The following is a 72,089-nucleotide window of genomic DNA, read 5'->3' as shown; positions in this document are numbered from 1 at the left end:
AGGGTTTTTCTGGGTAATTTCCAACCAGACTAGAGATTCTAATGTGCCTGAATCCGCTTGCCTCAATTTATGGCAGATGTTTAAATATGTACCCATGTTGGAGATTTCATAATTCAATATCCCCAGCTCTAATCTTACCTGAGCTGGGGATGCGGAGTTTGGCAGGTGGAGTACCTTTTTGTAAATTTTGGTTGTATGTTGGTTTAAGGCAGTATTCAGCTTGCCTCTAAATATCTCTATGCTGTATGATAAAGTAGGGCCAATTTTTGCTCTCATGACTTCTAAGAGTGGTAAGAGAGTTCGGCCAGAGATATTTTTCGAGAGCTTTGCTAATGACACCGCAAGGGTCATAGCTTTAACTGCAATCTCGTTCCGATGTTTAATAAGATTACCCCTAGAGTCCAAATGGACACCTAGGTACTTGTACGAGTGTCCTACAGCAAGGCTTATGTTGTTATATGACCATCTACCAACAGGGTGCCGTTTCCGACCAAATGGGACAACTTGTGTTTTCTTTAGGTTAACCTCTAGTAGGTTCATTGTCGTATAAGTGTACAGTTTATCCAGGAGTCTTTGCAGACCAACCCTAGTAAGGCTAAAAAGGACCAGGTCGTCGGCGTATAAAAGATTACTTAATGTCGTGCCTCCTACCTTTGGGGGGTGACTGTTAGTGTCGTCCATTAAAGTTGACAAATCTGCTATAAACAGATTAAAGAGCATGGGGGCCAGCACGCATCCCTGCTTCACGCCTCTTGATGTCGGGATTTTCCGCGAGAGATGCATGCCGGACCCCAACTTCACCCTGACCCAAGTGCTGGAGTGGAGTTGTATAATTGCCTCCAAGAGTTTATCCGGGATCCCCCGTTTCTTCAACTTTTCCCATAAAGCTGCCCTCGGAACCCTGTCAAACGCTGCTTTAAAGTCGACAAAGCAGCAGAACACTGATCTAGATGTGGAAAGAGCTTTGTCGACAATGGTTGACAGTGCTAATAGATTGGTCATCGTCCCAGAGTTGGCAATAAAGCCTGTTTGATGAATTGGTATCAAATTGTGGCCCTTTACCCATAGCCTCAACTCCTCCAACAGGAGACCCGCATAATACTTTGCCTCAATGTCCAGCAGTGCGATAAGTCTATAATTATTGGGAGAGGCCCGAGAACCTGATTTTTAAATAGGTTGGATTATTGCACCCCGCCATGAGTCTGGGATTGTTGCAGTTCTCAGAGCAAAGTTAAAGAGATTTGTCAGTGGACCTGACCAGAGACCCACATCAGTTTTAAACAGGTTCTGTGGCAGGCCATTTGGGCCTGGAGCTCCATCTGATCTAGCTCTTGACACAGCAGTGGCGACCCTTTCTTGAGACATCTGAAGGTCCTCATTATTGGTATGTGAGCACTCTATAAGAATGCTCTGCGTGTTATTAAAATCTGTTACAATCTCTCTTGCGGGGCTGGTTCCTGTATCGCCTAGGCATTCTGGAGATCTAAAATGGTCGGTGAGGAAGGTAGCCCAGTCTGATTCTTGGATGTTGGCAGATCCCAGGCTCAATGTGCTCGAGTTGGACTGATTGATTAGGGCCCAAAATGTTCGTGAATTTCGGCTCTTACTCTCATACACTAACTTACACCAGAATTGGTTTTCATGTATTCTTTTGTCTATAGTGATCCCCTGCCTAAGTGACTTTTGGGCTGCTTGATACTGTTTTAAGCATTCACTATTTCCTGGAGCTTTTACCAGTAGTCGTAAGGCTTTGTTTCTGGCATTCTTAAGTAGCTTCGATTGTTGTGAAAGTGCAAACTGGCGCGGAAGGGATCTCCTTGGGGAATGCTGTTTGTTTGGGAAAAGATTAATCAGATGTGAGCAGAGCATCGTCCATGTCGCTATCGGGGAGGTTTCATGATCAGTTCCACCTCTTATGAGCTCTGTGCTTACTAATAGGATCTTTGGACTGATATCTTCACTCCATCTGAGGCGCTTTAGGTTTTCGAAGTATATTCCCCTGCTGGTTAAGGGGACGGATTTATGCTTCACTGAATTTGTTTTGAAGGCTATGATCTGAGGTCGATGATCACTTTCGGTTCGAGGGTGAATGCAAAAGCTAACCAGGCATTGGAGCAAGGCTGAGTTACAAATGGAATAGTCCAGATAGGATCGTTTCTTTCCATTTGTCCAAGTCCAATTGGGGGGGATATCGCCCTCCGACCTTCCGTTTATAACCAGGTAACCTGCGCTGTAAAAGCGCATCACACAAAGGTGACCCAGGCCACAGTAGGCTTGATTTGCCGGTTTGGATTGTAACGCTACCTCATTCAAGGAGAATAAAAAGGGCCCTTCAGTTTCTGTTAGCCCCTGAAATAAATTGGTATTAAAATCCCCAGTAACAATGCAGTCTGAGTCAGAGTACTCCACGGCTAAGTCACTCCTAATTTCTGTTAATCGTACCAGGTGTGCTTTTTTTGTACGTGTATTTGGATTGATATATACGTTTAAGAAAATGAGTGAACGGTGGTTCCGCCATGAGTTGATTTTGACCCCCAGCAGCCAGTCTTCCTCCAGTTTTAGTTGTGTTATTGGACCTTTTAAGTTGGTTGATATATATATTGACATGCCACCTTTTGAGTGACCATACCGGCTGTCCCTCAGTGCTGGTTTCCATAGATCGATGTAACCAATGACAGGGCAGCCTTCGGAGGCCCAAGTTTCCTGCAGGGCTATTACAGCGTGTTTACACATAAAAGAGTGCAAATCTGGGTTTGTAATTTTCTGTTGAAGTCCGCTGATGTTCCAGGAGCAAATTAAGAATGTGGAATCTGCTTGCGGATTGTGCCCCATTGGTAATACGGATGCTCAAGGTCTTATATATTCCAGAGTTTTGATTGTTTCACCAGTAGACTCTGTGCCTTGTGGTCATTCTGATCTTTTTGTTGATAAGATAGCTGGGAGCCAACTCCAGCCTTGATGTAAATCATCATTAGTGACCACATTTGAAGTCTGGTTGTTACATACTTCAGGGCCAGACGCATTTTTTAAAATCGAGTATGGTCTGGAGTGAGACACAGGTCGAAGGGATCCGGCTTTTTTAGGTGGCGTTTGCTGGTTTAATAGTGCTGGGGGGTACCCTGGGCTGGAGTATGGATAAACTCGAATGCCCCAGTCCCTCAGGGTGGCCTTGTGATCCAAAAATACCGCTGCCCAATAGGCTGACTTGAATGTTACCAGTGTTACCTCAGATGGTTGTGTGCCTCTTGGTGGGAGGAATACGATGGATTCAATGTCATCCGTTACAAGGCCTGCAAACCCCGGAGTGCCATCTACTAGTTTGATTATATTAGATCTATTGAGGATGTCATGCCGGCCTTTTGATTTATAGTCAGGAGCTAGTATGATGTGTAAAAGTTTTAAGTCCCTTTTGACCTTTTTACTATATGGGCTTTGAATTGGCTTATTAGTTTTATTGAGTGACGGGCCTGCATCGGGATCTTGCTCTTGTTCAGACTCGTGATTGGGGGCCTTCCTCAAAGACTGACTATTAATAGGCAAAAGTGTTTAATGATTGTAGATTGTTTTTGTTAAATATGGTTTAGTCGTTAGCTTGTCTGACCGGGGTGAGATTGAAGCTGGCACTGAATTGGAATTGATTACAATCGCTGTAGATTCTGACAAGCTTGGTTCATTTCTTTTCACCCTTGGTTTTGCTTTAGCTGTACTAGAGTCTTCTATTGTTATTCCCATGGATGAGGACTCTGATAGGCTTGAGTCATTAATTTTCACCTTTAGCTTTTCTTTAATAGCACTAGAATCATCAATCACTATTCCTGTGGCTGACTTATTTGAATCTTGGTTACTACCCAGAGTCCATTGGGTAACGGTTTCAGGTAGGTCCCCTTTCTTATCATTTGCACTTGCACTCTTATCATTTGCACTTGGGTTTGCTGACGGTGATGGGGCATCAGCTTCACTAAAGACTTTTTTATTAGAGGCTATTGCAAAGAGAGGAAAAAAAATTGTCTGGGCAGCAGTTGTTTTAATCCTTGCTTTATTTCTATTTTTGCGCTGGCGTTTACGCTCTCTCTTGCTACAAAGTGGTAAAGGGGCTGGCTGCCCTTCCGACGTCAAGGATATTTGGCCTCCTGAACTGGTTGCTATCTCTTGCTCAATTTTGGCTGCGCAAATTGAACGCCCGCTTGGAGACCGAGCATTTTTGATCTTTGCTTCGGTCAGGTCGGGGCCCATTGTTCCACTTTGGGGTCGGTCAAAGGGTGGGTGCTTGTTTAACTGTTTTGGGGAGGAAACTATTTCCTCCCTCATTTTAGTATCTTGGTTTGTTGTAATCCAAGGGTTAACTTGTTTTTGGGGCATGTTTAGCAATGTTTGCGATTGCAGGCTAGGGGTTGTTAATGAGTTGCCTCCCTTCAGCAGCTTAACTTCATCTATAACTTTAGATAGAAATACTGGGAGCGACGAAAGTGAGTCTATGATTGGGGAACAGCAACAAACCGCCTGAACGAGCTTTGCAGAGGATTGCGCTCCTATTATTAGATTATTCAATTTGTCCAATTTATTGTCAATACATGCTGTAAACAGTGCTAAGGTGTTCAAAAGGTCTATCTGCACTTCCAGTTTATCAGAGTGGTAGTTTAAGGCATTAACTGTTTGTTGAAAAGTTTGAAGAAGTTGAGGCCAGACACCAATTGCTGTGGGGTCCTCTAAGTTGGACGTTACGTTTGGCATATGTTTAGGAGAATTTTGAGTATTTTTCAGAAAAAATGACAAGTCCGCTAAAAACTGGTGATCTTGAACTGGTTTTTTAGGTGATTGTGGTAGTGGTATTGTTATTGCTGTTGTTGGTGTGAATACTGTGAGTTTTGGGCTTGTGGCATCCAAGTAATCCTTTGGTGTACTGATAGTTTGAGGCAATTCAACTAGCGGTAATTTTTTGTTACAAACATGGGTATTTTGCGCATGGATTTGAGGGAAAATTAGGTGACTATGAGGAGCCATTATGGGTTCCTTTAATACGACAAAATCTTGACTTGGCGATGGTGCTGATGGTTTTGTAGAGGGCTCAGCAGAAAAGAGTGCAGCAGACCTGCTTCTTGCTTGCATGTGACCGTTGGTAAGGGAGTTTGGCCTGATTGTGATTGTAAAGAGTGATCAAGTTGAGGATTTTGTATTAAAGTTACCCCCTCTGGCTGAGCTGGGGTTACAGCATTTTGTGCGGATCCAAAAATAAAAACTTCCGGGAGTTGAGCCAGGTTTTTGCTGGTCGTATTCTTCAGTGGCTGTTGTGGGGGAGGAGGTTGTAGGGGGAGCATGATTGTTTCGGCCTTTTGGTCCGATACTCCGAGATTGATTACCTCCAGTGACTGTGAGTGTAAGGGAGTCTTCGCCATAGATGGAATCTTTTTAAAATAGTCCAGCAGCTTCAAAGTTTTCGGAGTATTTGACGAGACCTTACTCTTGCCGTTATGGCCAAGACTATTAATATCGTTGCTATTAGGCATTAGTTTTACTACGTTCACTGTGTCCTTGCAAGCCCTTAGGGATCCATGACTTGCTTGGTCAGGCTCCTCGTCAGATGACAACTGTTTAGGTTTCCTCCTCTTAGGAGCCGCTGCAGTTTTCCTGACTTTCCCAGATCTCATGGCTTATGTTAATTGAAATACTTGTTAGAGATCAGCTAATACAGATGCCCTTGCCAGAGGTCCTCCGGAGATCCACCAGAGTTGCTCTGCCAAGCTGTTGGAGAACTGAAGATCTGGTGTTCTGAAGATTCCAGCAATGCTGTCTGGCAAGTGGATATTGTGGTTATTGTCCTGTGCTTGTATTTTGTGCTGTCTTGCAAGTTTGATTTGTATAACAAAAGCTACCATGTCGGTTGAAGGTGGCGTTTTTTTTTTTTTTTTTTCTTGGGCGCTTTTGGCACTTCAATAAGATTGCGCTGGCTTGTCTTGGAACCTTACTCGTGGCACCCCCCCGCACATTTATATAACTCCACCCCTATCGACCGACCCGCAGCCGCCCGCTCACCACACCGCTCAGGCGGGAGACAGGGAGACTAGGCCAGACCTCACCTCTGTGTTATTCCCCTCAAGGGGGGCCACACTGATAATGAGGCTGACAATAGCCTCACCAGCCAATGGCCACAATAGGCTGCGAGAGTGTTGCGAGAGCGATGGCCGCGACGGCGGCCTCACAGGGGGGGGAAAGAGAGCGGGAGGAGCAGCCCCAGAGCTGAACAGAGCTGCTTCGCCCCCGCACGCCCGCAGCTAGGCAATTGGTGGGTACAGCATGGGCGGACCACAGGTAAAAGGCAACAAGGCGTAGCAAGGCAAACTTGTAAGAGCAGAGCAGAGCAGAGGAGCTAGCTTAAGGAAGCTTATGGAAGCGGGCACTGGGGAATACTGGAGAGCTGGGCAAGATCTAAATGAACAGCAACAAGCGACACGCCGCGACGCCGTGCGACTCCGGGGGGGGGGTGAGATTATGGCTTGTGGCTTATGGCTTGTGGCTTAAGGTTTTCCCACCACACCAGCCAGCCTGCCAGCCGAAGCTCTCAAATAGCCCCACCTTCGATAGCCTCCTCGACCAAACCCCCGGTTCTGCCGACTTACCGGAACTTTCTCGGCGTACCGCTGCCGCCACTACTGCCACCGAGGCGCCTCCAAGATCTCGCTCGCTCGCTCCCTCGCTCACTCTCCACTGCCGCAGCCTTGCTCACCGAGCCCAACCGTGCGGTCTACGTCCGACTCCGCCTACCTCTCCGGCCACACCTTGTCTCTGCCTCAGCTGATGGGAAGTCCGTACGCTCAGCAACTCCTGCGTTAGTGGGGCGCGGCCAACAGTATATATATATATATTATCGACTGGCGGTCGCCAGTAGATAGTTATAGTTAGGACCGTGTTTCCATAGGAAATCTGAAAATTCTATTTTGAATAACTTTGGCGCCGGTTGATGAATCCTCGCGAAATTTTCAAAACTAATGGGGCGCTCTGCTCAGCTCCTACCCTGAAAGTCTCGGGGTGATTCGTCAAGGGGGGGCGAGAAAAAAGGGGGGTCCCAAAACACGTTTTCCACATGCATTTTTCCATAGGACCTTTAGTCGAAGGTACAGCCCGAACGGCTGAACAGAATTACTTGACATTTGGCAGAGAGGTAGTCCTCAGGTCAGGGAAGTGCCTTTTGCAGGTCTGGTGTCAATCTGTTCAGTATTTCCTGAGAAAATAGCATTTAAAAGCATATAAATATCTATGCACGCGCACCGTGCGCGCACTGTGGGCGCACGGTGCCGTGCGCGAGCGAAATTCTGATTGGTTGATAGATGTCAGTAAACATTCGAATCGGTCGAAATCAGGAAGTGTCGGCCGCCATTTTGTCTGTCGCACTGAAAAGGAAAGGTGGAAAAAAGGTGGAAAACGTGAAAAGGGGGCAGGGAAGAGAGTTCCTGACCCCCTAGCGTTTGTCAGGGGGTCACAGAAGGACCCCCAAGGGAGAAAAAAACATTTTATTATTTTTGGAAAAAATCGCGGGGTGCGCGCATGGTGCGCGCACGGTGAAAAACCTTGAAAAAAAAAAATGTAATAATAAATACATAACTTAGCATTTAAAAAACCGTACAAATTCACTTAAAAAACCATAGGTTTCACACACGTTATAGTTAGGAATTAGCATTTAAAAAACCTTGCAAATTCACTTAAAAAACCATAGGTTTCACACAGGTTATAGTTAGGTGGACATTTCACTCGTAAAAAAACAAGGAAATTCCCCCGTTATAGTTAGTTCAAATAACTATAACTCGCGCGACCGCCACTCTATCACAAGGATGATGTCATCAGTGATGTCATGAGTGATGCCATTGACCATGTCATGAGTGATGTAATGTGTGACGTCATGAGCAGTGGATTGCGGGCGTGCAAGTTATAGTTATCTGAACTAACTATAGTGGGGGAATATATATATATATATATATATATATATATATATATATATATATATATATATATATATATATATATATATATATATATATATATATATATATATATATATATAAAATTAATAATAGTCCTGTCCCACAGAATAACTGCCATTTCTTTCACAATTATTCCATTAAACTGGCTGCGCTAACAGCATTTACCAGTTCAAAAAATTCAACTATACTCAATTAGCCCTTTAAAAATGCAAAATATTACACGTTTTCTAATATGCAATCGGCAGGCTAGCCTCCTTGAAGTGTACAAATATCCACACTGGGATCCTTTATCTGAATTGCAAGGGGGGTTGTTGAGGATAATTTTGAGCGCTCCTGTCCCACACCCTCTTGGCACCTACTCCCAGCCAGGATGGTGCTTATACCCCGCACCCCCCCCAGGTTAATTTCAACCACCATCCGTGGGGGCCTACTCCCTAGTTTGCAAATCTCTGCTCGAGCCCCTAAGCAGCAGAAAAGGCAGTTTATGGTGGGCTGAATGTGTGACTAGACTTCGAAATGGTGATGTCATCAGAGTTACATGGTGAATGATGTCAGCTCTGCCTCCCGTGGAATTTAAATGAGCCAATGTCCATGAGTAGGTGAATTTGAATTCAGGACTTGGTGCTCTGATTTGTTTTTTTAAGAATAATCCCCATTGTCTTCCTCTGCTTTCCCAATAACTAATTCTTATCATATGCGGTAGAATTTTCACGCAGAGACAATTATTTGCTGCTGTTGTTATAGTAATGAATTACCACAGGGCGCACGTCTAAGTGGGTTGTTAATAACCTCCTATTGGCTTCATTAGCAAAACATTATTTTCAGGTTTATTGATTCGGCAAAAGTGGCAACTTTCACAAATTCTGCTCCAGCACGGCATTGCTGCTCCCCTGGCAGAATTAAAAGTGCTGAAAGTTTCTTTTATGTTCGACGCTCCCATGCCTTTCCGTATCCTAGAACCAGACCAGAAATCCGAGGAACTGCACGTTTAATCAGAGGTGGTTTCCTCGTGCCAGCTTGATTGAACATGGTCTTTGTATAGCAGTATTAAATGCCCATGCATGAGATAGAAGAACTAATTACATAATGAGCATAAAATGTTTTAATTATTTTCTCTTCGCCAAATCAGCCTTCACGAAGGCCAGGAATAGGATACAATCTGCTGCTGGTTTAATCATTTAATTTAATTTAATTTAATTGTGTCTTTATTTCGATTACAATAATCATAAAAGACAGAACATACAATGTCAAGTTAAAAAGACTTAGAAGATAAACACAGTACTGTATATAACAATCAAATCAGTGAAACTTGTAACAATAATTAGTGCAAAATATTGATCATATAAAATGGCTCAGTCGCCAGAGACCACATTAAAAGCCACAAAATTACAATGATGCTATATAAAACCAAATAATCATCACTACTATAGGTTAAGCAACAGTGTGTCAACTGAAGTGACACAGCAGCTATATAGTGGCTGTTTTAATCACTAAGTGTGTCCTCTAACAAGCAGATTCCTTGTGCTGGTGAAGGCTGTAATGAACAATCTGAGGTACCACCTGGATGCAGTTCAATAACTGGCACAAGCTATCTTATAGCTACAATCATAGTTGGATAACAATTATTTGCACGTTCTATGTGATGTGCCTCTGTTTTGATCTATGTATTGCTCTATTGTTTTAAGAATGTATATGGTTTTAATTAATCATCAACAAATGTCACTAAGTGTATAAAAGCATCTTTAGCTCTGTTCATCAATGCATCTACAAAGTAATCCAGATCTGATACCATGGAACAATCAGTTTTAGTCGCAGTGGCAATTGTTTCATGTGTTCTTAGTGTTGTCTCTTGTACATGTTTTTCTCATAGTGCCATGAAGCTTACACTTCTGAAAGTAGGAACCTCCAGGGCCAGCAAGGGTATATTGTAGTTTACTCTGAATGTCGTAGGGCTCCCAATCTGGTTCCGCAATCCATTGCTCTTTAGCTAGGTGTGCACTCTACAAATACCTATGCATAAATACCCTGGTTCTGGTTATGGAATAATCAGCATTGGATGAGGTCAAATGCTTGTCAGTGAATGTTTAGTAAAAGACTGTCTAATTTCAAAGGAAGAATTAATCAAGCAGATAGGGCTAGTTCCTTCCTTCCAATCCAGTATGACAAACCAGAAGCCACTTTAGTTCCTTCCTGAGACATGTGCAAAGCTTTGCTACTCCTGATAGAGACCTGGTTCATGCCAGCATCATACCCTAATGGGGTTATCCTCATCCCTACAGGACATTCTTTCTTTTAAGTTCAGAAAAGTTTTATTGAAATAAGAAATGCTCAAACATTACATAATAAGGTATAAAACAAGAAAACAAAATAAGCAAAAATGGATAAATAGCATTTTAAGTAATCACAATAACATATGCTATGTTATGAAACATTCGAGATTAAGAATAAATAGAAGCAAAAACTGGCAATTGGCATGAAATAAAATATTGAAAAGGAATATGAAATACACAATATAATCAGTAGCAAAGTTGAAGAAAAAAAGAAAGAACGAGAAAGAAGTACCTTGTTTAGAAGGAACAGGAAATCATGGAGGTTTAGAAACTTCTTGCTGTATCGGGGTTAAAGACAGAGACGTACAAGCACTTGAGTCAAAAAAGTCTGTAACTGGGCTCCATAGTTCTCTTCGCTTAACAGCTAAGGTTAAGGGATGGACAAAAGTAGTATCTAGTCTATGGTTATAGCAAACAGCGTACCACCAAGCCTTATAAGATAAATTGCTGAAATCCTTCCAGTTTTTGGTGATTTGCTGAAATGCCACAGCCAATAGCAAATCAATTATCCTAATGTTGTAAGTGCAATGCTCCCAGATGGGAGATAGGCTTCCTAAAAAAATATGAGATAGAGAAAAGGGGTGAATGGAGGAAAAAATCGTATTAATTTGAGACCAAACCCGCTTCCAAAAAGTAAGAACATAGTGACAATCAAAAAGCATGTGGAAAAGATCTGCACCTGGTAGAGAGCAGGACCAACACTTGTCAGAGGTATCTGGGAAGTGAGTGCTGAGAGTGAGTGGTGAGAACAATAAACGGTTATAAATAAAAAATAATGTTTGAGTAGTATTTGCTGCCCTGGAGGATCTGCGAATTTTCAACCACAGTTTGTCCCATAATACAGTGGGCCATGAGGTTTCAAAATCTTTTTCCCAATGTTCCTCTGTACTAGTTTTAATACGGGGGTAGGACAAAGTGTGAAGAAAAGCATAAATCTTTGAAGCTTTAGATTGAGTATGGAGTAAAGAATTCAGCGAGGGCGCAGCGGACGACGTGGAGATTGATGAGGAAGGTGTAGCAAGATGGACTTCGTAGGCGTGCTGTAATGCTTGTGACAACAATGAATATTTGGTTCGAAAAGCGAGAGGAAGATTGAAAGAAGTGGCAACTAAATCAAAAGGAATTATCTGAGCATGGTGAAATAGTTGCCTCACCCAAATAAGACCACGTGTTCTCCAAGGCTTCCAAAAAATTGGCTTGTTGTTGATTAAAATGGACGTATTATGCCAAATAGGTTGGTCAAAAAAGGTTGAATCAGATAAACAAGGAAAGATTTTGGAGGTATATTTAAGAATAGGAGTTGAAATAGATTGAGGTCTACGAGAGAACATAAGGTATTCCATGAATGAAAAAGGAGAAATAAAAGACTGTTCTAAGGTCAACCAGAGAGGAGATGATAACGAGACATCATTGATCCAATGGGAAACTTGGTGTAACAAGAAAGATTTATGGTACAAGGTGAAGTTTGGAAAATTCACCCCGCCCTCCTTCTTAGAGCGCATTAACTTAAACAAAGACATACGGGATTTTTTATGACCCCATAAGAAGGAAGAGAGAATAGAGTTGATCTTCTTGAAATATTTTAAGGGAATAGCAAGAGGTATGTTGGATATAGTGAATAAAACAATGGGAGAGAGCATCATTTTTATTGTGTCTAATCGTCCCCACCATGACAAGTAGAGAGGATGCCATTTGCTAGTAAGAGTGGTTAATTTTTGTATACACTCTTCCATAGATTTGGTGATCGTACCCGAAAGAGAGGAATGAAAATGAAGGCCTAGATACTTAATAGAGTTAGGGCTCCAAGTGAAACCTGAAGCCGAGAAGTCATCCTTGAAAGTCACTTTAGTGAGTGGTAGGATTTCGCATTTGTCTTTATTTAGTTTGTAGCCCGATACGTGAGCGAAAGAATGAACTTCGTCTAAGAATGCTGGAAGAGAGGTAACTGGGTGAGATATAAATAATAAGACATCGTCCGCATAAGCTGCCATTTTGATGTTGGAATCATGAAAACTGAAACCATGTATATTGTCATTTTGACGTATTCGCAGAAGAAAGGGTTCTAAGGCCAAATTAAACAAAAAGGGTGAGAGTGGGCAACCCTGTCTAACCCCTCTCCCTAATGAAAAATAAGAAGATAAACCTCCATTAGCCGATATAGCAGCTCTAGGACAAGAATAAAGAAAAGAAATCAAGGAAGAAATTTTTGGTCCAAAACCAAACCACTTCAGAGTTTGAAACAAATAGGGCCATTCAACTCGGTCAAAAGCTTTTTCCGCATCCAAAGCTATGGCTGCAAGGGAATGAGGGTGATGTGAAGTCTTAGAGAGAATGTCAAAAAACAGTCTGGTGTTGTCCGATAACAGTCTGCCTTTAACGAAGCCAGATTGTTCTTTTCCTAAAAGCTCGGGTAATAGAGACTCTAGGCGCAATGCCAATGCCTTAGAGAAAATTTTGTAGTCGATGTTTACTAGAGAAATAGGGCGGTAATTTTTACAATACTGTGGATCTTTACCCGGTTTTGGGATAATACAAATAAGAGCATCGGAGAAGGAGGAAGAGGCAGAGCCAGTTAGAAGAAAGTTAGAGAGAAGCAAGTGCAATTTGGGGATTAGCAAATTTGAAAAACGGGAAAAGAACTCGACAGTAAAACCATCTGGGCCAGGAGCTTTATCATGTTTGAGAGCGTGAAGAGCCTGAAGAAGATCTCTGTGAGTAAGATCAGATTCTAAGGAAGATAGGTCTGGAGGGGTATCAAAAGGACTAGAAATGGTGGAGAGAAATTGGGAAATGGATTGTCCAGACGAAGTTGCTTCAGAGGAATACAATGTTTCATAAAAATGTAAGAATTCTTGTAAGATGTCTTCATTATTATGTTTTAGCAAGCCATCCCGACCATAGACAGACTCAATATTAACTTTATTATGTCTGATCTTTAGATAATTAGCCAGCAGCTTACCAGCCTTGTTCTGTCCACCATAAAACTTGGCGCTGGATTTTAAGAGAAAATTAGAGGCGTTGAATGTGGAATCTTTGTTAAATTGAAGTTTGGCAGAAATTAGGTCGTTTAGGTGATCTTTTGATTTAGAGGTATAATATAAGTGCTCTAAATGTTTGATCCTAGAAAGAATAACATCAGTGTCGTGTTGGGTTTTCTTCCGCTTATGAGAGACATAATTGATAATGAAGTCCCTGGCTGACGCTTTGAAAGCGTCCCAGACTACAGGGAATGGAACTTCGTCTGTGTGATTGAGCAAAAAATATTCATGAAAAAAGGATGTGAAGGAAGAAACAAATTGTGCATCAAGGAGGAGAGCATTATTGAACCGCCATTTTTTGAAGGGAGTAGACTTCTGCAATACATCTAATGTAATAGAGACTGGAGCATGATCCGAAATTAAAATGGAGCCAATATCAGAAAAAACAAGGGACTGAGTAAGACGATGTGAGAGAAAAAAGTAATCTAGTCGAGACTGAGTGTGATGAGGGGGCGAGAAAAAAGAGTATTCTCGTGAGGTGGGGTTGCAGAGTCTCCAGGCGTCAGCAAATTTGAATTGTGCAATGAGTTGAGTGAAACTTTTTTGTGATTTATGAGGGATGTAAGCGGTAGCTGAGTGCCTGTCCAAAAAGGGGTCAAAAACGTCGTTGCAATCACCTACTAGAATGAAGTTATCAACATAGTGTTGAGTGATTAGCGGGGCTAAGGAGGACCAGAAGGAGGCGTCTCCACAAGTGGGTGCGTACACATTTAAAATGGAAATAGGAACATTATCAAGATTAAAATTAACTAACACCCATCTACCTGAAGCATCAGCGGTATGCGTTACTGACTGGATTGGAAGAGATTTTTTAAATAAAATCAAAACACCATTACGTTTGCCATCACCTGGAGAAAAATATACCTCACCCACCCAACCCCTTCTTAATTTAACAGATTCAACTTCCGATAGATGTGATTCCTGCAGACACGCTATATCTGCATTAAGTTTGGCCAAATGGGATAACACTCTCTGTCTTTTAATTGGCGAATGTAAACCTCTGACATTCCAAGACAATATTTTCAAAGGCATTGATCAATGATAAAAGAACATAACAATATAGTAAATAAGGAGAAGCGTAAAAATAAACAAAAAATAAAAAGGATATTAAAAGCATATGTGTATGTTAATAGGAGACAGCAAAGATAAAGAAAAATATTTACGCAATGAGTCATACAGTGAAAACCAGTTTCATGATGAGGAAAAAGAGAGGAAATAAAAGCAAGGGGCAGTAGCATAAGCAAGAGCAAGAGCGAAGAAAAATGAAAGGACTGGAACAAGAAGAAAAAAAGACCTAAAGAGCATAAAGAAGAAAGACAGACAAAGGAGAGAACAATAAAACAAAAGAGGAAGATTAATGAACTTACATAATATCGAGAACAAACAGGACGAGAGGAGGGTGGAGGCCACATAGAACAACGACGAGTCTTGGGCTCCCAAGGGAAGGCGGGGAGGGAGGACAGACGCAACGAACTCCAGGGGCATGAAGGCGAATGGTGATATGAAGGAAGAAATCTATACGAAGGGGAAAAAAGAATAAATGTTAAATACAGAGAAGATATACAATTGACAAAGAGATAAGCAATTGGAAAAACTGTGTAAACGCAACAATCATGAAAGGTCAATCAGGAACAAAGTGCAGAGGCAATAACACGAAACAGGTAAATGCAATCAAAAATTAAGAACTAGATGAAGCAGCAGTATCCATACTGGTAGCGTTGTGAGAGTAGAGAAAGCTCTTCAGTTTCAGCGGGTCATCATAAGTAGTAGTCTTGTTATTGAAAGTCACCTTGAAGAGGCATGGGTGAAAAAGACCATATCTCGCTCCCATAGACCGGAGCTGTGGTCTAAGTGAGAGAAAGTCCTTACGGCGATCTGCAGTGGATTTTGCATAATCCTGTGAGAAAAAAAGCCGATTACCAGACCAAGTGAGACGAGGAAGTGCCCTGGCAGCAGACAGGACGGTGAGTAAATCGGTGTATTCCAAAAAATAGAGTATAACACCTCTCGGCTTTTTTGCTTGAGTGGTAGAAAAACCAGTGGGAGGAGGACCCAGACGATGAGCTCTTTGTATGTTAAGACAGGTGGTATCCGGTAGCTGGAGAATCTTCGGTAGGAAGGATTTAAAAAATGCTAAGGCATCAGATCCCTCTGAATTTTCCGCCAGGCCATAAATGCGGAGATTATTTCTCCTACTTCTGTTTTCCAAGTTCTCAATTTGCTTGTGGAGTGTAGACACTTGAACACATAATGGATCAACCTTGGCAACAGAGGAAGCAAGAGTATCTACTTGGTGTTCTAAAAGGGTTACACGACCATCAACATTTGACCACTTGTCGGAGAGCATCTGTAGAGTGGATTTAGTTTCCTCAAGAGTGGTTTTTGTGTCTTCAATAAAAGGGCGCAAGGACTTAATTTCTTCCAAAAGGATATCCATAGTTACTGATGAAGTTTGTTTGGGAGGAGAAGGAGGGTCCTTTTTTAGTCTTTTGGTGGAAGCCTTAATGACGCCACTAGAATGCGGAGCTGAGGCAGAAGGAGAACCTTTAGCCGAGGGGTCGGAGGAGTCATCCATCTCCAGACACCTATATCTAGACCCCGTTTGAAGAAGAAATTTACGTGGAGTTGGGGAAGGCTTGCGTAACTCCTTAGATAATCTGCCCATAGATGGAATAGTAAAAATAAAAATAAGAATGACAAAATGAGGAAAAAAGGACTGCAGCAAAAAGAGACAGCGACATCCAAAAGCGTGAAGAAATCAGTACTGTGGCAATCAAGTTGAAAGAGCCAGGGCTAAATGGAGCAATAATCCACAAAGAGCTTCGTTAAAAACTCTATACCACTGCAAGGCTGCGAAGAGTGGGGCGCAATCAGAAGCATCAGCGAAATGGCGGTCACAGGTACATTGAACTCCACATATATAAACATGTTGCATAGGACCTGGCCATATCCGGTATAGTAGAGAACAAAAAAGTCATCAAAATAATGCTCACACAAAATGTAGCGAATTTATGAAGAAAAGGGGCGAGCCATAAGGAACAAAGCTCCAAGTTGCATGGAAAGGGCTCCAAATAGAGCCAAAACCTCTCCCAGAAGTGAAGAGGGCTCAGCAAGGTGTACAACAGGCTATCAAGATGGAAAAAGAAAAAAAAAAGTCACTACTTCCATTTGAGCGAGAAGTTCAGTACCTGAGGCATCTTCGCGCTGAAAAACGAAGCTCCGTCAGCGCTGTGATAAAATGGCGGACGCTGCGAGCGAAATCACTTCATGACCTTCGACGAAGATAAGAACCAACTGCAGGCAATTATGAGGTCGCAAAGACAGCTCAGCCGTGCCTCAGCCTTTCCGAAGGCATAATTCGTAGTTTCTTCATGCTGAATAGACGCCGGGAGGTTCGTCGCGGTCACTCCTCACCGCGTTGCCCGGGAGAGCTACGAGGAAGCCGCCATTGCTCGCGGGCGCTAGCCACGCCCCCCGACATTCTTTCTTTAAGGTGGACTGCAAGAGCTGAAAAAGTGAAAAGGTGATTATGATCCACAAAGGCTTCTCGTCCTTGACCTTCTTCATCCACCCAATGTTCCTCATTTCCGAATCTCATGGTGAAGTTGTTAATATCCACTTCTTTAAATCTATCAGGGTGGTAAAACCAACCTCCAGAAGACAGGATCATTTAAAATGGCCTTATACAGGGCCTAATGGAATGGGTCTCAACCCCGCTGACCTCGCATGCTTAGAATGTCTTTGTAGCTAACACAAACCTACATTGTGGTGACCATACTGAGAGATCAGCTTCCTACCTCACACCCTTCTTAAAGGTGTGCAAACTTGTGAAGTCTGCTGTCTTACAACTTTTTATGCTTTTTAAAAAAAACCTTTGCAAACTTTGTGAAAGGTAGGCTTGCAAAGTTTCAGCTTTAGAAGACATTTGAGGTACTGAAAAACTGTTACAGGTGCTGGTAATAGCTTCTGTGGGAAGAAAGTGAGCAAGCAAGACTTGGCAGGACATTGTGAAGCAGGAATGGTTGAGAATGAAAGCTGCACACTTCCATGAACATCAGTTAGTGGTGGGAAGTGCAGCAAAGAGAGTGAGAAGAGTGGGTTATTGAGGGTGCGGGTGAGTGATGTAGGTTTTAAAAATGTACTCAAGCTGTAAACACAGCAGGTGAGGAGGTGGAAACATTACTGAACCAGGAAATAGTTAGGGCAATTAAGTACGTTGGGTGCTTTTTGGATGGGGCAGTTGGTAATCTCCGTTTTGAGCCTACGGAGCTCACATCAGGGGACAATGTAGAATGCTGGTTGACTGTCCCAGTACCACCCCCTCATTGCCCTGAATACCTCCTAAGTTTTATAAAGTATATAAAATGGAGTCATCAGACATTGTTACTTTACACACTCCTACCAATACTTTCCCTTAAAATGTTGGTAGGAGGTTCGCTTTTTCCTACCGGCCTTGGGAGATCTATGCACTGGTTGGACTGAGAACTTTTTTTTCTGTTTGGGTTTTCTTCCATTTGTTCCTCCCCTACCCCTTACATTTGGAGGGCTTGCCGTCTTTAACTGTTTGACTCCCTATGTATGGGCTGCATATTGGAACTACCTGCTACCCTGAATACATCATGGTCGACCTGGACAAGCAATGAGTATGGTGCTTCCGTGCATGCAGCATAAGGGTGTGTGCTATTTACTCGACTACTATTTGTTTATATGTCACACATTTACGGGGTCATTGCATGGCTTATTTTTTTTATTGTTATTGCACAAACGCACTGTCCACCCTTGGGTGATGTCTTATGCAAATGACAATAAAGATATGTTTAAAAAAATAAGTATTGGTAGGAGGTTTGTGAAGTCACTATTTTGCTCTTCCTCTCTACAGTGATCTGATCATCTCTGGAGTTTATAAATAAATGCATCTCCATACTTTTTTTTTTACTGTTATTAGGTCTTCTCCAAAGGATTTGACCATCTAAAGATATTAATGCCAATCGACTAAGGTTAAACATTGCAAAACAAGATTGACAATACAAGTAACTCCTTGTGTAATTGATTACACCAAAAATTACATCTGCACATTAAATAGAATCTTCTTCACTTCAGCTATGTACTAGCTGATGAGTAATGTCTTTGTGTATCTAACTGGATGTACAGCCCACCAACTATGCTAGATGGGAAACGGCCACTACAACGTGGCCGTTTCCACGCAAACCTTAACCACTCATGCATTACAACGTATGTGTGGTTACCACGAAAGCCTTTACCACGCATACCTTTACTACGAGATACGTAGTAAAGGCATGTGTGGTAAAGGCTAAAATTAGAAAAAGGGGACTTGGGGGGTCTCCCCCCAAAAATAAAAATAAAAGAGAGGGAAAACAAGGGGACTTGGGGGGTCTCCCCCCCCAAAAAAAACTCACCTGATGTCACGTTGAGAAGTGCAGGCAATCAGCGTCGTTTGAGAGGAAACGGAAATGAACTTCCACTTCCGCTTTACAACGTAGGACATCACCACGGAAGATGGAGAGGAGATGACGTGGAGAGGTAAGGGGAATTTTAGTTTAAAAAAAAATATATATATATATAAAAGGATTGAGGGTTAAGGGCAGGGGTAAATATAAGAAGGATTGGGGGCTGGGGGGTCACGTAAGGGTACAGGGGAGGGGTATAACCTTTACCAAGAGTATGCCCTTACCATGCATAAATTTACAACGAAAATCGTTATAAAGATATGCGTGGTAAAGGAATATTCGTGGTAAAGGTTATGCATTGAAAAAGTATTCCGTTGTAACGCATGCGTGGTAAAGGCACGCGTTGCAACGGAATGCGTTGTAACGACATACAACCATGTTGGACAAAACACTGCGGCACTCAGAGTGGTGGTGCCCTAATGTACTTTGTGTACGTAGGAATGGTGTAAATGTGGTGCTAATATAAGTTATATAATGATCCGCAGGTAAAGGTATTGGTGAAGTAGTTGTGACACAACAGCTGGAAGCTATTTATGGAGGTGTATGATTGGCAGGTGTGGAAGGAAATATTAAATAGATTTTCGTGTAATTCTTCAATCTCTACTTGAGGTCAAAGTAGCCTAATTTTAATCCTGCAGCTAAGGATGAGACAGAAGAAAATGGACTTACAGGGGCGCAAAGACTATTGAAGAATGGAGAAGAAAATAACTCAACTGCTGAACAGCAGCAGAGTCAACATCGCTGACGTTTTTCGACCTCTGCGGCTGGCAATTTATAAATTGCGGTGTATATATATATATATAGGCACATTTGGGGAATTTTACACATCAGGACAAAGTACCAAGTTGCCTAAACATGCCAGAGGCAGGCATGGCTAACTTTAGCCACCCCTGAAAGGGAATGTCCTACCCAACATGTGAGGGACATCAGGCTGTAAAGATTTATGTTTCCCAGTAGTGTCAACAGGAAAGAAAACAATGGCTTTCCCCTGTCCTTGTTATCTCCTTTTCTCAGGCTGGGACTTTCAGAAGCAAGAAAAGGAGATGAAGATGCCACAAGAATAGGTAAGTGGCTGTAGTAAGGTGGTGGTAGGGTTATGCCCTAGGCCGTAGCATGGCATGTGAGGTCGATGGCAAAGGCAAATGTGAACACTCTGGAGTATGGTAAGGCACTAACCGTAAGCGATTGCAATGCCCTCCCATCAGGTTGCATAGGGACAGGGTGTGATAATGAGCAGCCGGGTAGTTCACTACATCCCATCCAATGATAGACCATGAAAAGTCCCTCCAGACAGCTTGGTAGCATACACAAAATCTTGGAGTTATTGGCTAGGAGTGGGATTGGGGCGTGGGTTGTACATCCACCTCAAGTTGTCTCAGTCTACTGGGTATTGGTAGCAGCCTGCATTCCATGGGGAGGCAGGCCAATGACAGTAGGAGGTGCAGGATCAGCCCGAATATCCTGCGAGGCATGCATACATTGTTATCATCTTCAGTGTAGCTCTGTCCACTGCAGTTAATCCTTCCATCCACTTTCTTTAATGAGGATACATGTTGAGCCACAGTTTCAGAGCCCCAACCGGTGCACACCAGGGTGACCTTTACTGCTTTTACTGTCCACCACCTTCCCTCTTACAGGGTGTGAAATATCTACTCCTGATGCCAGTCATGAATTAGCAGTTGGTCTCCAGGCACTAGATCAGGAATCTTAGCCCTCCAGTGAAAGCTTGCTTTGTCGTTGAGCCTCCTTCACCTTTCTTGTGTGTTGTCGGGGTCAAAGACTGGGGTCTACCACAAAGGGCTTGTGGAGATCATGTTGTGGACAGACACCCTCAGAATTAAAGCCTATGGTGAACACTGTGTGGTACATTGCAGTGTGGCCCTATAGGTGCCCAGGAATCAGTTTAACTTGCTTCACTGATTGAGGCTTCATAAATGGCAAGGCTTTGTTTAGGGTGCTCGTAAAGTTTACAACATCCCTGTTAGCCTGTGGGCATTGCAGCCTGCTCCTCAGGTGATGCACTTGCAGGTGCTCCAGCAAGTCCCTAAACTCTGCACCCTGTAAGGGCAGCCCACTGTCAGTGCCCATCTTCACAAGGAGAACAAAGTTTAAAAAAACGTTCTGTATGAGGGGGCCTGCCTTGCAAAACACCGTAGATTCTGTTAGCTCCACCACTGGGTATTTAGAGTACTCATCTACATATACCATGGTTAAACGCCCATTCGGAAAGCTTGCAAAGTCCAAACCACCTTTGTTGCACGGTGCTTCACATTGCTCTTCCCTGGCTAGCGGAGCAGGTACACCAAATCTGTTGGTCAGTTGACACGCCATTTAATGTTTTATCAGTTCATCAACAGAAGCATACATCTGTGGAACCACAATTTCCACAGCATTAGCACCTTAGTTACTGCAGCCCCTTGATGTACTTCATTGGCCAACTAAACTACTCTCCGTTATTGAATCACTGGTGTGACAGTGTGGTGTACCCGCATGAGCAATCCTTCCAGAGTTACACTTAACTCCTACCATAACCTTAACAGCTGTTACAATCATTCTTTGTCCATGGATACTCACTGGCTGGCATCCCATAGGAATGTTTTCCATGTCCATCCTTGGAGAGCGGCGATAGTCTGGAGACCATTGTCATTCTGCGTTGCTTGATTCATCTCTTTCATAGTCAGAGTTTTGGAACATATGTTCAGGCTCAACAACTGCACAACTAACCAGTAGCATGTTGTGATAGAAAATCGGCTGTATTGTTTTTCCCCAGAGCTGTAGGCGACTGTTGCAACTGGGTTCCACCCATTTAGTACGCCCATACTTTTTGCTTTTTGATCATCTGCGTTCGTTGGCGAGTCTCACTAATGGTGCCTCGCCCACGGTAATCACACAGTAGATGGACTCATGGTTTCCGCAAGTGTCTGCCTTTTAAGAAAAGGTCACTGTGATGCAGCTAGGTTAAGGGGCACTTTGCTGGTTACAAGTCCACATGTACGTACATGTACTGCACTTGTGAGACTACCCTTGTATGCAGCCCAGTAACTGTGCACAGGTAGCCTTGTGCAGAGGGGACTCTGAAAAATTAGATGCTGACCTGGGGTAGGCCTTATGACATTAGTGGGAGCTCATAGGTAAAGTCAGTATGGTTTACTGTTTTGTGTGCAGTGACACTGTATTATATACTTGGGGGAATATACCTTAGAGTGCAGTTTCCCTTCCCTTTGGCCTACAAAGTCCTGTAAGGTATGAAACTGGGGTGAAACATGTGCACCCAGTTGGAATATGCAGGTTCCAATATCTTACAAGTACACCTTATGGGTCATCCAGAATTTTCATATTTCCCTGGCTCCACTCAGGATCAGGTTGCAGGCCTTTTGTCATACTGCTGGGCCAAGTTAATTACTCTGCTCCCCAGCAGAGGGAACAGGGGTATCCCACACAAAGAGAGTAATTAACAGTGCTTCACTCAGCTTCTGCGGATGAATAGTTGGGGAAGAAAATCTGAATCTGTTAATTGAAGCTCACTCTGTAACAGGGTTGGGACAGCGCAAGGCCACTGAATAAAGGAGGAAGTTCAAACCTCTGGAGCAAACCAGGAGGAGCCTTCTCTTTGAAGTTTTGGTGGGAAAGTTCCTGGAAGTGATGTTACCTAGGGATGGAGCTGAGGCTCCCAGAGGAGATGTGAACAGTGACTTCTTTATGAAGCCATACTGAGTCTGTCCAGCATACTGTGCAGGAGTTTTGGGAAGGGGTAGGTGTGTGGTGTGGCACCCTAGGATTTGCCAGGGGGACCTGGATTCCAGAACCTTTCTCCCCCATTTAAAACCTCTTGCATAGTGAGAGGGTTGATCTGGAGGCAGGATGTGGACTGTGTCACCGGCAACAACATGGAAAGGTGGAAGGATAAGCCACCTAATGCCCTAATGGACTAAAGACTCTGCCCAGAGGCAACCTCAGGGCAAGTGGGAATCCCCAGGAACAGGGAAGCTGGTTAATTTATCCCCTAAGGACTAATTGGGGAAAGAGCTGGACTTATGTGCCCCCTAAAGAGGATAGGAGCACCAGAAACAAAGATCAAGAGAAAAGCTGGTGAAGGGAGATGGTGGAACCAGCTCCCTGCAACGTATGCTGATTTTGAGGCCAGGAGGCCTGCTAAGGCTGTTCCTGGTGGCCAGTGCTCACCACCAGGATTAAAACGAGCCCAGAATTATCCATATCAGCCCAACGGGGCCCATGTTATGGCCTTTTAAAGATTTGGCCTTTGACCCCCCTGGGAGAAAATGGAGTGTGTGGTGTTCCATCACCCTTTCCTAAAATTACCCCTGGGAGAGCTAGTGCCCAAGGGTTGGCACAGCAGAAATTAATTGAATTATTGGGGAGAGGGGCGTGAGTTTGGCCCGTCCCCAGACTCTTTTTGAAGGTGGGGCCCAATCCCTTGTCCAGCATATGTGTTTTGGGGGCCCCCGGGACACAATTTCTCCGGCCAAGGACAATGAAGAAGAGCCAGCCTAGGACCATGACACTGTCTACTTTCCATGCCAGTTACTGACAAAGGGAGGGATGTCCAGCTACACAACACTGCTCCGACTGTAGACAGGAACAGCATAACAAAGATGTCGGCTACTATGCCGCACCAGATGTGCACGCACAGGTGCAAGGAGCCAGCTGGGGCCGAGGGGGCCTGGGGCACCCCTTGTCTGCCCACACCAACTATTATTGCTTGTGGTAGTCCCAGGTGGGGCCAGGACACTCAAAAGATAGTTACAGAAAGAGAAAAAGCAGACAAAGACATGTTATGTTCACTACAGACGCTTTGTTGACAGTATAATGCTAACAGTGATCTTTTATCAATGTTGAAATGCTTTATTGACATTAATGATTGTGTATACACATGGATATTGAATACAATGAAATGATGGTGGTTGTAACCAGTGGATTATTTGACTTTTTATGTGGTGAAACTTTGACAAAGCCAATAGGATTGCATTACATATTGTTGTGATGGCCCTTGTCAAACCCAATAGGCCTGTTTTTTTTGTTTTTTACATTAACCTCTTCGACGCCGATGACGGAACGGTTCCGTCATGCACGTCGGTTGGGCTGTGCTTATGACGGAACCGTTCCGTCATGGCCCCGCCCGCGCTCAGAACTTTCAGCACCGCGCGGGAATCCACGCAGCGCTGAAGAGGTTAATCGGCCTGATGTATTTATTTGTAAATTAATGCATAGCATTTAGTAGTCTGTGTGTAATGAAGGTACTTTTAATTTTCTTTAAGAAAAAGCACAGACTGGACAACCATTTTTTGAGTGTTATTATTGTGTGCCAGCAAATGGTAATTACTAACCCACACCACCTTACATGAGTAGTCCTTGGTCTGCTCTGCTTTGCAATGCTAAGTTAAGTGCTACAATGCAGTGCTTGGTTCCGAGTAATGGGAAATTGTGGACTTATCACATGAGCAGACCTCACATCATGTACCCAGTTTCATACAGTGATGGTGAACCAGTACTACTGTAATGCACAACCTACTTTTCGATGCAAGTGGTTGGGTGTGGTGCAGTACCACCAAATAGAGTGACCAATGGTTTGTGATCAATGATCACTTTGAACTCTCGGCCACCAAGGTATAAGTGAAAATGTTTACACTTCATTTTTATGGCCAGGGCTTCTTTTTCAATTTGAGCATAATGAGCATCTGTACTTGTGAGGAATCTGCGCTCAAAAGCGAGAGGTACCCATGACCCTGGCTCTCTTTCCTGAATCATTACAGCTCCAAGGCCAACAGGGCTTGCATCAACTATCAACATCAGTGTCTTTTCAGGGTCAAAGTAGGCTACTTTGGTATTAGATAGCAGGGCCATGCCCAAGAAACTGCATTCTTCTGTTGTGTTGTGAGGAGCAGGAGCCTGCTGGACGGTGTCTAACTTCCATGGGTCAACCTTAAGCTCATCTTTGGTGAAGACATAGCCCAAAAACTCAATCTGCAATCTGCAACTCAAAGAACAAGCATTTTTCAATGTGCAGGGTGAGGCTGTGGTCACTGAGTCATTGCAAGGTGGCCCACAGGTAATGGTGTTGTTCCTTAAGGTTGATGGAGTAGATGAGTATGTCTTCACTAGTATTCATCATCCCTTGCAGGCCTTAGAGAGTCTCAAGGATGGTGTTTTGAAAGACTTACGCAGTCCACGAGATCCCAAAGTTGAACCAATGATATCACTGTAATCCTAGGTGTGTAGAAAAGGTTGTGATGTAGCGGCTCTCTGGATCTAGTAGCAGCTGGTAATAAGCAGTATTGAGGTCCAGTTTAGGTAACAATTGAGATCCATTAAGATCTGCACAAATGTCATCTATGGTGGGGGTTGATGTGCCTCTCCCTCTTTAGCGCACTGTTGGGGAGGAACATATAAATGCATATTCTGAATGTCCCTGGCTGTTTTGGTTTCTTGTTGATCACTGTTAGACCTGTCATACTTAGGGTGGTCTTCCACCAAACTTTCTGCCTACTTACCTTATCTTTTTGCTGTACCTTTTTGTTGGCCTTAGTACTCTGACCACTTTACTACTGACGACCAGTGCTAAAGTGCATGTGCTTCTCCCCTAAGCATGGTGACATTGGTGTATACCCAATTAACATATTTACCTTAGTTGTCAGTCCCTTGTGAAGTGGTATACTATAAACCCAGGGCCTGTAACCTAAATGCTACTAGTGAACCTGAAGCACTGAGTGTGCCACCCACACAAGTAGCCTTTCAACCTGCCTCATGCTTGCCATTGCAATACCTGTGTGTGCAGTTTACTGCGACTTTAACTTGGCATTTAAAACTACTCGCCAAGCCTTAAAGTCTCCTTTTATTACACATAAGTATCCCTAAGGTAGGCCTTTGTTAGCCCTAAGGGCAGGGTGCTGTATAAGTAAAAGGTAGGACATGTAGTATAGTGGTAGCGACAAACACCCACATTTTGGGCCTCATGTAGGTAAATAAATTTTACCGTTTCTTAAATACCGAGCCGTACCGAATCGGTAAATTAGAATCGGTAAGTTATATGTAGGTAAAAATTCGGTAACAGTTACCGATTCGGTAACATTCGGTAATCACGAATCGGAATTCACCGAATCGGAAAATACCGAGGTGGTATTTACCGAATCGGAAAATACCGAGGTGGTATTTACCGAATCGGAAAATACCGAATCGGTATGTACGGAATCGGTAAATAAAATCACATGACTTGACGAAACAGCTAATCCCGTGCAACCACAGCCCACCCAACCAGGAAGTGGCCACACCCAGGCAGGTGTACATAATTAGCCGACCCTGGAGAGGCTTGGAGTGCAGAGGAGAGGCAGGGAGCCGGTGCCTGTGCGAGCGGGAAAACGAACATCATGTCCAGCCAGAGAACACAGAGAGACGGAGGGGAAAGGAGGAGGAAGCTGAAATTTAGCCCCAAGGAACTCCAGGTGCTGGTGGAGGAGGTGGTGAAGCAGCACCAGAAGCTGTTTGGAAGGCAATCCCTGCAAGTGCCTGAGGCTGAAAAGCGCAACATATGGCTGGCCATCCAGGCCCATGTGAATGCCGTGGGAGTGACCCACAGGGACATAGAGGTCCTAAAGAAGCGCTGGTATGACCTGAGGATTGTAACCAAGAGGAAGATGGGCGACATCCAGAAGGAGGCCAGCCAGACTGGAGGTGGAACCAACAGGGCACCTGCCCTCACCGAACTGGAGGAGCTGGTGGGGGCCACAATCGAGCAAGAGAGCGTCGTGGGTCTTGGGGACGCCGACAGCTCTGCCAGAGCCGCCACACAACAAGGTAAGACGAAAGCACAGCAATGTAGCACCCCCTATCCCTATCCCACATCCCCCAATGTGAAACGAGAATCACACTGCAGTCCACACGTGTCAGTGCAGACAGGCAATGCATTCCGGGAGATGTAGTCAGGGAAACACCAACCATGACGTAAATGTTACAGGGCAACAAGGCATGTCACGCACTCGAGGCACAAGGAGACAGAGGACATTTTGGAATGTGAAATTATGTATTGTGACGCTTTCAATGCAGCCCTTCGGGGACACTGAGCCAATGTTGTATTTCTGTCCACAGATGTGACATCATGCAGGACAGGGCATGCTGCAGGAGAGACGGCACACCGGCCACAAATATCACCTCTAGCCAGCACAAGTTCAGACCAGGGAGCAGGCCCACTGGCAGCCGCACCACCAACACAGGCAGCCTCGCCGCAGCCAGAGCCAGCATCACCTCACCCAGAGCCAGCATCACCTCACCCAGAGCCAGCATCACCTCACCCAGAGCCAGCATCGCCACTCATGTTTGAATCACCGGCCACATCTCCGCTTGCAGGTGTGGGAATGAGGAGGCGTCCAGCAGCCAGGCTACGAGCCTTAGACACCTCGTCAGATGACAGCATGGGCCCTGAAGAACTCTCCAGGCCCCAGGAAGGGAGCCATGCCACTGTGCCCCACACCTCACAGGCAGCACAGACGGGAGCAAGAGGGCGCCGCAGGTCGCGTGTCCAGAGTCCACCAGCACCCATTGACGGCCATGGTGTCTTCTTGGGTCTCGAGGGCCAAATGTTGAAACAACAGCGCCTGCAAACAAAGGCAGTCATGACAGTCCAGAGGCACATGCGGGTGATGAAAACTACATTACTCAACATGGACAATAACATCAGCGGCATGGCTGCGGGCATTCGGGACATGTCCCAGTCAGTCCAGCAGTTGTGCAGCAAATTGGATGCTGACATCGAGGCACGGCGCCGGGAACGGCAGAGAAGGGACACTACCAACAGGGCACTCAACCGTCTGGCAACTGCGACTTCTCTACTGTGCCGGCGCTCTGTGACGATGCAGGAGGGCCTAACACACTGCTGCAGCGACCTGTCTCGGGGGATGGTGCAGGTGACAAGTGCACTAGGGGTGCTATTGACTAGTCAGGCGTCGACAACTGCTGCAGGGGATGCTGCGGAGAGCATCGACACCAGCAGCAGGAGCAGCATCACACCCCCCATCCCAGAAGCACGCAGGAGCAGCAGGCGGCTTGGGGTTGGCTCTAGTGAGGATGCACAGGCCGTGCCATCCACCACTGCAGCGCGTATGCGCAAACATTGATGTGGCCCTGCTTAGCCACTTCCCAATGGGTGACGTAACCCTGGACATACTCCTTGTATAGATGTTATATTGCCAGATTGGCTTGTTCATGTGTTCATGGCGTGGTGCCACATTAAAACCACGTCATGACTAATCACAACTGGCTGTGTCCCCTTACTTACTCAGAAATAGTTGCATGTGATCTCTGCCCGTCTCTCTCTCCCATCGATTGCAGTTGGCACTCTAGCTGCGTTGCCCTGTGGCTGGCCTGACTCATCCTCGTTGTCCTCAAAATATGTTAGTTCCACATCTGTACCTTTTTTCGTGGCAAGGTTGTGCAGCATTGCATAAGTGACAATAATCTTGCAGCAGGTGATGGGTGTGTACTGGCGTGCGCCTCCGCTCTTGTGGAGGCAGCGGAACCTGCTCTTCAGTAGTCCAAACGTGCGCTCCACCACATTGCGTGTTGTTTTGTGTGCCACGTTGTATCGTCTCTCACTCTGGGTTGCTGGGTGTAGGTAGGGAGTGAGGATGAATGACCGGCATGCATATGCACTGTCGCCTATATGAGTTGAAGGGAAACATCAGTCACATGCCTCTTTACACTATGATTTGCAGGTTGCAAGGGGCGTCACTGTTACTCACCTAGCAGGTATCCCTCTCCAAATTCTCCGGCACTCAGTCGTGTGTAGATCCCACTATTCTGGAAGATGTACGAGTCGTGGGTGCTCCCAGGAAACTTTGCAACAATATCTGTGATGATGTTCCCTGCATCACAGATCACCTGCACATTGATGGAGTGGGTGGACTTCCTGTTCCTGTAGATGTGCTCTGTATCAGCTGGTGGACAGATTGGGATGTGTGTACCATCAATACAGCCGATGACATGGGGGAACTGTGCCATGTGATAAAAGTCTGTTTTTGTTTTCTGCAGTGCAGCCTGTGTGTTGGGGAAGCTGATGTAGTGGTGCATTCTCTGCATCATGGCATCCAGGAACTTCCTGAAGAAACGTGACAGGCAACTCTGGGATACACCACCCACCGCAGCTATCACCACCTGATAACTGCCGGATGCCAGCAGATGTAGGCTGCAGAGCACCTGCACATTTGGGGGTATGGCGTGCGCCCTTCTTATTGGCTGGTCCAGGAGTGGGTGAAGGTCCCTGATTAAGTCCATGATGGTTTCGGGGTGTAGCCTGTACCTCTCATGTATCTCTGCATCAGTCGGGTGGAATAGTGTGATGCGCTGTCTGTAGATGCGTTCCTCCCGTCGCCAAACCCTCAGTCCTGCTGCCTGTAGACGTAGGCGCCTTGCAATGACATACATAGCGGCCATGTTGTCCACGCTGTTGCATTTTGGGATTGCTAATATGCACTGTTGATGGTTACCACCTGCTTTCAATCCGTGTTAATTACCGACTCTTATTTACCGATTTTCTTGGATTTCTTAATTACCGAGTGCTCCTACATGTCATTATAATTTTTACCACTTCATATTTACCACTTCATATTTACCGATTCGTTAAGTATGTATTCGGTAACTCTGATTCGGTATTTTAGAATTCGGTAAATATGATTCGGTATTTACCGCCTCATATTTACCGAAAAGTCGTTTTTGGACTCCTACATCTCACTTGTCTGAATACCGGTCGGTAACGGCATATTTACCGAAAATCGGCCGTTACCGACCGGTATTTGGCTACCTACATGAGGCCCTTTGTTTTTTCACTACCTCTCATAGGATAGCATTGGGAATTCCATAATACACTTTTAAGCTGTAATTTCTGATCAGAATGGCGCAGCTGCATCATGTTATATTTTTGGAATGGTAATGATACATTCTCTTTAATGGTAAAATTGGATTTAACATTAATATTTTAGAAATGGCAATTTTAGAAAGTCGTCATTTCTCTGTTCTTAGTGCTCTGTGTGCCTTCAGCCTTTGTCCAATACACTTCTAGGGTGAGTGACAGTTACACTCCAGTCAGACACAAACACAGGAAGGATAGTTGTGACAGAGAACTCATCTGCATTCTGATAGTTCTTCCTGCTCTGGAAGAGAGGGGAAGCTGACACTTACACCTGAATAGACAGCCTCCTGTTTCGCACACAAAGGGCTGATTACACCCTATTGATAGTCTGTAGCCACAGCTGTGAAGAACTGGCCTGTGTGCACTTCAAAAACCCTTCTTTGAAGTCACTCCCATGTCAAAGGCACAACTGGGTGTAAGTGCTGGGGCTCTGACCCTACCAAGACAGTACACTACTGGACCTGTGAAGAACTCTGCTAGGAGTAAAGACTGCTGTGCTACAAGGATCGCCACTCTGCTTGACTGCTCTGGAAGAACTACCTTTTGCTTTGCTGTGCTGCCCTGCTGCCTGCTGATTGCTGCCTGCTGATCTCTGCCCTGCTCAGGACAAGGATTGGACCAATCGCACTTAAACCCAGAGTGACTCCAAGTTCTTGCTGGTTTGCCCCCTTTTCGAAGTCTCAGGGCCATCAAAGACTTCCTTAAACCCTGAAACAGCACCTGGACTCTGCCATCTGTGAGTCTTTCCCCACCAAATCTATTCCTGGGCTCTTGATAGGTGACTTCTGCTGTACAGAACCAATAGAATTGACGTAGTGACAACTGTGCACTGATCAGAACCGACTCATTGCCCTTCAACACCAATGCAGGAGCCGACTGACAACCTTGCTTTGATGGACTGTGTGGCTCAATGAGGACAGACATCATTGCTTGACCACGACGCAGTGCCTGCTTTGTAAAGGGGTTCGTCCACGTAGCCTTCATCACCTGTGGAGATCAGAACCGACACATTGACTCTTTGACGTCAATGCTCTCTCCATCCAAGGTACTTTTTCAGCGGGCCTGCGTGACTCCTATAGACAGCCTCCCCTCCAACACGGTCAGCCAGAAACTTGGATTTAGCCCAGTCCAGCATGACCTCAAGTAACACCTGAGTGCTATTTGCTTCTGAACACTACTTTTTTCATTTATTCTTTGAAAATTCATGACTCAAGGTCTACTTATTTGATTTTTGGTCTTGGTTTACTTATAAAAATATAATCTATTTTTCTAACCCAGTGTGGAGTATTTTTGTGGGCTTTATATTGTGTGTGTGTGTGTGTGTGTGTGTGTGTGTTTTGTACAAATGCTTTAGATATTGCCTCTTTAGATAAGCCTGACTGCTGGTGCCCAGGAACCAGAGGCTGAGCACAGGTTATCTTTTAGTGTGTATCCAGCTTTACCTGACCGGAGTGGTGGTTCCTGCTTGCACAGACAGCAAACAAACAGAAACCCCATTTCTACAATCACCATTGGTGAAATTCACAGGGTATGACCGACACCTTCTCAATGACATTGAGACATTTGAGTTTTTGGAGCTCCTGCTCCACCAGTGGGTGGAGGCGGAAAGGTATCCTCCTGTGCTGGAGGGCCATCGGTTTGTCAGATTTGTCTATTTTCAGCTTGACCGGGGCTCCCTTCAGGTATCCCATCCCCTGAAATAGGTGAGGAAACAGTTCCAAAATGTGACCCAACTGCATGGAATAGACTGTCCATGCAAAGAAGAAGACTAATTAGAGATCCTCCGCTATGTGACATCCTAGTAATACCCCCTGGTGACATGGACTTTGGTCAGTGCTTCTTTGTTGCCATGCTGAACCAATTGCCCCTGTCAGAGGAAAGGGTTGCTGGCTTCTGTGGGTATAGATCTTGGTCTTGGCTTTGTCGGGGATAATGCTGGTCGGGGCTTCAGGTGGTTGCACTACTCCACATTCTTTAAGATTTCTAAAGCCTTGTATCAATCAGCACTCTAACAATCTTTCCTGTTACCTTCACTTTGCTCACTAGCTAGGGCCGCCTGATTTTGTTTGCTGGAGCGGTTAAGGAGCCTGTGTGTTCAGTTTTAAACTGCCATTTTGACCTCAGAAAATAAACCTTTTACCAAGCCAAAACCTTCCTTTTTAATACATATTAGTCACCCATAGCGTAAGCCCAGGACAGCTCAAAGGGAAGGGAGAAATATATTTAAAATGTAGGACATGTACTTTTAAGTTTTACATGTCCTGGTAGTGAAAAACACTTACATTTATTTTGTGAAATTTCCAAATGGAAAGAGAAAACCATTCATCTTTGTTGTCTCTGGAATCACAATGTAAAATACTAACTTGTGGTGAAGTCGGATTTTAAATTACAATTCTGAAAATGCCACTTTAGAAAGTACAAGTATAGCTTAAGGCACACATCTAGCGCCCTATCTGTCGCGCTGCATAGTAGGGAACGTTTCCCCGTCTTTCAACCATGTATTCCTGTTTAATCCATTTTTTTCTTTGGAAGCCCATAGTAATCCAAAATGTCCTTGCAAAACTCCTCCAAACTTAATAAGTCACTGTAGAGACAGCGTCATGCCACCTTTTGTATTTATTTTCAAATCTTCAAATGAATACTGCGTGCCCATCCAGGTTTTTCACAGCAACACGTATATCCAAAAAGTGGAACATACATCAAAGTAGGCTCATCATGTCTTGTCCAATGCATTTTGAGTCTATTAAGACTCTCTTCTTCAGGGGACACTACAATAAATTAAAAAACAATTAAACTGACTGTTCACTGCTGCCCTTCCCTAATACTAAACATTATGACACACCCATTATTTTCCTCAAACCCATCCACTCCCATACCCACCCCTACAAAAATTGTGAATGAATTAATCATACCAAACTCCTATCCATTATTCAACAAGGGAAGGAGTGCATTCTCTACTTATATATATGTACTTTTAGAAAGTTGGCATTATCTTACATTAGACATTTGGCGTCCGCAACCTGTCTCTGGGTCACATGACTGGGTGTGGGTGACTATTAGACTTTGTGTATTCCTCCTAGATAGCCATACACAGTGGGAGCTTAAGTGTGACTGGATGGGCAATCACTGTCAGTATTAGTGAGAAGTGCTGGGCCCAGCCCCACCTACATTTGAATAGGCTGTGTCCTGTCTCCAAACAAAGGGCTGCATACCCCCCGTAGTTAGTCTGAAGCCAGGGAAGGCAGGGCATCTGTGTACTTCAAAGGCATGCCTCTAGAAGCTTCTCCCCATTTCAAAGTCACAACTTTGTATCAATGAAGGACCTCAGACACCAACTCTTTTTTACACTTCTGGGCCAGTGGATACTCTGCCAGGAAGAAGGACTGCTGTGCTACTACAAGAACTGCCACTCTGCTGGACTCTTCTCTAAAGGAACTGCTGCCATGCTGTGCTGACCTTTAGCGCTCTTGCCTGGGAAAGAAGACCTGGACCTGCAACTTCATCTTGAACCCACGACCACAGAGTCTGCTGGTCTCCTGATCTGAGCCTCAGAGACATCAAAAGCTTCCCAACCAGACGCTGCTATAGTTAGTTCCTGACCCCCAGGGTGTGCCCCTTAGGTTCTAGACCTTTGGTGTGTCTCAGCACTCCCAAAATACAGCTTTTGGGCTCTTCATGACCGCAAACAGGCCTGCTCGTAATGAGACCATGCTGCTCGTTCCAAAATTCAGCACAAGTCACCACCAGCACATCTCTTCGCACAGCAGCATCAACAGCCCGTGGTGGGCTGCCAACGTGAAGCTCCAGCCTGCCCGTCCACAATACCTGGACTGTTCATTGCATCATGTCAACACAGCCAGCAATGCTCTCCTTGCTCCTCAAGACCCTCTACAATGCAAATGGGACTCTTGGCACAAACTTGAGAAGGTAAAACCTCAGCGGGACACAGTCAGCCTTACCTTTTCACTTTGACCCGGTCCAGCTCGACCAGATAGCGACAGTTGGTGCTTTATGCTGTTCGGCGCTATTTTACAATTTATTCTTTAAAAATTCATAATTCCGATTCTACCGTTTGGATTTTTGTAATTTGATCTTGTTTCATTTCTTTAAGTTTTGCTCTATCTTTCTAACCTGGTGTGGGATACTTTTTATGTGCTGCCTTCACTGTTTTATGCTTTGAAGTGTTGCACAAATACTTTAGACATTGCCTCTAAGTTAAGCCTTGTTGCTCTGTGCCAAGCTACCAGGGGGTAGAGCACAGGTTCATTTGGGGTTTGCTTGTGCCTTACCCTGATTAGGGTTGTGGTTGCTGCTTGATCAGGGCTCACACCCCAAATAACCAGTAACCCAATTGCTAACACCGGGCAAAGTGATTCATATTCCCGCAACTATCTTTCGTTGTGCGGGACACTTATCTAGTGCATGTTTTTCCATGCCACAATTCCTGCACCAGGTGCTAATGCTGCATCCAGTTGCACTCGCTTGCTTTGGAGTGGGTCGGTTCCATAGAGGGGTGACCTGACTCAGTCTTGATGGTCGACAACTTCCCAGGTTGTGGTGTGGCCATCGTCTTCATCAGTGCCACTTCCATCATTGTGGCGTGGGTTGCCGATACGTCATGTGAACGTGCTAGGATCAGGTTGCTCTCTAATAATATGCAAGGCTGGATCAGAATGAGGCTTCACAGCATCATTGACCTACAGCCGTGTATGATTTTGGTCCGGACCTCTATCACTTGGTCATCATAGATGTGTAAGTGCTCTCTCGTGCATGAAGGAGTAAATAGAAGCCACTGATTGATTCTCCCTCCTGCTGTTGGGCTTGCCTAAGTTGGAAGAGTTCAAAGTCTGTGTTTAATTCAGGTTAAAAATGTGCATTTAGTGCTCTGATTAATATGTTGTAGTCATCGTCAGCACCAGTCTCTTGGAGGTGTTCAAATAGGTCATAGATCTCCTCCTTCTCAACAAAATGGAGTAGCAGTGATGTCTTGATGGTGCCGTCTGTCTCCTTGGTGGCCCTGAAATATTGTTGATTCTTCCTATCCAGGTTTTCCATCTGGGAGTGGCAGTGACCGGGGCAACAAGTTCACTAAAGAGCTGGAGAGCCAACATAGAGGTGTGCACTCTTGGTGTATCCGTGAGACGGACAGAAAGAGCCTGATTGTTGGTGCACCAGGTGCATTGTTGTGATTGCTGGTCATCTTGTCAGTGCAAGTCTGCTGGAGCTATGGCTTGCACAATAATAGCACTGTCCTAGCGTATGTGGCACAGGACACACCAGTTGCCATTTTACCCTTCTGAGACAACTGGCAATGTGTATAGGTTCGATCCAGCGTTTTCTAGGCCCACTTGCTTAACCATGGGTCCTCCGATGGACCTTTTTATCCGTTTGAGAGGTGATGGGAGTTAGCATTAACAATCAAAATCTCAGTGACAGTGCAACCCATTTGGCTACACAATGAGGACCAGGAATCCGTAGCAAAGTTCGAAAAGTTTTATTACAAGGTAATAATCAGATTTAAATGCACTGCTCTCTACACCATGCTGTAGAGATACAGAATAACAACTGGGAGTCCCAGACGGTGAAAGAAAATATTAAGGCAAATCAGTATCAAACAGACAAGTAGGTCTGTAACTGTGATACAAAACAATAACATTAAAATCTGGTACTCACAAAACAATCCAAGGTTCTCTCTCCTATCCACTAGTAATCTAGAATTTAGAGTACATAGGATGGTTTGGGGTAGAATGGTTCTAGCAATCAGGGGAATTCCATAAGGGAAGACAGGTCAAAACAAAGGAAATCAAAATTTGGAAGCTTTAGCATATCAGAAGCTCGATCAAGGATCTTCTATGGGTCCAGTGTGAGTGTTAGCCTAAGCCACAGGTAAGCAAAAACCAGGAAAGAATTTGGGCATGAAACCTCTCAAAGTCTTTTAGGCTAGCAATGTCTCAAGAAGGAGGGAATCAAAGGAAGGTGTCTGAAGGGATCTGCAAAAGGTCCAGAAAAAGATCAGGAAAACAACTGAGATGGAATGTGCAGGGAGTCAGAAAGTGATCTGGTTAGCATCTGGAAAGAGATCTGGGTAACAGTCCAAGGGGAATGGTATCTTATAACACATCAAATTAATGTTGACACCCCCTCCACCACACCATCAAGGGTCTTTGAAAACCCCTGAGTCATTGCATTCTGGATTGCAACATTCTCATTGTGACCCACACAGGACATGGGAACAACATCTTTCTTCCAAACACACATAGGTTACAACTTTCGGACAATGGCTCATTCAGTTAGCGCTCTGTTTACCTGTGTACCTTTAGTAAAGGTCCTTTTCTCAGGCTCCTGAGTTCCCTTTCTGGAGTACATTAATATATCTGTTCTACACATGAATACCTGCTAGAAATGTCAACTTAGCAGAAAAATCAAATCGGCTTTAGGCAACATGTTGAAATACAGGCCTACTCATATTAAGTTTAGCATTCATTTCAATAGGGCACATTTAATATGCATGTGCACATTTAAACACAAATGAATATATGTTCTAATACATTAGGTTTCCAACTACATGTTCTATTCAATAAGCATTCATAATATTCTGTCATAACTATGAATTGAATCTACATTTAAATGAAATCTATGAATTATTAATGCATACATCACAACATTCTGTTATCGTTTTCAACAGTTACTTCCTACATCTATGAGACGTAATTTGACCACAGTGAGAGTTCGCTAAATATTCATGTGAAATGGCACACGCGTTTAGAAAGTCACATTTCGTCTCTATAGGAAATATATTTTCGACTCAATATGGAAAATTATTTAGTAAGCATGCTAATGAAGGCAGGACATTTTGTGTAAGTTCATTCTCTAATCCTACAGTGAAAGTACTCTCTAATATATGTCAAGTGCAACACTTACATTAGTTCGTTTGACCATACGAGTCATGTGCTGAGTGCACTTTCAAATCGTATTTCTCAAGTGTCAGTGACATTTGTGACGTGAAGAGAATGGGCAATCTTAGACTTGCGCCAGGTGAAGGGCTGGCAGGTGCAGGAGTTCCGGCCGCAAGCATGGCAGGACCACAGGCATAAGTGATTGCAGGCAACCCAACGGGGTAGCCAGACCAGTTAGTTAGTGGAGTACAGCTTGGGGTGTACTGGCGGAATACAGGAGCCTCTTCACACTGGGCTCTCACTCTCTCAGCCACAGGGTACCTCCTTCTGGTAGCAGCTCTTGCTGGGGCCAGATTCAGGATGCAGTTGTAGGCAGAGGTTGCTAGATGACGCAGGCACACCGCTTCAGCAGCTCCAGTAGCTTGCACGATATGACGCAGTTGCCACAGGGGTCACTGGTTTGCAGAGTCAGGCATCTAGTCCGCAGGAGATCGCAGAGAAGTCACCAGGTAGCTCCAGCCCTGCGACCTGATTGCATGCTGATGGTGTTCAGATGTGCAGCCTCTGGAGAGTGGTAGACAGGCTGACACGGAACCTGATACAGCAGTAAGGGGTGCACAGGCCTCAGTGGGATCAGACCAGCATACAGCCGGACCCATTTCCACCTCCTCATTGCCAGTGTTTGGTGGTGTTGGAGTTATGCTGAAGGCCGCGACTTTGTATGGAGAGTTGACAGCAATGGAACACACGCACACTCTGTAGTATGATACCGGACTGACCACAAGTGATCCCTTTCATTTATACCTTCAGGCTTGCTTGAGGTCAGTGGATGGGATGGCTCACTACAGCTGTCACTCCTAGCTTTGTCTGGAAGTGGAAACACAGGGCACATGGCCTTTATTCAGGTTTTTTGTCATGAAAAGTCAGCATATTCAGACTTTGGCAAACAGGTAAATTATCTTTTAAAAACATACAGTTGTCAACCACCAGGCTCCGCAACCTCACATCGCCCTGATGGTCTGTCAACAGTGCTCTATTGCCCCTTCAATCTGTGTCAAGCTCCTGGACATCTCTGGCTGCTCATGATGCAGTGAGGAACATATTCCTGTGAAACACTTATATAGACTCTCAACAACTTTATTTGACTTTTGCTTCAACTACATCTCAAGACAGAAGCACAACTGCACAAGTGGTGGGCACATATCTATTTCATACATTTCATCTTTGTACCAATGATAATCCATATTAGTACTTAATCTCTAACAGGCTCATGAGGTGAGAAAGTGTGTGCTGAAACTGCCCTTTAGGCAGTGTATAGTTTCAAAAAGCTTTCTGTGCTACTCTGCCAATTTTATCTGACCACAGTTGAAGACTTTCCATATGTTATGGCGAAGAACTCACAAATATAATAACAAAATGCACATAACCTATCAACAAACTATCACAAGACACTTGCACGCCAAACCAAAGGAAACAGGAAAGAATAAAGAATGCATACCTCCAACTATAAGGAAGAAGGGTTGTTTTCTGATACTAGTCTGACTTTTACAGGTGCAGTGAAAGTGGATGTCAGTGACGGTGATAAAAGCACCTAGAGGAGCCGGAATTTCCAGCTCTTCCAGTATGGGACACCCAAATCAATGTTTCAGGCTCTTCGACCATGGAGAGACACTCAGGGGTGTATTTAATAAGATTTTGCGCCATGTTTACATCACAAAAGTGATGCAAATCAACACAAAATCTTTTTTTCCCAATTGAGGGCCATATTTATCAAGGTTTTGCATAGCCCTTGTGCCACACAAGAGGGCACTAGGGGGATGTAAAACCAAAGAGATTTAGCAAGCCACACAAGGCCACCTTGGCCTTAGAGCAAGGCAGCGCAAATCACTGCATTGAGTTACTCTGCCCCAGGGAGGCAATCCATGGGTAGAGCGTGGGTGTTCCCACCCATGCACTCATAGATTTTTGCACATTCCCAGATTTACCAGTAGTGGTAGACCTGGGAAGGCATCAAATTGCTATGTCACCCTAGGCGAAGCGTAACGAGGAGAAATATCTTTATTTTCTCCTCTTTTTTTCCCCTTTCTACATGTGCTGCATTCTGTAGCACAAGTAGAAAGAGGAAAATGCCTCATTTTGTTTTTGTGCAGGAAGGTGTCCCTTCCTGCACAAAAACAATCCTGCATGCAACGCAGGTACCCTTACACCATGATGTAAGGGAACATGCGTTGGCGCTAGGCAGCCAAAAGTGTCTCTGGGCTGGGAAAGGATAGGAATATGCCATATAATGTTAACTATGGTGCATTCCTGCCCATTCCCTTTCAAGCAGCGCAGCACAGCAAGGTTACTTGCTGCATTACGTTGCATGATAAAATGATAAATATGGTCCTAACTTTCCAGCGCAAAACTTGTTTTGCACTGGAAATTCACTTAAAAGTAATGGAAAGTAGCGGATAGCTCTGCTTTGCATTACTTAGCACCAAGGCGTGGGTTCCATGGAGGTAAACTACCTTCACCCCGCATCCGTGACCCCGCATGCTGTCACAACGTGGTCGTAACAACGACCGCGTTGTGACAACACATACCATTACTCCGCAAGTCGTTACAACGACTTGCGGAGAGGGGAGAAGGTGTTGGATTTAAAATCCAACACCGTCCCTAAAGTACGCACAGACTGGAGTTGGAATAGTAAATTTTACTATTCCAACATTCCCCCCCTCCGCAAGTCATTGTAACAACTTGCGGGGTAATGGTATGTGTTGTCACAACGCAGTCGTTATTACGACCGCATTGTGACAGCATGCGGGATAATGGTATGTGGTGTGAAGAGACATATTCTTCCATGGGTAGTGCATGGGCGTTCCCATGCAACCACCCATGTTTTTTTTGCAAAACTCTAACTACTAAAAAAGGTAGACAGGGTAGGCATCAAAAAACAACAGCCATTTCAAATAGGTGCTATCAAGGAGTAAAGCTTTTATGTCTCCTTTCTTTTCTGACCTTGAATGTATGCTGCACAGTACCACACACATACAAAGTGGGAAAAGTTTTAAAGTTAATCTATGCATACTATTTTGTATTTAAACAATATCCTACTGGTACAAAACCTATGCTAGACTCATGCAGACACCCTTGCACTATGGCTCAAAGGTGTGTGCATGGCGCAATGCTGCCTGGTTGAGTGCCGGCACTAGGGAGAGGGGAGGATGTGCCATATATCTATAAATATGGCGTTCTCCTGCTGCAAATCTGGGCAGGGTTGTTTTACAGGTTTTCCAAGAAGGGACACCTAACCACTGTTTCTGTTTCTCCCACCAAGGAGAGCAGCATGTGCAATGTTTCCTGAACTCCTACAGAGGGGCATTAACCCTTTTGGTGCTCATGACGAAATGGTTCCGTTATGAGCACCAGTGCTCCTGTGCTCGTGACGGAACCATTCCGTCATGTGCACAGGCACACAAAATCCCTCTGCTGCAGATAGAAGAGGGATTTCCTTTTTTTCTCTTTGCCTCAGGAGGTGGGGAAGAGCTTCCCCAACCTCCCGGGGCTTTTTTTGTCTTTCAATGCAATGACGATAGCGCACATGGCGCGCTGTCGTCATTACATTGAAAACAAATATGAAACTTAGTTTCAGTTTCACTGTTTCAGTGCTTCTGAGGCTATCCCACCTCCCGAGCACACCGAAACACTTGGGAGAGTTATCGTTGGAAAGGGGAGAACCCAGGAGGGCGATCCCCAAGCAGGGATCCACCCACTAACCACCAGGGAGGGGGCAGTGGCCCCTTGGGCAAGGGCCTTTGTTCCTCCCAATAAATTCTGGCATAAACCGTCTTTCTGCCCCCGAGGGGAAAGGAAGCATCTTAGACACTTGGCATTTTTTTTTATAGGTCAGGGGCAAGGGCTGCCCAAAATGGGCATGCCAATGCACCCACCTCCTCCCCCCAAAAAATGCAAAAGTCTTTCTTCCCCCCCAGGAGGCAGATGGGGCAATAGCTCCTGATATACCCCCCAGGGGGCAGAAAGCCCACTAGGCACCAGCAATTTATTTATTGTTGTACATAGGGGTGGGGGCTGCCAAGAGCAGGCATGCCAATGCCCTCACCCCAAAATAATTTGTTACAGTCTCCCCCCCAGGAGACAGACAGGGGCAATATCTCCTTATATGTCCCCCGGGGGCAGAAAGCACCCTAGACACCAGGGATTCTTTTTTTATAGGCCACTGGTGGGGGCTACCCAGAATGGGCATGCTAATGCCCCCACCCTTTCCCCCCAAAAAAGGCAAAAGTCTTTCTGCCCCCCAGGAGGCAGATGGGTGCAAAAGCACATTTTCTGCCCCCCATGGGGGTCAGAAAGCCCACTTGGCACCAGGGATTTTTTTTGTACATTGGGGTGAAGGCTGCCTAGAATGGGCATGTCAATGCCTCCCCTCAAAAAAATGGCCTCAGTCTTTCTGCCCCACCCCCCAGGAGGCATATAGGGGCAACAGCCCCCAATCTGCTCCCCTGGGGAGGCAGAAAGTTCACTAGGCACCAGCGAATATTTTTTTTCAAAGTTCAGGGGTGGGAGCTGACCAGAATGAGCATGCCAATGCTCCCACCCCCCCCCCCCTCCCAAAAAAAAGCCAAAGTGTTTCTGCCCACCTCCCCAGGAGGCAGAAATGTTTCCGGCATTTTTATATGTAGTGGTGGGGGCTGCTAGAATGCATATACTAATGCCCTCACCAGAAAATAGCCAAAGTATTTCTGCCCCCCCTTGGTGGTATATCGGGGCAATAGCCCCTGATACCCCCCCCCCCTCCAGGCCGGCAGAAAGCCCACTAGGCCCTGACTTTTTTCGCAATGGCCTACCTGTGGATTTTGGGTCGTAGCGCAGCCGGCACCTAGGGAAGCCTAGCAAACCTGTACTTTTTTAAAAACTAGACACCAAGGGGAATCCAGGATGGGGTGACTTGTATGCCTCTCACCACGTTCTTTTACCCAGAATCCCTTGCAAATCTCAAACTTAGTTTTTAAAAAGAAAAAAAAATCGTCACATTTCTATGATGGAAAGTTCTGGAATCTAAGGAGAGCAACAAACTTCCACCAACCAAGCATTCCCCCAAGACTCCCGATAAAAATGGTACTGCACTTGTGTGGGTAGACCTACTGCCAGGAACAGGAAACAAGCCAAAACGCAACGTGGACACGTCACATATTTCCAGTGAAAACAAACCCTTTTTGTGCCTAGCTATGGATTTTGGAAACTAGCTCAGCCTGCACCTAAGGAAATCTGCAAACCTATACATTTCTGAAAACTAGATACCCCGGGGAATCCAGGATGTGTAGACTTGTGTGTCTCTAACTAGGTTCAGCTACCGAGAATCCCTTGCAAACCTCAAACTTTGTAAAATAAAAAAACTGAATTTTTCTCACATTTCTGTGATGGAAAGTTCTGGACTCTGCACAGATCTCTAAACTTCCACCCATGAGCATTCCCCAAAGTCTCCTGATAGAAATGGTACCTCACTTGTGTGGGCAGGCCTACTACCCGCGCCAGGAAACGGCCCAAAAGGCAACGTGGACACATCACATCTTTCCTGTGAAAACTGACCCTTTTATTGCAAAGTACATAGCTGTGGATTTTGAACCAAAGCTCTGCCGGCACCCAGGCAAACCTAACAAACGTATACATTTTTAAAAACTAGACACCCATGGAAATCTAGGATGGGGTGACTTGTGTGGCTCTCACTAGGTAATAACAGTTCCTCTACAGTTCTGTGCTCCCCAAAGGCTTTCGATAAAAATGGTATCTCACTTGTGAGGGTAGGCCTAGTGCCTGCAACAGGAAACATCCCAAAATGCAACGTGGACACACCACATTTTTACAGTGAAAAGAGAACCTTTTTCTGCAAAGTGCCTGGCTGTGGATTTTGAGCCCTAGCTTAGCCTGCACCTAGGGAAACCTAGCAAACGTATACATTTTTGAAAACTAGACACCCAGGGAAATCTAGGATGGGGTGAATAGTGTGGCTCTCACCAGGTTCTGTTTCCTGTTGCGGGCACTAGGCCTAACCACACAAGTGAGGTACCATTTTTATAAAGAGATTTTGAGGAACACAGAATTGTAGAGGAACTGTTATTACCTATTGACTTTCAAAGCATTTCTCCCTTCCAAATATAAGACAATGTGTAAAAAAGAAGTCACTTTGAAAAATGTCCTGTAATTCATATGCTAGTATGGGTGCCCACAATTTCAGAGATGTGCAAATAGCTACTGTTTCTAAACTCTACATTTTGTTTCCATTTTGAAAATACATAGGTGTATTTGATACCTATTTTTCACTCTTTATATTTTGCCAAATGAATTGCTATATACCCAGTACACAATGAAAATCCATTGCAAGACGCTGCTCAGTTATTGGCTCTGGGTTCCTCTGGTTCTTGGTGAACCTAGAAGTCCTACCTATATATCCTCACAACTAAGAGGGTCCAGTGGGTGTAACGGCATATTGCTTTCAAACATCTGTCATACTTAGAAGAGGTTACAGGTGAAAACGTTGGCACAAATGGCATTTTCAATTTGTCTTAATTTCAACTGTAAGTTTGCATAAAAAACCTTGAAGGATCTACATTATGGCTGTCACACCCATTTCTACCACTAACTGGAAGGAGGTTAAAAGCACAGAAAGTAGCAAAAATAGGCTATGTCTGAGTAAAATGCCAAAACTGTGTAAAAAATGTTGGTTCTCTGACAAAGTCTGTCTGTCTCTGAAAGCTGGGAAGATGGTGATTTCAGCATCACAAACCATTTGTTGATACCGTTTGCAGGGAAAAAAGCAGATGCTTTCTTCTGCAGCACTTTTCTCCAATTTTTCCCCCCAAAAAACAAAATTCAGCTGTATTTTGGCTAATTTCTGGATGCCCTCCCAAGGAATCCACAAACCCTGGGTACCATTAAAATCCCTATGATGTTGGAAGAAAAGGACTTAAATTTGGCGTGGATACCTTATGAGGACAAAAAGTTACAGGGGCCTGAGCACGAACTACCCCAAATAGCAAAAAAAAGGCTTAGCACAGGAAGGGGGGAATACCTGGCAGCGAAGGGGTTAAACAGTGTTTACGAATCTCCCAAAGAAGAGAGTCACATGAGTAAAATTTCAGAGCTCTCCAAAAGAGGGACACTTAAGCAATGTTAATGGCCCTGCCAAAAAAGGAGAACATAATAAACAATGTTTCCTATCTATGCCACGGAGCCATGGCATATAAACAATGTGTGGTGTATAATTATGTGCTGCTAGTCCCACCAAAGCACATCCTCTGCAAACCTAGTACACAGAAGAAATAGTTTATTTGACTGCATTACTGAAGTTCAATGTTGGCATAGTAGCTACAATTCAACACGTTAAATGATGTCTCTCTTCTATGAGCACATTTCTATGGCATGTGGATTCATTGGCAAGGTCCTACTCCACGCTACCTTAGGGGCATATTTACGAGAAAATGTCAGAACGCAGAGCAACGCCACATTTGGCAGCACTGGCCACTGACATTTAAAAAAAAACAGGGATGCGCCGCATTTACTACAATACCGCTCACCCCTGTCTTTTCCTTAGTGCTGGCTCTACAATTAGCTGCTTAGCGCCAAAGCAGGCACCCTCTCACCGTAGTGCAAGGGTGCCTGCATTGCAGGGAATGATTGTTTATGTGTAGGAAGGTGTTCCTTCCTGCACATAAACAATCCATCATGGCTATTTGTTACTTTTATGTGTGCTGCGCACACATAGAAGTAGCAAATTGTCATTATTAAATGATTGTCTATGTGCAGGAAGGGACACCGTCCTGCACATAAACAATCATTAATGGCGTTTTGCACTTTCTATGTTTGCTGCAGAATGCAGTACACATGGAAAAAGCAAAAATGAGGAGAAATAAAAGCACTTCTCCTTGTACGCCATTCTAACGCCTTCTCTTGCATGTCATTCGTTTTTGGTGCTTCCACAGATTTACACCTTCTTATAAATGTGGGGCAGAGTCAAAAAGCAATGAGTGTTGTGGGGGAACGCCCACAGCAACACCCATTAAATGCCCCTTTGCCGCAGAGGACTGCAGCCGAAGGGGCATATTTACATGGTGACATTAAGCCATGCTATGTAGCTTGGCACCACCTTGTAAATATTGAAAATGGCATTATGCAACCGGAGCGTAAAAAACAAACTGCCACTGTGGTGGCTGTAGGAGCCTGTAAGCAGGCCCCTACCTGGCATATGTGTGTTTCACAAGCTCTTTTATGTGCTTTCCCAAGGGGCATCGAACCAATGTATTTCTTTATTGTGTAGTTCTCAAGAGACCTTACAATAGTTCCAACACCCGTATAACTAACATTCATCATTACAAATTTATCGTGGCTGTAGCGTTACGTACAAAATCAAAGTGTTTTGGATTAGATACACAATTTAAATTAGAACATCAAAATAAGAAGAATTTTGCTTAATCAGACTAAATGGTCTTACTTTCCAAATAATACAATAGTTTCAGTTCCCCCACAGACAGGAACCACATAATACAAATAATGCATGGAAGTACTAACTGAAAATAGTGGCATTCAACCAATTTACTCTGGACACATAGTTAAAGCACACAGACATCATTAGCAGAAAAGGTCAATACGCAGACAACTGGTCCACCTTTCTTTGGTCATGTCTGTACAGCCTTGTTTGTAATTATTGGTGACACATTCCATCAGTGATTGGAAACCTGCCAAGGAGATGCTAACATTTCAGCGTATCTTACAGTGCCAATTATGTTTTCTGCATTTTGCTATTGTGCCAAAGCAAGTCAACGCACCAGCTTATTCTGTACCAATGCTTATGTTGTACCAATGCTGAGTGACTCCAAATGTGTGATGAGGACAAATATGAATACAGGGGCATATGTACAAGCCCCTATCGCCATGGGAGCGTCACTCTTTGTGATGTTCCCGTGGCGATAGGGGCCGTGCCTTATGTACAAGGCAGTGTTAAGCCACTTAATGTGACTTAACGCTACCTTATACATAAGGCACCCTTTCAAGCTATGTTTAGGAGCATGTAGCGGGTGTTGTGGTGGGCGTTCTGCTGTAACACCCATTGTATATGACGCTGCCCCCTATGTACAAGGGTGGCACACATAGGAGGCAGCACCAAAATTAAGACCAGGAAAATCCTGGTCTTAAGTTGGCGGAACAAGGAGAAATGCATTATTTCTCCTCGTTTTTGCTTTTTCCATGTGTGCTGCACACATGGAAAAGGCAAATTGGCATGGTTTGTTTATGTACAGGAAGGTGTCCCTTTCTGTACATAAACAAACCTTTTAAAAAAATGCCATTTTGTAACTTTCATGTGTGCTGCATAAAGCAGCACACATGAAAGTTACAAAATGGCATTTTAGGATTGTTTATGTGCAGGAAGGGGCAACTTCCTACACATAACCAATACTCCCCTGCACACAGAAACCCTTGCACTCTGGTGCAAGGATGCCTGCGTTGGCGCTAAGTTGTTAAACTTAGCGCCATCGCAGGGGGGAACACAAGGCTACACCACATTCTTGTAAATATGGTGCAGCCTTGCATTTCCGAAGAGGCGGAGCATGTCGTTAAGCCCAGGAGGCTAACGACAAGCTCCGCCACTTCATGGTACATATCCCCCTCAGTTTCTTAGATCTCCCACAGAGTTCGGGTCCCAATCTCTAATTCTGGTGCTCGGAAAGAGGGGAGCAACATGAAGGTTTTACCATCCCTTCTACAGACCTACAGCGCTCAACCAATGTTTCTGTGGCTCTGTCCAAGAGTGACACAACATGTATCTTTCCGACGAATGCGTAAGCTCAAACGGGGACGCACCTATTCCATCATGTCTTTAGCAGTTCACATTTGCATACAAAAGGACTTCTTTTAAAACATCACCATATACGTCAGCTTTATTATTCAGGTACTATTTATGTTTATAACTAACATTGTTACTATATCTCCTCAATGTTAACCATAAGCCTGATCTCCCGTAGACGTGACAACATTATTTGTACATTTAAACTCTGTGCTAGCAGCAATAGCCCACAAAGCACCAAGACAGTGCCTTGTTTTTAGATGCTTTCTCTAAACATACTACATTGATGCATGGTGTACAGCCACTGCTGAAGGGACAAGGGAGGCCAGCTCTTAAGAGGCAAGTTGACTACCTTCAGCTCATTCTTAGATGCTCTAAAGACACACTGCCCCAAAAACTGCTTAGGCGTAGCTCCTTAGAATGACATTTTACTATAGGAGCTAAGTTTCTTCTCGTTACTCTTTTAAAGATAAGGCACATGAGCAACCTTCTCCTTGTCCTCAGTTTGAAAAATGTTTAACACTGTTGTCTACCATTCTGGGCCCCTCAGAGCCTCATTCGGAATCTCCTAGGCATGGTTCTATTAAACTACCAAAAACATCAGAATATTGTCTAATATTGTCATTCAGTATCCCCCTTACATTTAAGATTCTGGGCAATTTCGCTTTGTATGCCTGTAACTGTTTACTCAATGAATAGTCCCATTGGTCTGTCCTAACTTTGATGCTAAGGTGAACCTTCCCCCTGACAAGTACTTCAATCCTAAACTCTAGAACTTCCTCGTGGCATTTTCTAAAAGAATATATTCAATCTATGTAGTTATTTCCATCTATTAGCTTTCCTTTCTTTAGCAGGTGTTCATGTTTGGTCTTGCGTCGATTATACACTCAAAAATCGGCCTTTGTATTTATTTTCATTAGTTTTCACAGGGTAGCTTAATAACTTTAAAGCCATTCTCCCTGATTTCATACTAAGCGAGTTCTTCCTTCTCCTTTCAGATCTCCAGTTGAAAATCCTGTGCTGAACATCATTGAATAGAAAATGTTGTTTACTTTATCGTATTGAGTTTATCTCAACATAGAGTGCCGCTGGCATTTGATAAAATACAATTTAATTCAATATATGTATTTATTTCAGAGTTTTGCATTGTGCTGGATTTAATCTATTAATTACTTCAGAGTGCTAGGTTGCATTATCAATGTACAATCTGAAGAAAAAATGGTGTATGGGGAAAATGTGTTAAATCAGGCCAGGTTGATGTCTATGGCTGATATTAGGTGGTTGTGATTTTCAGGCGGTTTCTGAAGTGTATGTGATTTGATTTGGATGTCATTGAGAACATGAGTGTGTAACAGTTTTAGACACTGTACTCCAGGGGGGTCTGCCTTATTTGTTTCTTCAGTTGAACAATCGGTGCTGCATGAAGTAAGCAGGAGGAGTGAGTGAGGAGCAGAGGAATGTGGTTGGGGTGTAATGTGGTGTTGAGTCTTGCAACCATGTTGGGCCTTTTGCTCCTGTAGGCCTTGTGCACGATGTAGAGAAACTTTGATTTGATTCCGCCTTCCACTGGTAACTGGTGGAGTGCTTTTAGGACAAGTTTGATGCGATCCCACTTATGTTGGTAAAGGCACTATCTAATTGTCTGGTTATGTTCTAGACAATAAGCATTTTTGGAGGGCCCAGTATAAATGATGTGTCAGTAATCCACATGGGACATGACAAGGGCATTGGTCGGCTCAACAAAATCATTAGTTTGGAGAAAGGTTATTGACACCATTCTTCCAGGATCATTACTCTGCCATCTTGCTTTCTGATGCTGTCCAAAGGGGATATCTGTATACTTTTATCAAATTGCCTGTATTGCCTCAAGAGATGCAATGGGCAATAAATACCCATACTTGAGCTAAGGACTGTGATTGTACAAGTGTAACACAGGTGGAGGGTTTAAACACAGAGACCAAGACAACCCACGAGATAAGCAGAGACCATGTTAAGGGACCTTCGACTGGTAGTAGGACATTTCCCTTGTGGAGGATGCAGGGCCAGATACTAGAGCTACTAAGACTATTGATTTAGGATTAAATAGACCTTGGGGATTCTGAAGACACAATAATTGCAACACAGCAATGTCATTCACTTGTCTGTCTAATCTCTCCTCCATTGGCATGGCATCCATGAAAGCTAAAGTAACAATCAACAAGCACAGAAGTAATGTCAGATGCCGGCACAACACATATGACATCACATTACATTGACACAAAGCATACCAAAAAAGGCATTGAATGGGTGACCACAGAGCATGTAGTATCTAATTCAGAGAATCCACTGACACAAACACTGCTACTTAGGAAGGAACAGACATGGGTTTTTCGCCCTCAGGACCCACATTGCAGGCCATAGTGATGATATCGGGTGTAATAATCCTCGGAGGCTACTATAATGGACACCTTCTTTAACACCCTTTCAGGGGCTATATGTAATTAATAGACACTAGGATGTATTTGAATGTATATATGTAACATCTCTAGGGGTAATATGTAACCAACAGACACAACGTGGACATTTCAAAAATTGGCATTGACCCTTTTGTTTAAATACAGTAGGTCTACTGCACCACTATGATGGAAACCCTTATTAACAGACAACAGAATGCTCTAGATTTTGCAAATGTAGACGTTTCATGCATTGATCATTTTTTAAATACAGTCAACAAGACTGGTCAAACCAGAATTGTGGTTTAATATTTTATATCAGTCGTCCTTGGCAACCATCTCCTTGTGCAGAAGATTTAATGCGGCCTGAGCAGTCGGAGTTCTAGGATTTTTAATGTGGCCCAATGCATGATATCATCACACCAGCCACACACCACACAGCATACTGGATTTAGTGAGAATAGATTTTTTTCTGGCATATGCAACAAGAATTTTATATTTTACTAAGGACACGGAGTCCAGGATTATGCGCTCTCCATCTTTACTACTTCAAACAGTAGTCAATCAAAAAAAAGTAAACGCACATATAAAACTATGTTTCTCAAGAGGCTTTGAACAATGCCTCATCAACAAACCACCAATAGTGTATTGGTATAACATACAAAACAGAGATACACCACCGTGACTGCCTCTTTCTTTGCTTTTAGAACAGTCCAACTTTTAGCCGAAACAAGAAGTCCATTAAAGAACAGGATCAGGAGTCCGATGCAACGCAGATCCACAGAATTCCAGAAGACGAATGACACCCAAAGGGAACTTGAGCTCCAAAACACCTAGCCTTTTTTTTCTGAGCCGAGCCTGAAAGCAAAAGGAAGATATGAACGCGGAACTACAGCCCCGAAAACAATTACAACGCTGGGCAAAATCCAACATGTATATTCAAGAAGCATAACTAGACAGTAACAAAAGTCTCCACAGAACAGTTTACCAGTCCCAACCGGTGGGATAATCCTCGCCTCCATGTCCTTAAAATCAAAAATTCTTGTTGCATATGCTACAAAACGTTCTATTCCTTGGCAGGACCGGGGCTCCAATTATGATGGTTCGAAGCTGACTTACCACAACAGAAGTAGTAGGCGCAATAGGTTTATAATGAAAGTTCTTAAAAAAGAATCAGATGACCAATCAGCGGCATGCAAGATATCTTCCAATCTGAAACCCAGCCCAAAAACTTTGAAGGCCATAGCCCTTCCAGCAGAATGAGCTCCATAAACAGATACATTAATGCCAGACTCTGCCATGATCCAACTGACCCATCAGGACAAATTCACAGCATATACCGGGTTAATGGGTTTCTGAAGTGCTACCAGCAGAGGGCCCAGGGGATCAACCCTAGAAGATATTATGCATTCTTCATAAACTTTCAGACATTTAACCACAAATAATTTTGCATTACGGGTAAAAGCTGGGTAATTAATAACCCAGGATATAGTGTTTGTCCTTTATGAAATAAGAAAGGAAACACCATCAGACAAAAACAGCCTATCTGCCTGGCTTTGTCATCAAACACCCTTCAACTCGAAATCAAACAGAAAAGCATGGTTAGTAAAGCAGAAATCTATTTCATGGACACATCAGAATTATCGGCCAGGACTCAAAATGGGATAGAACGCTATTCACATTCTACAATTGCGAATACCTTTACTTTCGAGATTTTGCCACCCTCATACCTTTAAGCGGTTTACACATAAGAGGGTGCATGCTTGCCATCAATGGGAGCATGTCCAGCAGATAAAGCTGACCTGAAATTATTTATCGAACTGTAACATAACCAAGATTCAGCACACTCAGAAGGAAAATTGAGAGTGTACTTCAGCTCGGACTCCGCGGGATCCACATCCCGCTGAAGGCACCAACCCACCCACTTCTTTGATGAGGAAGAATATTGCTCATTGGTGGAAGGATCCCAAGCTTGTCAAATAAAACGCTGCAGCTGCTGTTGAAATGCGTTCAACTTGTCCATGTCTCCCGATATTTTCCAGGCCATAAGAATTTTTTGGCCTTGAAGGAGAAGAGGGTGGGGAGAGTCCACTGAATCCAGCAAAAAATATGGGATTACGGGAAGAAGAATAGGAAGTGCCACATACATCTCCAGAAGGGCCAGAAACCATGGTTATGTCTTCGAGCCCAGAGTGATCAGAACTAAGAATGGCAGTTGTCGACGGACCTGAGCTGTGACACTTGGAATTATGGCAAAGGACGGGAACATGTAGCTCACCTCGCCGGCCCAATTCTGAAGAAATGCACCTTTGGTGAAGGCCACCAGTTCAGGTCTCCAACTGTAGAAGTCTTTCAATTGAGCGTTCAGTTGGGAAGCAAACAAATCCACCTGAAATGGACCCAGGGAGCGTAAAACCTTCTGGAAAATTTGGGGAAGGAGCTTCCAGTCACTGTAGTCCACAAGAAACCTGGAGTTCCAATCCGCTTCAAGATTGTCTTTGCCAGGAAGACATTCTGCTAGCACTGTCATATTCTGACGGAGGCAGAAGTGCCAAAATTCCCTGGCAATGTTCACAAGAAGGCGAGTCCTGGTACCCTTCCCCAATTCATTGATGTAGCGAACAGCTGACACAATGTCCCTCCTAAGGGGGATGCAGCAGTTGCTGTTCATAGGACAGAGGGATTTTATGGTGAACTAACCTACCAGACACTCCAAACAATTTATATAAAGCTCTAGCTTGTCTGATGACCAATGACTGCTGGTAGAAAAGTCCCTGCACCTTTCTCCTCACTCCCAACGGCTGGTGTCAGATTCTATGACAACATTCGGGACTGCCCCAAAAATGTCTCTGCCGTTCCGTGCTTCCAGGTGGAAGTGCCACCTCTGGAGTTCTTCTTGAGCTTCAGGATATAAGGGAACCTGAAAATCGTAGCTCAAACCTTTCTGCAGGTAATGAATTTTCAAGTGTTTAAGGGCGACGTACTGAAAGGACAAGGGAAAATCACTTGAATAGAAGAACCTAAAAGACCGACAATCTGGGCTAAGGATGTCAAAGACACCGTCTGTTTGGACAGAGTTGCCTTCAATTCCTGTTTGATGGATTTCACTTTCGAAGGTGGCAGAAGTAATTGGGCTTTAACTGCATCCACCTGAATCCCCAAGAATTCTATCTGTAGTGAAGGAATCATCACAGATTTCTTGGAATTGATCACAACCCCCAAGTCTTTCAGCAGGCACACAACCCAAGACAGGTGTGTCAGAAGCTGATCATTGTCATGTGCCATCAGGGTCATGTTGTCTAGATAGACAATCATGAGAACCCAAATTTCTCTCAAACCTTCTTCCACTGGCTTCATGATTTTCATGAATGCCCAAGGGGTTGAAGATAGCCAGAATGACAGGGAGATGTCCTCTCACCACTGATTTCACCATTGGAACTGTAGACAACATTTGTATAGAGGGAAAATAAAAACAGAAAGGTATGCGTCTTTGAGATCTAACCACAACATTCAGTCCTTCTACTAAAGCAGATCCAGCAGAAGGTGAATGCCTTCCATTTTAAAATGGCGGTAAACCACCCAGGGATTGAACTCTCTGAGATTGGGAACCAGCCTCTGAACTCCACCCTTTTCTGAACAAGAAACAAAAAGCTGCGAAAACCCCTTGAGAGGGGAAAAGTTGGTGCCGGTTTTATCAAAAGTTCTTGGAAGTCGGAGTCTATGAAATTCATGTCTTGTTGGAGAAAATAGGAGTGGGAAAGGGAGGGAGATTTGAACAGGCACCCAAGAAAGTTCTACACGGTAATCTTGAAATAAATCCAAAACCCAACAGTCTGTCAAAATCTTGGCCCAATTGTGTGCAAAGTGTTTCAGTCTGCCCCTAAAGGAAAATTCGGAAAGGGAGGAGAAATCCTTACCTTTGGATTGATTGTTGGAGGCTTGGTCAACCTTGTTGGAGTCTTCAGAAGCCCCTGGATCTGGAGGGGAAGACGTCCACCTAAGATGGGTCTTGCCAGCAGCCTCTGCATCAACGAACTTGTTGAGGACCTTGAGAGTTGAAACGGCTGACCGAACTCATCCAAAAAAGGCCGTTGAATACCTTCTTCAGCGAATATTGGGCCTTATCTAAAGAGGCAAATGTGTTTACGAACTTGCCTATATCTTTGTCAAATTGTTCCCTGAAGAGTTGCCCCTGCACTAAGGGGCTGGGTTCAGCTATGGCCAATTCAACCTTTGGGGATCAATTTTCATAAGCACTGATTTACCTCTCTCAGAAGCCAGGCACAGTAGTTGGTGTTGCCCAGCAGACAAATCCCACTCTGCATTGGATCAATGGGGACTCCTGTGTCTTGTGAGTGGAGGGCTAATGCTAGAATGTTCGCCAAAGCACCGGTAACCTCACATAATTTATCCTGACAAGCTTTGAGGGGCCTGTCCATGTCCTTTTTAGGAGCTCTGGTGAACTTCTTTAGAAAGGTAAGCATATTGGAGTCAATACCAGGAGATTGTGTTGGGGAAGGTCATGCCTAGGACCCTCTGCTCTGAGTCTGGAATGAACCTACTTTTTCAAAGCTCTTGCAGAGGTGGTGTTGCATATAGTCTGCAACTGTGGGGACTGGAACCCAGTCAGAGCACATGGGGTGAATGATGTCTGAGGGTTCAAAAGTGAAGGAGTTGGGGTAAGGGAACTAGGACGAGAAGAGAAAGAGTGCTTACTTTTCTTGGGAGGTTTGGTGGCCTGGGATCAGTGAGACGAAGAAGTATCAGTATCTGTATCAGTGTCTGGAGATGTCTGAGGGGTGGGAGAACGCTTCTTGACACTATGGGTATGTTTACCTAAAACCCCTCGGGGTTAGGAAGGGGTTAAGAGGAGCCTGCTGGTGGGGTAGGAGAGGGGGCAGCAAAACATCCAGAGAGTTTGTCAAGGCATTTTGAAATGGGTTGAAGGGCTGAGTAAGGGCTTCATCAAGAGAGCGTTGAACCGAATGGTCAATCCCCTCCACTAGCCCATCATCCTAATAGTAGTCTGTGTCTTCATTAGACCCAAAAGCCTCTAGGCCTTGCTCAAAGCTTGCAATCAGACATGGGAACAAAGAGAGGTAAGGTCCCCAGAGGGAAGCAAGGGTCCAAGGGCTCAATAAGAAATCGAAAGGGCACTGAATGTAATTATTGTTAGTCCTGGAGGACTCTACCAGGAAGTCCATCAGTGGGAGCAAGAGCCTGGTCACAGGCACAAGTATGAATTTAAAATTCCCAAAAATTATAAAAACTGGATGGACTCAACCATCCATTCAATAAATCTTCAGATTTCTTATGCAATAAATAAGTCTGATAAATGCTATTCTGCAAGTCCCCTGTTGTTGCAGTCCGAGGGAGGCTGTAAAACCACAATGCAATCAGGAGCTTGCTGAGTGCGAGAGAGAGACGCGTCGGCAAGTCTCCCCAGAGGAAAGCATGAGTATCCCCATTGGGCGACAGACGTGTCCTTGCTTCATCCGGCCGCCACCCAATGCTCCTACACGGAAGCGCGGAAAGGGGCAAATAACTAATAATAAGGGCAATGGAGTGAGAACAGGTGCAACACATGCCTAATTTAAAGCGGAGAGATGTAAACCAGAGGCATTCGCAGATCCTTTAACAGGGAAAAATATAAAAGGAAAAAGTCCACTGCGTGATGCACTGAACACTCAAATATATGTATAATACACAACTCAAATAACAAACATTGTAAGATTAACATTATAAGCCTTATAACAATGTTATGATTAATATATCAAAGTTATGAAACAGAGAGCCACTTATCTTGACTGCGTAGCATCAAAGAAAGAGGCAGTCAAGATGGTGTCCCTCTACTTTGTATGTTATGCCTGTACACTATTGGTGGACTGTTGATGAGGCATGGTTCAAAGCCTCTTGGAAAACATAGTTTTATATTTGTGTTTACTATTTTTTGAGCAAAAGAACGATGGATTTAACCCAGATCTCTTGACTAGGGTGAATGAATGATTTATTCAGCATTCCGTCCATCATTTGTTTGCGTAGCACTTTTCTCCCTAAGTGGGATGGGTATGCCCAGACGTGGGTCCCTTGCTCACTGTGCCACTGGAATCAAGCTAGCCTGGCTGTTGAAGGGTAATACCCAGAAACCGGTCCCAGGATGCTTGTTTCCGGTCCAGGGAGGACCTGGCTTGGCAGCTCGATCTGGACTGTTCCCATGAGGCACAGGGTCAAGACTGATTTGCATATGGCTGGGTCTAAACTGAGGTGGCATGGTGAGCAAAAGAACAATGGATTTAACCCAGATCTCTTGACTAGGGGTGAATGTATGATTTATTCAGCATTCCATCCATCATTTGTTTGCGTAGCACTTTTCACCCTAAGTGGGATGGGTATGCCCAGACGTGGGTCCCTTTCTCACTGTGCCACTGAAATCAAGCTTGCCTGGCTGATGAAGGGTAATACCCAGAAACCGGTCCCAGGATGCTTGTTTCCGGTCCAGGGAGGACCTGGCTTGGCAGTTCGTTCTGGACTGTTGCCATGAGGCACAGGGTCACGACTGATTTGTATATGGCTGGGTCTAAACTGGGTTGGCATGGTGAGCAAAAGAACGATGGATTTAACCCAGATCTCTTGACTGGGGTGAAGGTATGATTTATTCAGCATTCCGTCCATCATTTGTTTGTGTAGTACTATTTTTCGATTGGCTACCGTTTGGAGTAGTAAACATGGAGAAAGCATAATCAGAGACTCAGGTCGTGCCATACAATACAGATACAGCTCCAATGATATCTATGTGACCATGGTTCCTAATACCTATCCTCCATCCTATTAGAGTGTGACTATAAGGGAATACATTATTAGGTGATATCCAGTTAGCATTTGCCCTGGTAGTCTTTTTGTTGTTTTGGCTGGTGCAGTCACAAGGTAGGCCTGAAGCACTGTTTTCTCTCTCACTGTAATGGTTGGCACTCAGTGTTGCAGTCCACAAGTGACATGTAACTTTCCATGCCATGGGTATATATCTGCATCATACATTATGGCTGTATAGGAAAACCAAAATTGCGAATTAGGGTTAAGCCAATCTCAACATGTATACAGGGGAAGTACAGTCACTTTACTCCTGGTTAGCAAGGATTAAGTAGACAAAGTTCGAAATTCAGCAAAATAGGGTCCAGAAAAAGATGAAAACTTTGGGATGTCACAACTAGGAGAAACATCTTTATTTCTCCTCGTTTTTCCCATTTTCTACATGTACTACATTTTGCAGTACACTTAGAAAGAGGAGAAAGCCTATTGTGATTGTTTTTGTGCGGGAAGGTTTCCCTTCCTACACAAAAATAATCAGCCCCACAACACAGGCGCTCTTGCACCATGATGCAAAGGTGCCTGCGTAGGTGCATGGTAGCCCATTGTGCTCCAGCGCAAGGGAAAAGGACAGAAATGCGCCATATCTAATAAATACAGTGCATTCCTGCCCTTTTCTTTTGCCGTAGGGCAGCACCGTAGGAAGGCCTGTGGCGCTGCCCTAAGGCAAAACCTCATAAATGAGGACCCAAGTATGCAGGTGCAATAGCGCCATCTGGTGAACATAATCTGTGGCAATGAAAGAGTCATTTTGAATAGGTTGCAACAATCACTTTATGGTTGTCAAGTAAAACCAAAGAAAATAATCTCAGAGGATATGTGGTTTGTTCAATTAATAGAAAGTAATTAAGCAAAAGAGAAAGTCTGAGATGGCATTGTATAATTAAAATTAATTTAACGTTTACTTTCCTTTGCTGTTAAAACCTTATTAAAACATTCACAGGGAAAGGAAATTAGGAAGTTACTGTTGAGAAATTCAGACATCTTCTGGGAATCATTGTCTATTTTCAGAAGGAAAATACATTTGTTAGGAGGGGGTAATCGGACTTAAGCAGCGCCGGCAGTTCAGATTGGAAAGAAGTGACTTTCTTTGGGGTTTGATTGAAATAATTTCTAACGAAGGTCTTTCCTTTATACAAAGATAACCTCGACATAGGAAAGGAAATTTAAATAAGGGCTGCTTCTTGTGTAGGTCATGAATTTTATGTTGAAAAATCCCTTCTGGCCAGGGTGTATAACATCGAAACCAAAAGGACCTGACCTAATGAGAGAGTTTTGATCTTAATGACTCACTTGGAATAGACATGTTTGTACCCCTCTTTCATCTTACATTAACTCACAGTCTCTTAAGCAGGACTCCAAGAACCCATCCGTTTTCCAAATTTTTCTCTGTGGGAATTTGTTCCAAAAAATCAATGCAGAAGAGTGAGGCCAACCACCTGCCTAGAAGACATTTTACTTGGTGTTCATCATATACCTCTCCACCTTTTTAAATGAAAAGTCCCTAGTGTTAAATGTGTCATTGTGCCTATATTATTGATGCATGGCAACAGTGAAATATCAACTGCAAGCAGAGAATCCTTGCTGAAAACTGAAAGTGAAAGAGCTTTTAAAAACACACCACCACTGTGTTGCTTTTCAAAGCAGTTTACCAGAGGAATACTTCCCTGTTGTCAGCTAATATGTGTTTATACTGGGTGAACACACTCTGCTCTGTTATTTATTGGGTGTGCTGTGCAATGCAAGTGTGCAATGCAAGTGGGAGCTCTGACACTGAAAGGATGGTTCTATTGTTAGTAGAAATCAAGATAGGACAGGTTCCATTATCGAAGAGAGCGTGAGCGCAAGAAGTCACTCTACTGGATCCTCCTGGTAAAGCATTGTCTGAAAATCTGTAAAAAGTCTACTCAGTCCTTTATATGAGCCAGTGGTTGTAGGTGTTACGCACAACAATCATTTATGGGGACTAAGACTTATTTTTCATCATCAGACATTTACCCAGAACAAGTGAGAGAAAGGCAGGAAAATGAGAAAGAAGAAGAAAGAGAACAATAGGAACTTGGGGGACAATGAGAGAAAACTGGGATGAAAAAAAGACTAGCAAAAATTTTAAAAGGGGGCGTGGCCGGGCAAGATGGCCGAGCAGACGTAATCTGGCTCGACTCCCGGTGCGCGCTGGCATCTCGAGGGCCCTGCAGCAGATGAACACTGCCAAAGTGACCACCGAAGTCACCACTCAAGAGCTCCTGACCTCAAGCCTGCGCAGGGACCCAGACCTGAATTTTGGCTACCCTCGTTGTGCTCAATCACGACGGGCAGGCAGAGCGGCTAAGGGGCTTTTCAAAATGGCGATCACCATCAGCCCGCAACGCAAAGGCTCCCACCGGAGGAGATGCTGAAGGAGCACCCGGCTGTATCTTGGGGCCCCAGCCACCCGCGCTGAGAGGACCGTGCTGTGAAAGTGCCCTACACACAGCGACGATCTGACGACAACGTCGCTGGCACCGGGGGCGGATCGTTAGAACATGCCGAGCCGGTAAGCTCATTTACTGGGCTGCAGACATGCCACCTCCTTTGATGAATGAGAGCAACACGGGCAGGGCGGTGTGAGTGAGGGAGACATGCCTGGGTGCCATCACCGGGGGCCTCCTGCTGACTGTCTGGTTCCCATGGAGCTCCACGCCTGACCTTCAGATGGCGGACGAGGCGAGGGTAGGTCTCTCCGGCTAAACTGGGCCCCGCCAATTTCAGGAACCCTCCTCTCTGGCTGCATCAGGGAGATACCTCTGGGTAAATTAAGGCTGGGCACCGCAGAGCCTGCACGACCATAGGACAGTGGGCCCCCAGACTCCCTGGCCACTGAGCGTCACTTGCTGGCAAGCCATGACTGAATAACCCCCTCTCAGAGTCAGGGCCTTTGCAGTGGAACTTCAAGACGAGGGCGGACCCAGGGCGGCTAGACCGTTGAAAGGAGGAAATACACCCTGGTCCCCCTGGCACTGAGATTGCAAGAGGGGAGCCTGGAGGTGGTGTGTGCATAAGGGTTCCGGTCCCCTAGACGGAGGAAACCTACGCTCCCTAGGGAGGGGGGTCAAACGACGAGGGGGTGAGCCCCTACCATCGTGCCTACTATCAGCACTCTGCATTGAAGACCGCAAAGAAGTGACCAGCACTCCAGGTGTTTATAGCCCCCACCAGAGTGCTGGGGCGTAACACATGACCCACCTCATTGCCGTCAAAGAAGACTTCAAATAAAACCTCAAAGTCTCCGACTTCTTTTCGACAGCGGATAAATGCCTGTCGTCGGAATGCGACGGCTCTACAGAAACCGTGGCCCTCACAAAGGAAGACCTCATGGCCTCCCTATGAGATTTTAAAGCGGAACTCCAGATGGAACTTGGTCAAAAAATAGAGGCCTCAATTGAGCAACTAAAATCCGATTTAAATGCTCGAATGGCCACACTCCAACAAGATGTGGACTCTGTGGGCACGAGGATAAGGGACTTGGAAGCACAGACCCAGGATATTGACCACCGAACCTCAGAAACACAGGATCAACTGCGGAACCTCCAGAAACAACTATAGCAAACCCAATTAAAATCCGAAGACCTCGAAAACAGGGCGTGGAGGGACAATGTACAAATCCGCAATCTTTAGGAAGGAGCAGAAGGGGCTGATCTTGAAGCTTTCTTCGAGGGTCTCTTTCTAGAGATCATAAGTCCACAAACTCTCAAGATCAAGTTGGAGCGAGGCCAGTCACCGGAGAAAGGAGACTGACTCGGGATGTACATGCCAAATTTCACTCCTACAAGGTGAAAGAAGCGTTTCTACCTGCGGCTCGGAAGAAAAGTAATATCACATTCCAAGGTCATACATGCAGTATCTACCAGGACTTAGCGCCTGCCGCCCTGGCAAGACGGCAGCAGTTTCGACCCATCACGGCAAAACTGCGCGATGATCACATCTGCTACCGCTGGACATACCTGTTTGGTCTGAGTTTCGAATATAACAATAAACAAAGACACATTACTGAGCTAACGGAGGGTTTGGTGTTCCTGGGCCTCCCCTCAGATCAGCCTGTGATCTCACAGGGACCATCCAAGGGGACTGATCTACGAGGCCTGAGTACAACCCAATGGTCCACTAGCTATAAAGGAGGTCACAAATAAGGGCAAGGCCACATGCCTGGAGATGAAAATTCCGCATTGCTAACAGAACTATATGCTCTCTAGAGGGAAACAGCTTTGTATCGCCGGAGGACTACTGAGGCCTATGCTTGGCTAATGGATCCCGACATATAGTCAGGCTATGATCACTTTATAATGTTGACCCACCCTAATGGGTGGTCCTTGATTATCTTGGGAGCTCGAGATGGGCACGGATGGGGATTGCAGCTGCTCCATCCACCAATACGCCCGGAAGGGTAAATGCACCTACCGCCGGAGACATGTCATAGATCAAGTGCATATTATTGTTGGTAATGTTGGGGTTTGGGGTTTTTGATTCCTGTTTATGGGGTGGGAGGGGTTTGGGAGTGGTGGCGGCTCCACTTAGATTTTCATCACAGGCAAATCTTGGAACGGGTGCACTCACTGCAGTGGGCGGGACTGGATAGCTTATCCCTCTTAACAACCTGGGCTGGGGGTGATGACATGTATCAAGGGGATATAAGAGGGAGTGAGGACACGACACTGCACAGATGGTACTCACAATAGGGTTGTGGAACGTTAAGGGGCTCAACTCGCCACAAAAGCGTCAGAAAGTCTGGAAATGCCTTACGGACCACAACTTCGATATTGTGGCTCTTCAAGAGACTCACCTACAGAGGGCCGAGGAATCGAGGCTTAGACACAAACAATATCCTCATATATATTGGTCTATAGCACATACCAAACACCGCGGGGGCACACTCCATTTCCATAGCTCGACAAGGTTCCAGCTGCTGGCCGATCAGTCAGATAAGAAGGGTAGGCTGGTTATGGTTACGGGTTCTATGAGGGGTACACTGTGCACCTTCGTTACAGCTTACACACCCAATATTGGGCAAGCAGGGTTTCTAACCACACTATTAGATAAAGTGGGGGAGATTGCAGAAGGTCTAACAATCCTTTTGGGGGATTTCAATCTTACTTGGCAAGCAGACTTAGATAGCACCCAATCTCACAGATCGGAAACTAGCTCCTTCTCCACAGCCATTAAGCAAAGGATACATGATTTGGGTTTTAGAGATGCCTGCCGTTCCTTATGCCCCCAGACTAGGGACTACACATTATATTCCTACGTGCATCGTAAATATTCCAGAATTGACTATATCTTCCTCAGACAGAACCTGACGGGCAGTCTCCGGGAACCCAAAATCTTTCCTCTCTCCATTTCGGATCACTGCCCCATCTCAGTTTGCTTACACTTGGGAGAGGCCCCATCCACAACGTTGAAATGGTACTTCCCGGCCTCACTCACGAGAGATAAGGTGTTACAAACTGATTTGCGAGAAGCGATCACAGAGTTTTTTAACTTAAACAGACCTGAAGACACTTCATTGTTCAATACCTGGGACGCATTCATAGCAGTATACAGGGAAAGAGACAAGAACTTAACTCCACACTAAATAAACAGCGGGCTAAGGAGAGAGAGGGTCTAGAAACAGAATTGTAACTAGCGGAAAAGGAACATGAGACTAATCCCACCAGAGGTTCACTGTGCGCTCTTACGGCACTACGGGGAAAGCTAAAGGCTATCTACACTAACCGGGCGGAACACACACTGTTAAAACTTCGCTAAATTTCCCACGGCCAGGGGAACAAAATAGGTAAACACCTAGCAAGGCAATTGAAAGAAAAATGTGAAAGGCAAAACATTGGAGGCATTCAAGACGGGAGGGGCGAGTTTGGTCCATACAGATAGGGGCAAGGCTGAAATGTTTGGTTCCTTTTACAGAACACTCTATACTGTGGAATCATGGGATATAGAGCTGCAAAACAATTATCTTCAGATTCTCCACCTCCCCGAGGTCTCTCGAGAGTGGAACGACAGACTCACGGCCTCCATAACCCCAGAAGAAGTGGGCTCAACCACAACTTCACTTAAACTCCATAAGTCCCCTGGCCTTATTTTATAAAACCTTTGCACCTGACCTCATACCGCATCTCATGTGTCTTTTTAACAAGATGGCAGAGAATGGAGGGGTGACTCCCTCAATGGCTGAGGCAGTTGTCACGGTCATCCCTAAACTAGGAAAAAACGTACATATGTGTGTCTCATACCGGCCCATCGTCCTCTTAAACTTAGAAGCAAAACTTTACTCAGCCATCTTACTTGCCCGACTGAATGACCTGATGCCAGACCTCGTCCACCTTGACCAACCAGGCTTTATAAATGGGCAACAGACTCATGATAATGTCAAACGGATAGTACATCTCATCGAGAAGGTCTCCAAATGGAAGATCCCAGCAGTGCTTGTGGGGTTAGACGCTGAAAAGGCATTTGACAGGGTGGACTGGTCCTTCTTATTCTGCACACTCAAACGTTATGGCTTTGTGGACAAATTCATCACTATGATTAAGGCTAATTATACTCAACCGCGCTCCAGAGAACAGGTTAATGGGACACTCTCGGCCCCATTTTCGCTGACGAGGGGAAAACAGACAGGGTGCCCGTTGTCACCCCTGTTGTTTGCTTTAAGCATTGAACCACTGGCGGTCTGCATTCGTGAGGCGCCAGCGATAAAAGGGATTTTATTTGGTGGGGAAACCCATAAAATATCACTTTTTGTGGATGATGTGCTTTTATCTCTCACAAAGCCGTCGCTCTCTCTTCCCGCACTGCAGTCCGAACTGGCCAGATACGAGGCGGTGGCGGGTTTCAAGGTTAACCTCAATAAATCATACATACTTAATTTAACGGTCTCTAATGAAGAGGTAGGCACACTGCGGACCCTATCCCCACTCCAATGGGCCAGCCGCTTTCTGGAATACTTGGGAATCCAGTTGACGCATCAAAGGACTTTACAAAGCTAACTTCCCGACCGCTCTTCTCCAACTCCAAAACTCCAAAACAACCTTAAACGTTGGAAGCCCCTCTTTATCACCTGGCTAGGTCGCATACATGCGATAAAATGATGGTACTCCCTAAACTATTATATCTTTTTCAGGCATTGCCTATTGAACTCGATAAGGAATTCCTACCAAAAGTTAAATCACTGTTCTCACGGTTCATATGGCAAGATGGGAGGGCCCAAATGTCTTTCTTAATATTGAGACGCTCTAGAATGGAGGGTGAAGTGGGTTTGCCTGACCTCGGCCTTTACTATAAAGCTGCGCAGTTACAGATTGTGGCGGAATGGTCAAAAAGAGAGTCGGAGAAGCACTGGCTCCATATGGACCGAGACATCGCTGGGAGGACAATATGGGACCTCATATGAAAGCCCAAGAAAGATAGGCCAGCGAATGCTTATATTAGCACCCCCACTTGGACCACCTTAAAGGTATGGGACTCTATATCTAAGAATGACCAAAGGACCACGTTTCCCTCCCCCTTTACACCGATACACTTCAATCCGGCCTTCCCCCCAGCACTTCAAGAGGGACTCTTTGATAGCTGGAGAGAGGGCGGTTGTATTGCGCTGTTTCATCTCTTTCATAATTACGACGTCCTCACTCTTGATTACTGCAGACAAGAATTTAATTTAAAACCTGATGAACACTTCCACTATCTCCAGCTCAAACACTAGGCTCTTACCCCACACATTCGCGATCCGGCTACAAGAGACAAAACACGTTTTGAATCATTTATTCTAAAGGTAGGCTCCATGAGGGGGGTAATCTCATTCCTATATAACTCCCTTCTATCAACCGCACACTCTCCTCGTCCTAGGTATATGGATATATGGGAATGGGTAATACACAGGGACATAGGTGACAAGGAGTGGGCCGAGCTGTGATCAGACATCACAACATTTAACCATTCCCTGGAACTCAGGGAAGTCCACTTGAAAACATTGATGGACTGGTACATTTAACCCGTTAAACTTGAAATAAATTCCAATAGATGCTGGAGGGGCTGCGGATTACTGGGCGATTTCCAACACATCTGGTGGGACTGCCCCACAATAAGACCATTTTGGGAGGAGATCCTAGCGTAAAGCGTCAAGAGCATGTTGGGCTACCTGATACCGACCACCATAGAAGGGGTTCTCCTAGGCAACCGCAATCCAGCTCTTGAACACCAAACCAAGGCAGATAAGGCCATTATGTGGACATGCATTGGGGCCGCGAAAGTAATACTCGCGGCAGCATGGAAGAAAAAGGCAGCTCCCATTGTGTCGCTGTGGCACTCCCGGCTATGGCAACTGCTCTGTCTTGAGAGGATGACAGATATATTCCGCGATGATTATAAAAAGCTTAGAATACAAGTTGGGACCACTGGTTGCTTTCCTATACGAGGGTTGCCTTTGGCCGTCTGTCCGCCTTCAGTGAGGGATATGCATCTCCTTCAATTTTAATAAATATACTGTGAAATTCCGTTTTTCCATACAGCCGCCACTACACATTTTGTTGTTGGGGGGGGGGGGTGTTTTTGGTTGTTTTATTTATATTTTAGGGATACCTTAACAGTTGGAAGGGCTATAGGAAAATCCTGTTGCAAAAGAAAGACGGGATGCATGTATGCTTTCTCAAAGTGAAGACATCCCATGCCTTTATCTTATTAGACACTGTACCTGTTTCACTAGGTTTATTACGCTAGAAGGCTTGGATTTGATCTGACCATGCCCTTTCAACTTCGTTCTTTCTAACGAATGCAAGACTTTGTATTAAGGTTTGACTACTACTTTGGATATAATGTATGAAATACATGCTAAACACCAATAAAGGTATGTTTGAAAAAATAAAATTAAAGAAGAGGCCAGAAGAATACAGTGGTGGATGAAAGAAGCACAATATGTTATCAGACTTGGCAGCATTGGTATTCGGCAACCCTAACATTCATCAGTACCAGCGGTGGGCTTCTGAGAAAATCTTTGGGGCTCAGAAGTTAATGTCTCGTGTACAAAGGGTTCTTGAGTTTGCAAACCCTCTGAGGTAGTATATCATAGGGTTTGTGAATGCAACAACTCTTTTTTTTATTGTACTCGGCCAATTTAATGATTCAGAAAAGATTTTTTAAATAATTAAATGGGTTTAGGAAACTTTAAAGAATTGCTATTTAGAAGGGGCGTTTTAAGGGCGTGCCGTCCAAATACCGATACTTTTGGGTGAGGGAGCACTGGGCTCGACTTACCGGTTATCCTGCGATGAACCTTTATAGTTGCCTGAGAGGTAAAAGGGAGATAACATCGATCTACAATTCAATTTACAGTTTAAACCATTTTGCCATATATTAAGGACCAGGAACCGCTAAGTGAAAAGTTTTATTACAAATTAAGGGTCAAACTGATATATAGGAATCTCAAGAACATAATGTAAAGATACAGATTCACCAAAGGTAAACTGAAATGTCAAATAAAATTACGTCTCAATAGCATAAGGCATATCAAAATTTCAGTTGCAGCAATACACAAGATAAGAAATAGAATTTGGTGATCAGTGAACAGTTTTCGATCCTCTGGTCATTCCAGAATTCCACGTCATCAACTCCAGTAGTTTTCCACCTTTTCACATTAGAAACTGTCAACTTCGCTCGATTTTTCCATCTACAGTGTTGAACATTAGGACAAACTTCGATGTCTCCTTGCTCCTGATAAGACATGAATAGTCATCCTTTCTTAGCTTGTTAGCGCCTCTCATTCTTGCAAAATGTTCTCCTCTTGGAGCTCACCATCACTAATACTCAATATGCCTTTCACTATCTATGAAATCATGTGAACACCCCTGCAAAAGAAAGACCACTGCATTACAAGCAAAGCTTTGAAGGTTAAACAATGAAGACCAAATGCTTAAGGCCTTTGGTCAAGCTAACTTAGTAAAACAGTCAGTATACACTTTAAATACATTATTTTTGTTTTGTCAGTTTTATGAAGCTTAATACTGTATGTGGTTTTCTTTTATTTGCTTCGACTTTCATGGCTCAGTTGAGCCAAATAAAGTGTTTGATGATGATGAATTCATGAATATATATGCATCTACGATTACAGAATAAATGCAAACATTAACAGATGAGTACATGAGTACATAAGAAATGCAATTTCAGTAAAAGCAGTATAACTCAATATGCACAAATATAAATGTGAATGAGAGATACAATTTATAACATTATAGTGAATTTAGTAGAGCACACATTTACATGAATGACTACTTTCTACGATGAATGCACTCCAGCAGTATATTCAGAGCTTCATTCTACATTAATAGGGTTAAGGTACACAGAATATATGGTGCTAAGTGCACATAAATCTTGCACTTCTGTGAAGTGTAAGGATAGAGCTACAATTATGCTGCTTCAAGGGTATATATTAATGTTTTGAGACCAAAATACAGGCATAAAACATTAATATTTTACTGCCAACCCAAAGGAGGTTGTAACCCCAGTTGCAAACACCAAAGAGATCCCTTCTCTGTTGTGAATCGTGAAAAACATTTGTTGAGAGTAGGTCCCATTGACAACTGCCTGCTTATAAAAAATGTTGTAAACATTTTCATTTTCTTTTTTTTAAATGCATCCGGTAATCCTTTTAGGAATATAGACTGCATTTAAAGGAAATAAATGCTTTATTTAAAAACAATCACTTACATGGTGGTCTGCTGACCCAGGAGTTAACCATGTCTGTGATTATAGTCAATCATAGTGGGTCACAATTTTCAACCTACCTCATTAATATTTATAACAGGTCGAATTGCAACTCGCTATAAATCTGTATTTTCTGAAACAACCTATTTATACATAGATCAGTTCACAAAATAGGAATGTCACAGTTAAAAACAACTTTAGAGATTTTCACAGTTAGGCCATGTAAAACATAAGTACGGATGTCTTACTTTTTACATAGCATGCACCATGGTGTATGCCTACCAAAAGGTATATTTTAAAACTGTGCATTTAAGATGTAGGACCAGGCCTGGAGGTAAGCTTTTTGTTTTTTTTATAAAAAAAATGTCATTTTTTGAAGACAAAAAATTAGCAAATGTATTTGTCCAAAGTGCAAATATCCAAATAGTACATCTCCCACCCGACCTCACCCCCAAGGCCCTACACATACTAACAAATAGACAAAACCCACCACCACCACCCACATCATGTAAACAACTGCTAACAAGAAGAATTCAAAAAGTGCTAAGTGCAAAGTGCAAACTGCTAGTTCAACCCTGATTCACCCAGGAATACCATTTGAGCTTAAGTTTTCTCCTTCATAGTCCCTAACAATTTTCAGTATAAATTCATACATTCTTAGCGCACTCTGTTAAAAAGTGAAAACTGGGAAAGCAAATACAAAGTGCGAAGTGTAAAGTGCAAAAACGCCCACCTAGCAATGATTCCCCAGGGAGTAACCACTGAGCTTAAGAATTTCCCCTTCATAGACCAATACATTTTATGGTTTAAATTCATACATTCGATAGCATCATCCCTCAAATAAAAAAATTAAAAAACTGACAATAAGGGTTCATGAATACCAAATATAAAGTGCAAGTAGCTTGTTCATCATAAATTGACACAGGCATTTCCTTTGCCCTTTGGGCCTAATTCCTCCTATGTTACATGGTTGTATGACATACCCAGTTGGACGGGCAATTTCAAATATCCAATCCCTTTTTCCTGGCTCAGATTCCTTTCTTAGCATATATTGCTCTTTCCAGATTATGAATAGAAAGTAATTGGGCCAATCACTGCTAAAAGAAAGTGGGATTGGCATCCAGTCATGCTGAAGCAATACACAGCCTAAGTATGGCCATAGCAACAAAAATCAGAGCCACCCTACTCCTTCCTTCCAATGGTATCCTTCACCCAGCAGAGGACAGAGACCACCACATGTAGCAAACATGTGCACTGAATCGGCCCCGTATTTGGAGCAGCAGGAGCACCTGGTGCCTTTACCATCCCCCCGTTTAGCAATTTTGCTCAGGGTGTAATGTAAAAAACTAAAACTTTTATAGAACTGGACTTGGAGATTCGTAGAGAGTAAATCAGATTGTGCATATAGGAGGGCTTGCTGAAAAGCCTTAATCGTGAGTCCCAATTTCAATTGCCATTTCTCTGAGATCTTATTCAGATCCTCCGACATCAGGCAATTAAGATTATTGTATTGTATTCAAAGCTTTATTCGAGGAATATACTCATAAAAGCACAAACATACATTTAAAATACATCACATTAAAAATGTTCCTATTTATACATACTGTTAAAACAGTTGTGCATACATAAACAATAAAAATCTTTGGTGTACATTTACACAGAGATTACTTGTTACACCAGTTATATTACATTAATAGAAATTGCCCTCCGTCTAATGGACCATGCCCACCCCAGATACTTTGCTGTACCCAGAACAATAGGCATATCAGTGGTGGTGCAAATAATTCGTAGCGCCTCAACACCCCTGGTTGTCCCTAGATTTCTACAAACAGGAGCTAACCAAACTCTTCTCGGGGTGGCATAAGCTTTACACAGGAATAGAAAGTGACCTATATTTTCCTCAGTTGCACCACGAACCGGGCAGCACGAGGTGGTTGAACTCCTCCACCTACCCGTCAGTGATCTCAGAGGAAGGGCACCTGATCTTAACTGGAAGAAAAGCTTCCTATCCCCTGGGTTAGTAATACTGTCCCAGTATAGTTCCAATACAGGACACAGTTTGATTTCTAAGAAACGCCCCGCCATTGTGTCTGATCTTGTTCTACTCCAGAGTCTGCCATCTATCCAGTCCCAATATAAGCTTTTAATTATGTTTTTACTTGGAAAGGGTTCCCCAGATGGATTATCCCATAGATTGGAGAGGCCGAGGTCACCTAGAGCAGTCCTAAGATTTTTTAACCAGACTATTTTATGAAAGGTGTCAGCTTTAATTATGGCAAGGAACCCCTCTGCATAATGCCGTATCTCTGGGATAGTCCAGAGGCGTCTCCAATAGAGAATCGGTGCAATCGCGCTCGGTCACTAACTGATCTTCTCCCTAAATCAAGACCAAGCGGGATTAATGGTGTACTCTGAGGGAGACCCGTGATTCCCCTAAGGAACCTATTCTCCGATATTTGCAAGGGGAGAAGCCTCTCGAAACCCCACAGCTCAGCCCCATATAGGGCAGACCCAATAGCCTTGGCATCATATACTGCCAGGACTAGTTTTATAGGCTTTGATTTAGACTTTTTGTGTTCCACCCGAAGTGCCCCCGAAATCTGTTGATGCCTCAGGACCGCCTTTTCTATATGTTGAGATCATTTTAGATTGTTTGCTATCTGCACCCCAAGGTAGGTAAATACAGTAACCACCTCAAGCTCACAGTTTTTCAGAAGTATTTTAGGCCGGGGTCTACGTTTTGGTGAGAAGGCCATCAGCTTGGTCTTGCCCAAGTTAACTTCCAGGCCATGTTCCCCACAGAAAAGATCGAAGATGTTTAAAGCTCGCTGCAAGCCAGCCGGTGTTTTAGACAAAATCAGCGTATCGTCGGCGAACATCAGGATCGGAACCCTGAGGCCCGCCAACGAGGGTGCATCGACACTGGCATCCAGCATCCGAGCCACAATTCCGTTAATAAATAGGGAAAAAAGCAGGGGGGCCATAGCGCACCCCTGTCGTACTCCGCGTTCAATCGGAAAGTCGGCAGATGATTCACCATTCATACCCCACTGAACTTTGGCGAAATTACACTCATGCAGCCTCATTATCAGAGTGAGTAACTCAGCCGGAAGGCCTATTTAGCTCAGAACTGCCCAGAGCTTTCTCCTCGGTACCAGGTCGAAGGCAGCCCGCAAGTCGACAAAGGCAACATACAGGCTGCCCTCGCCGAGCACCACCGTCCCCCACTGCAGCAGAGCAAAGCGAAACACCTGGTCGACTGTGCTTGTAGCCCGCCGAAAACCAGCCTGATAAGGGGACAGGGTGTTGTTCTCATCTACCCAGTCCATTAGTCGATTTACCACCATTCTCCCTACCACTTTTTGGATAGTGGCAATCAAACTTATCGGCCTATAATTGGCCGGGAGGGACCGATCCCCTTTTTTACATATGGGTATAATATTTGCTCCCTTCCATAACTCTGGGACTGCCGTTCCCTTCGCAATAGCATTTCCCAAAAGGAATACATACCTAGCCCACCTCGCCTTATCGTTTATAAAAACATCAGAGGGTATCCCATCTAGACCCGGGGCCCTTCCCCCTTGGGCAGAGCATATTGCAACTTCAGTTTCTTTCAGGGAAACTAAATTCCCAGTGGGGAATACAGCTGAAATTACTTCCACATCCTTAAACTCGGTAATCTCAGCATATTGGGGTTTGAAATAATCCACCCAGGCACCCTCAGCGACATTATTGTCAGGTTTATTTGGAGTTCCACCTCTACCCCACTTGACAATATTCCAAAATAACCTGGAATCCTTAGCCCCCGAGGCCTCCTTTAGTTCTACCCAATACTTTTCGTCCCATGTTTTTTTTGCTAGCGATACGCTAACCTTGTAGTGCTTCCTAGCCTCGCTAATCGCTGCCCTGTCCCTATTCCGGATTGCTCTTCCCAAGCTTAGCCTGGCTTCCCTGCACTGATGATTGAACCACCTAGCTGGTTTGAGTGGTTGTTTCCTATTTATCTTGCAGGACCTCAAGAAATGCGGTTTTAAAAGGGAAAAGAGTTTATTGTGTATGTCCGTTATTTCCCTAGAACCTGGGATTACGGGGTTTGCAGCCTCCATAGCAGCGATTGCAGTATCCACCTCGGAACTTATAAAGTCCATAGATTCTGCATTTGCCAATACACTCGGCCAGTTAAGTCTGCGCATGTCATTAGCCATGATAGGCATTGGGCCGTCACTTAATTGAGGGTTCCCTGATATGGCCATCCACCAGTTATGGGTCACACAGAGGGGATTGTGGTCACTTTCCAGTCTACCCTCGATTTTCATGTCACATACCAACTGCCACAAATTGAGGCTGCAAAGGACATAGTCTATCCGACTTTGGTTATGACCATTGTCGAATGTACAGGCACCTTCCCTATCGCCCTTCGTCCTCCCATTTAGGGCTCTCAACCCATGTTCCAGGCAAATGGCATTCAGTTGTAATATATCTTTCGTCCACCGCTTAACAGGAGCCAGATTTAAAGTCGGAACACCCCATTGCGTATCCTCCTCTTGCCCTAGGGGATCATCCGAACTATCCAATGGTTCGAAAGTCCTATTTAGGTCACCAGCTACTACAACTTTGTTACCCAGGGACTGCGATTCCAAAAAAGTGGACAAAGCCTCTAGAATGGGTGAACTCCCAGTGGTACTGCCCCTGGCATAGATGTTGTATATATCTATCCCTCCCCACTTTTCTGAGGCTATTCTTAGCATTTGGATGTCCTTACAACCCAAATCCACCACTTTGATTGTTATTTGAAGACATAGCCTTATCCAGATTGTAAGGCCTCCCATCGGTCGACCCCTAGCGCCTCTACTGGCCGGGATTGAAAAATTTAAGTAACCAGGAAGAAATATAGGGTCACAAGCCCATGTCTCCTGGAATAAACAAACTTCAAAGCCATTGACGAAATCCATCCAGTTTTGGGACATCAACTTGCTACTCAGCCCCGCGATGTTCCATGAAAAAAACTTCCCTAGACTGGGGCCTTCTATGGGTACTGCTCCTACACAGGACATCCCAAAGTCGTTTGTTAAGATTCCGTCATATCCCTCCCTCTCTCGGGTGGTATCCTCAGTGTTGTGATCAACCTCCTGGGTGCCAACAGTGCTAAGTGTAATTAGTTCCTCATTTTCAGAGTCCCCAGAAATTGAAATACACTCCCCACATATTTCCTCCAAAATCACAGTCTCCCAACCAGTTCTCATTTCATTTGGTTCCACATTTTTAGTCAAAACAGTTAACACAGGCTTCCCACATATATCCCAACGGGTCATACCTTCCCTACTGTTCGTGGAATAATCGGAATTTGGTCAATAAACCCACCCCGGATCTTTCATCACTTCAAAATGATTGTACATTGGTCCATTATAAAAGTTGCCTTGTTGTATGGGTACAGTGAAAGGAACAAACCCTGGGGAGGGGAGATTGTTATAGCAACCTAGTTCACTGATCATACCAAATTGAACACCTGTTGGTCTTGGATAAAAGAATTTAAGATCAACAACACCAATTCCACCACTGCTTGTGCCCCAATTTTGCTTCGTGATCAGATGTGCCACCCTAGGATCTTGAAAA

The 72,089-nt window shown here is 44.4% G+C and overlaps 1 protein-coding gene across 1 annotated transcript; it reads left to right on the top strand.

Annotated features, from left to right (window-relative positions):
* The first annotated feature begins 26,076 nt into the window (after positions 1-26,076).
* On the top strand, positions 26,077-49,693 carry LOC146820875 (t-SNARE domain-containing protein 1-like). The gene is made up of 3 exons (XM_085609758.1): positions 26,077-26,618; positions 26,910-27,034; positions 49,598-49,693. Exons 1-3 carry the CDS (start codon positions 26,192-26,194, stop codon positions 49,691-49,693), a joined length of 648 nt encoding a protein of 215 aa, XP_085465884.1. The 5' UTR covers positions 26,077-26,191.
* The last annotated feature ends 22,396 nt before the right edge of the window (positions 49,694-72,089 follow it).

The sequence above is a fragment of the Triturus cristatus genome, chromosome 6 (genome assembly GCF_964204655.1).
Source record: "Triturus cristatus chromosome 6, aTriCri1.1, whole genome shotgun sequence".
NCBI lineage: Eukaryota > Metazoa > Chordata > Amphibia > Caudata > Salamandridae > Triturus > Triturus cristatus.
The sequence above is the reverse complement of the archived record's forward strand: the minus strand, read 5'-3'. Positions and strand labels throughout refer to the sequence as shown.

Excerpts from the sequence above, each read along its gene's own strand:
- LOC146820875 (XM_085609758.1), top strand. The coding sequence starts at position 26,192 with ATGTCCAGCCAGAGAACACAGAGAGACGGAGGGGAAAGGAGGAGGAAG. Across the intron at positions 26,619-26,909 it reads CAGAGCCGCCACACAACAAG|ATGTGACATCATGCAGGACA; the intron begins GTAAGACGAAAG and ends TTCTGTCCACAG. Across the intron at positions 27,035-49,597 it reads CAGCCGCACCACCAACACAG|AACAGTCCAACTTTTAGCCG; the intron begins GCAGCCTCGCCG and ends CTTTGCTTTTAG.